A 72,089-nucleotide genomic window follows, 5' to 3' on the forward strand; every position below is an offset into this window, starting at 1 on the left:
TGACGCAACCCCCCTTTTTACCCTAAAATATGTCCCAAAATTTAGTTTTTTTTAATTTTTGGGGAAATTATACATTTTAGAAAAAAGTTGTCAATGAAAGGAATAATGCTCATAAAATTCCCAAGAAGAAAGGTCATATAATATTTTTTGATATCATGCACTATTTTCATGTTATCTACATATATAAAAGGCAAAGTCCTGAGTGACTAACTGACTTAAATCAAGGTAAAGTCCAAACCGCTGATGCTAAAGATTCCAAATTTGACACGTAGGTTACTTATAAAGTCTACGAACCCGCTAAGGAAGGAATTTTCTAAATTCATCCCCTAAGGGGGTGAAATGGGTGTCCAAAATTCGTATGAGGATCTACCTTTATTTTGAGAATATGAGCTTGAAACTTCGTATAAAGACTATAAAGGTAAAATTAAAATGGAAAGAAACTAATTTCAGCGTTTTTGGATTTTTATCCTTTGTATGGGAAATAAGTTTTATTTCAAACTACAGACTTGAAACTTTGTAAAAAGGTACTTCAGAAGGGCAAAAACTAGTAGCTTGATAAACTTTGTCAAAATTCTGAAATTAAACCACTAATACTCGTACTTATTAATTAAACCACTAGTACACACATGACTATTTCATTAAGTACTGAGTTACATCGAACTTCAACAAGCTAATGCACGAATATGGTAAGTGCTACAAAAAAATGCATATAACTTTTTTGTCTAAAATTTAATAAGAATTAATTCTTTCATAGACACTTTTTCCCTAACTCTGATACTTTTCTCAAAAATGAAGAAAAACCGTAAAACGGGACCTATTTCGTGCTAAAAGGGGGTGTTGCGTCAGGGGGACGGTAGGGGACGCTAGTGTGCGCAAAGCACCTTACCCTAAGGTACCATACTACATTAAAATTTTGCTGGATTTAATTTTTTTTAATTTCCCATACATTCGAACACAACTTGACCGAATCACCAAGTACTCGTACGAAGACCGGTTGACGACACATGACGTCACACACATACGTCACGGCTCCCCGCGCCGCGTACTTACATTAGACTGCACCTTACAGCCGAAGCGGCTACACATATATAAATAAATAAATAAATAAATAAATAAATATTATAGGACATTCTTACACAGATTGACTGAGGCCCACGGTAAGCTCAAGAAGGCTTGTGTTGTGGGTACTCAGACAACGATATATTTAATATATAAATACTTATATACATAGAAAACATCCATGACTCAGGAACAAATATCTGTGCTCATCACACAAATAAATGCCCTTACCGGGATTCGAACCCGGGACCGCGGCGCAGCAGGCAGGGTCACTACCGACTGCGCCAGACCGGTCGTCAAAGATATATCTCTATAGATTTATAAAAAATACCTAAACTACTTGTACCTAGTTATTAAGTTAATAAAAAGAAGATAGTACTATCCTGCAGTTCTTCATTCTTCATAAGAAGAACTTATATTGAGGAGTACACCGAACACAGTTCTTAAAAAGAAGCTGATTTGACTAGCAGGAAACTAGCCTATTGGCAGGAACCTGCGCAGGATCGGGATAAGTGGCGTGCTCTCATTTTGGAGGCCAAGATACTTAGTTTAGATAGATAGTTCATTTTGTTAGCCACTTCGATATATCTTAGGCGAATGTTGTGATTTAAAGTGCTCTTAAGGCAGGTGATATAGAAAGCCTTAAATAGTTACCTCGATTAGATGAAAGCCATTCTATAAATAGACCGGACCGGGCTAGGGCAATGCCCTGCACCATTTTATACATATACTATAAAGACCCATTATAACATGGAGGAAATGCAAGAAAGTTGCAGTAGCGTGCGAAAAATACGTTGAAAGTTGTAAAATAGTATTTTATACAATCGTGATGTAATACAAAGCTTTTCAGTCGAGTACCATGTTTAGGCCACAAAGCTTGCTGAGTGGCCTAATAGTACGGTACGAGAGTGAAAAGCTTAATTATATCATAATTGTATAATTATAATACTTTCTCTATGAGTCATCATCTTCATCATCAATGGACGAAAAATATCATCATTCAAGTTAAAATTAATGTTAATTGCGTCGTTCTCCGTTGTATCAACATCGAATTACCTATCAACCAATTGTTTGTAATAACCGTCTCTGATTGGTCAATAACGCGATTGATAAAAAAATGTGTTTCAGATACACAAAAATTTGCCAGGTATCGCAAATTAGTATAGAACTTTTGTATGAAGTTCTATTTTTGAAATTATTACAGTTAACCAAAAGTGAACTGTAATGAAATATTATAGTTAACTAAGTGTCAAAAACTATCTAACACTGAAAAGTCAGCACTTATAGTTTAGTCTGTGGTGTCCTAATTGACAGATTAAAGTCGACGAGTAGATAATAGTATATTATATAACGGTAACGTTATGAAGGCTATAAAAGTTGAGTACCGCGGTTAGGCCACGAAGGCTTGCCGAGTGGCCTAAGTAAGGTACGAGACTTTTATAGCCTTCATAATGTTACGATTGTATACTATACTTTTTCTACGACAGCCACATACATACCTATTCGAGAATAATAAAATGGGTTAGTTACTTACTTCATGTAATGAATGAGAATATTTGTGTGGATCGTCGTAGCATTGAGTATTCTGTCCACAATGTTGATGGCGAGAACTTGTTGCACAATTCTTCAAAATATGCCAACAACGCCGTTTCAGAGAAAGTTGAAACATTTTTTTGCAATTTCCATGTCAAAACAATCATAACATTTTTGGTACGCTTTATCTGACTTTTCATGTAACAAATTGTCAGTCACTTTGAGCGCCCATAGCCTTGATTTCTTCGGAAGTGCATTTTTCACCAGAATCACTCATAATTACTTATGTTTTTGCACAATAACGTCGAATTAAAACAAACTACACACCACCGAAATAGTTCAAATAGTTTCGTGATAAGTTTACAAATGTCAAACATACCATAGACAAGAGAAATAGAAAATAAGCCGGTTTTCAATTACGAAAAATGTGGTTGCGTTCAAGAATATTTAAATGTCGAATGTAAAATTATTGGATAAACTTATGACTTTTACCTTTGTTTTGCAATATCTAATATGTAAAACGCATTTAAGTTTATTTTTCATCTTGATTTAAATTATGAACCTAAATATTATATTATTTATTAAAAGTTACTTATTACTGTAAATGAAAACATACCTGATAAATGGAAGTTGTGCTTTTAAAAAAAAATTAACAGAACTCCTATATTCATATGATTACTGCTAGCAGTAATCCTATGAATCTATAGACAAATAGACTTTCTCATCGTTACTCAAATGAACTTAATTTGGATACCGCTGACAATAATCTAATTGACAGATTTAAGTGCTGGAGTAGAAAAAGGAGATTAGAGGTTTAATTTGTGCTCATTTTTCAATAAGTAAGTAATTCTTGTATACATACATAACTATACCTATATTTATAATTATATTTTGAAAAAACCTCTAACGATTTTAATGAAAGAATGCTATATGGGGACATTGGGGACTAGCGGTTTCGATTTCGGTGTAAATCCTGGGTCTTATCTCTGAGAGTTCCTTTTTGAGTTTTTATGTTTTCTAAACAAATCTCGGTACTTTAGATATTATAACATAATAATTGTAAGTGTGTTTTAATAGTTACTTTTTGACGATACAAATGTGGACAACTTAATATTCAGATAAAACCATTGTTTTGTAATTTACTACCATAAATAGACTGCAAAAATTAGTTTAAAAATTTCCGAGAATAATTGAGTGCAATTTGAATCTAAAAATACTTTTTAGGGTTCCCTGCCCAAATCATACTATTTCAACAAATTAACTACTAAGTACTTAGGTATAGAATTTACCTATTTAGTGTTTGTAACTTATTACCGTAATGTCGTTTTTAACAATCATTGTTAGTAAAGAAAAAATACGAGTCCTTGTATAGATTATTAATTTATATACATAGTAGTGTGACTACTTTAAGACAGCACAAGTTGAAATATTTTCAATAGATTATAATTTAACTTGTGTTCATTAGAATCTTATAATTTGTTGTTATAGAGAGGGTTTTTCGAATCATTAGGTACATATTATAATTTATTATCATTAATATCGGTAGAATAATAGTAAGTACACTAAGTAGGTCTTTATAGCAATCGACAAAAATGGGATGTTTAACTAAACACACCCACAAATATGAGTATGAAATAAGATTAGTACAATTCTCATTATTGGTCATTTAATTTTGTGTAAAGAAAAGAAATGTGCATATTAAAATAATCGTTTTTGTCTAATTAAACTAATTTCTTCTATTTCTACAAATTGGAGCATAATGAAATACCGAAATAATAAGCGATTGACAAAAATCAATCAATGAATCCGCAGTCTATTCCCGTGGGAATATCAATTGTATCGTCCGGCAATAAATATTACAGCATTAAAAAAAAAATAGAATGGGCACGATTCCTGGACACAAAGAAAAAAAAAGTTACAAAAAGTCCTTTTCACCGATTAGCGACAAAAGTGTTGCCCCTATTTTACTGTATACTAACCGCCTGTGTAACTATCCTTGCCAATGAAAATTAGCTCCTAATACATAGATAATAAAAACGTTGCGCAGGCGCGGCAGGCGCCAGTGTCAGGAATAGGCAAATAACTTTTATGGCGCTAACCGAGTTCTAAGAAGGTTGCTTTTTTACTTTTTGAAGCGCCGAGAACTATGATATACCGTTTTATGGAAAATTTTGGGATACGGTTGTAGTCAGAAATGCAGAGTCGCATGCTATTGTAAAATAATTTCTGCAGTACATAAATGTATGAAATTGTAATGAATAATTCGGAATAAAAGTCTTAAGTGATCTACATATTTATGTAGGTTTTCCTTTCAAAATGTTAATGTTGAAATATCATTTTTTAGTAAAAAATCGGTTGATTCTTTGGCAATTTATATTTTGATTTGGTTATGAAAAAATTCAAACAGACAAAATATCAAAACAATAAAATTTACTTTTTAAACAATAAAAAGCTAAACATTAAAAATAAAATTATGCATTGAAGTAACTCTAGGGTTTTCAAATCTCGCACGCTTCCACACCTAGAATAATAATGTTATTATTGTGAATCAAAAAATATACCTAACAAAAAAATCATAGAAGGAACCCTTCTGTTCGGTGTTCGATCCTCGCGCGCTTCCGCACGCGCTTATTTTTGACAGTTTCGTCCAACATTTAGCTGTCAAGTCAGACAGCTGCTGTCAACTTGAATGGCGATTACGCCCGTCTAATTTATTATTAATAGACTTTGGAATATGTGCAGAATTACTCTTTATTAAATAAAATAATAACAAAAATCCACAGTCACAAAATATAAAACAGCTATTTCAATTTGCTCTGGATAAATTGCACATAATACCTACACGGTAAATTAAATCATGGCACTAAAAAAAATCGGCTGAAAAATGTAGGGCTGACTGATCAATTGTTTTCACAAGACGTGCCTTTTCTTCCTAAACCTTGACGTTGACAGAATCATTGACGAGCCATAACTAACTATAGGGGAGAAGGTTTAATTCCCATGAAAAAAAATGAATTTCACGTTATTTTTTAGTGCCTAGATTAAATTATCGTCATCATCACTTATCATCAGGTGTGATCGTGGTCAAACGTCTACCTATTCATACTTATAAAAAAAAGCATTCACCAATTTCATATTTTTAAAGAAAAAATGGAAAAATTCAACAGGACTCTTTAGGACCTCTGGTGCCAATTCACCAATTTGTTTAGGTACCTCGAACTTTCCCGTGTATTGAAATACCCGATCGTACGATCATTGCATAAAACTGGACCCCGTAGACACATCAGTGACTACCTACTGACATGTAATTTGCAATATTTAATAACTACCTACAGGTGAAAGTACTTACGACTAGTTATGTCGCTTCTGTGCTTAGCTTTTTCCTGTAGCTTGACCACAGTGAAATAAAGCAGTACATTGACTAGATAAATTTAAAAGGCTAAAATGGACGGTTGTCTATCATGGACGGTTGTCATCAAGGTCATCATTGGACTTATATTAACCGATAAGTATAGACCTTGATTGCCCTTTTGATTTTTGTTGATCTCCCGATATTTCGACCGTAGTTTTCCGTGATCATGATGCATGTAACTGCCTCGAAATATTGGGAGCTTAACAAAAATCAAAAAGGTAATCGCTGTCTATATCCCGAACAATTAAATCTAGTTACACTAACCGTAAATCATTCAAAACTCTTATTGGTCATCACAATTCTTATACATCATAATTAAAGTAATGCGAAAGTGATGAATGGCTTCATAAGTGACAAAACCGGGAGCATGATGGCATTGATATGTACAAAAGTGCATGGAGAAATTATGAATGATTTCATTGAAACATTCGAGATGCACTTTTGTAGCTGATAGTACCGCTGCAGATCATCATATCTTACGTAACGCCCAAAAGACTTCTCAGATTCAAGGATCTCTCAAATGATCGCTTTTGATTTGACCAGCCTCCATCTAAATCTAAAGCTTCGGTACAATCAGAATAATATTGTCGGCTTAATTGTTATAGATTTTCTAGCTTTCTCTGGCTACACCAGCATAGTACATGCTGAATTTGTAGTGCCAGGACTGTCACCAGATGCTACATCTACTATGAATCATCAGGAGGAGTCCTATCCTATCAGTCCAAAACAATAGAACAGTTTAAGGTCTAAGCACACAGTCCTGTTATCGAGTGAAATTACTCTTAATTCTTTGCTAAACCTCGTTTTATATAACTATAGTTTCTACACGAATAATCTTCTGTTTTACGATAACTGGCATGAAATGGTAAGCAACCAAGTCAATATACTTGATATTTTTATTGTGGCCGTGTCGTCTAGGCGCTGATAATTATAGTTAAAGACTTTACACATGAATTATAACTTATAATTCAATAATTTACTTTATTCTTGTGTAAACATGGAACCTCTGAAAAGTGTAAGATTAATTTTCTCAAACATGCAATGAAATATTGTCTTTACGTTCCTTAAAATGGGCTGGGAAGTATCGCTTTTTGGGCGCAACAACTCGAGAGGACTGTAAAGGGATTTCATATTATTTTTCAGGCCTAGGCCTGCAAAGTAACTTTTTTTTATAAAATATTGTCCTTTAGAGCATTTTTTTTATTTCATTGTATGTCTGAGAAAAGCACTATACATGCCTCGGCGTGAAAACGGATTCCCGGCCTCGTATCCCTATCCGGCCTCGCTCGCACGCTCGCTCGGCCGTATATACCCACTTGGCCGGAAATCCTCATTTTCCCGGCCTCTGATGTAATGTACTATTAATGCAATTTCAGATTACATAGGTAGGTAATGAACACTGTAAAAATATTCAAATCCCTTTATCATGCAAAAATGAAATAATATTTTTTTTTTAAATTATATCTAAATAAATCGATAATAAACACGTAAATAGTAGGCATATCAAATAAACAAAAAATTGGTATATTAATGATACAATATATAATTCCAATCATTTATTAAAAACTGTAATAAACTCATAATCGAATTCTTATATAGGTACCGTAATTAATTAAACTAAACTTATACACATTTCACTCTCCACCCTCTTACGCTGAAAAAACGAGTCAATCATCAAAAAAAACCAGCACATCTCTTTACACATAAACATAGCTCAGAGAAAGATCGCAATCACTGGTCCACCAACCAACTGAACTCACGCACGCGGTGCACAGAATTCCTTCCCATCTAACCTTCCCTCCGTTTGCCATTGCCACGGTCGCGGGCATTGCTGCAAGACGCGGCCATACTGGATTTTTGAAATTCGAATTTCGAATTCGATGGTGTGTCGGTTTTGTGTTGTGATTTTGAATTTGGAATTATGGTGTGCAAAACTGCGCCGATTGGGAGTCGTGAGTATTTTTTTATTTTATTTGAGTTAGGGTTCAGGGAGAAAAAGTTAGAAATTTAAGAGATAAATATTCGGTTTTTTTTTCAGTTTTTTTTTAAGTTTTCGAAGTGTTAATTTGTGAAACTGAAGTTACTATGTAAAATAAATAATTTTATTGCAAATAATATACAGTTGAAAAATAAACACACAGTTTTATTAAACCTTTAAATTAACAATTTAAAGGATCTCAAATGTATACAAACTACAAGTGTTATATTATAAAAAAATATATTTTTTAGAAATTATTTTGTACGAAATTGGGGCAAAAAACAACTACCTATTATAAATTAATTGCAACATGACAGAAATTAGACAGACAATTAAATTAAGCTAATCAATATCGATCAATTTGTCACCAACAATAATGGCAGTAGTTTACTAATAAAATTAATCGAATTAAAGCGTCAATTACAATTAACGAATCGGCGTGTACCGATAACTATAAATCGAATAATTGGCCGCATGCGCCAAATTCGTTGGAAAGATTTTTTTGTATGATTTTTAGTTGTTGTACCTGCTAGGTATTATTTATTTCTTGCATAGATAAGTTAGTTACGTGATTTCGTATACAATTAAATTAATTATTTTTTCTAAAATTTCCTAGTTAGGTATTGCATCGCAAAACGACTAAAAATAAGTTCAAACATGCACGCACGCATCGATACACTGTAATAATCACATTTCAAGTTTTTTTTTTAATTGCCATCATGCCACTCAAAAATCGCGGACAGAATTCAGCATAGATTTAAAATAGTTCAATACCGCTTTTGTTGACGAAATTTGCCATTCTTCTCTTTGTATCATAGTTCTACTACTACAATGGCTAGCATTGCTAACTCAAACTCGGTGGGGTTGCGTTGTTTTATTAGTTATTACGGACTTTGTGTGCCTGGTTTCCGCTTCTGTTATCGGCTTTTTATTGGTAAATAAATACGGGGTAATGTACTGAGACCTGCATTATTTACGGGTTGAAAATACAGGTCATATTGAACATTTTTTTCTTTGGGACTACCACGGAAAACGCGGGAAAAAATTGGCATCGACATTTTCTGTGGGAAAGCACATTTTTTTTACGGGATAGGAGGCCAACGAGCAGACCGGTCGCCTGATGGTAAGCGATCACTGCCGCCCATGGACACCGAAACACCAGAAGTGTTGGTGCGTTGCCAGCCTTTAAGATGGGTGTACGCTTATTTCTTTTCTCATAATATCAGGTAAATAATTGCAGTGGGCTAAATACTGCATGAAAATAAAATATACAAATCATGAAATGAAATAGTTGTGTTAGGTCATATGATATGCCAGGCCTTTAACGTAACATTTTACGATTGGACCCTTATGCGCCACGCTGTCGCCGCTTGACAATTTTGTCAAAGAAATAAGAAAACCCTATTTAATGACGTATGACAAGTGTATACTTGACATAATTCGACCCGTGCCGCATCACCCGGGTGGTTATGAATCTTAGGCAGCTGCCGCGAAAGCTTAGATTCCAGTTCTCGTCACTTCAGGCTACTGTCACTTTTTCATCTTATATGACATTTATTTCAGCTATGAATATCGATTTATTGGCCAAATTAAAAGTAATAATTTATCTTTTTTTTCAAGCAACGCACAGAGTGAACGAACAAGATGGGCGGACACAAGAGGTCGCTGACTATGAAACTGCGCTGGATTCAGCTGGTAAGTTATTAACACACTTGATCCTTGTTGAACCTTTACCCATAAATTAAAATAGTATACGCATAAAGAAAAAGGGATTTTTAGTCCACTGGTGGTGATGGTTTCAGATATATGTACTAATAGCACACACCAAAGAATTAGTGACGCAAAGTACCGCCGTCTCCGGGTGGTACAGTGGTCAAGACTTTAGCCACGTAACCTGAAGATGCCGGTAGACTTGGTCACTTTTTTATTATTTATCATTTAGCTACGACCGTTTCGCTGTTTTTTTTTACTAGATCATACCTATGTTTAGTTTTTCGTTAAGTTTTCTTCTTGTTTTCACTACGCTCCTAAGTTGTTTTTCTAAGCAAGGCAGGCTACTATGTAATTAATTTCCTACAAGCACTTTATATAATGAGTCCTATCTCGAGTTACTTAGTGGCAGTCATTGAACCCTATCCTTAAGCAATGCGGGGGTCGATTGTGCTAAAAATGCGAACGTATAATTGCTTACAGAATTGTGCTAATTTTTTGATTAATGAATAAGAAAAATACATTACAAGATACAAGATCGGAAAAGAGGAAACCCGAAACGAGTGGCGATAAATTAAAATGGGCCATTTTTTTCAAAATTGTCCCACTTTTTTTGTAACATGGGTATTTTTTACGCGATTAATACTCAGAATCGCGAGGTCTTTCGATGCTGACAGGAGAAAAAAATGTCCCAAGACTTCCATACAATTTTTCGAACCTTCCATTCCGTTACCGCCATACAAAATGTATGAAAAGTTGGTAAAGGAATGGGAAAAAAAATCCTTGGGACACTTTTTTTCTCCTATTGGAATTGAAAGAGCTCGCGATTCTGAGTGGAATCCACATAAAAATTTCGAAATCCAAAAAAAAATTACCCAAATACGACCGAAAAGAGTGATTTAAATTGACATTCCTTCTTCGCACCTTTATCGTAGGTAAGTACGAAGTTTTGCAGGACATTATAAGGGCCTTTTGAAGTTTCGACCTAAAAATAAATGTGTTATTTTGCGAACTAGTGCGGGAAAAAACAACATGTGTCTTGAAAAATGCCTAGATTTGGTCTAGATCAAAAAGCATTTGTCTTAATCAATAATAATATTAAATAATATGTTATATAAATAGGTACACAATGCTTTTTCTTGACAGTTTTTATGCTTTAAACCTTCTACCTCCGGACTGAAAGTCGGGCACTTTTGCTGCTCCTTTTTTGACGACAGATTCATTGACTCTTTCCCAATTATCGTGTAGCAACAGAAAATTCGACATACCTTTAAATTAATATCTAGCACTAGGCAACTAGGAACGTGCTGAGATACGCGGCAGCTATCTCCGATGTTGATAAACACGTGCGCACACGTCGGCGTGTTGTTGTTTGATAGCAACATCAGCATCTTCGATGCTGAGACAGTTTGACATGACAATACAATTTGCAGTGCAGCATTTCCTAAATTTTTATTTTTTATTTTAAATGGAATGGAGATGAGTGGAAGACCTAGGCGAACTTTTCTTATTCAAATCGGGGAAATATTGCAAAAAGGCTAGGTCAGAAGTACTCGAAACCGACGAGCGTGTATGAGAAACGTTATGAAAGTGTGTGAAGCGAAAGTGATTTGTCAGGATCATAGTAAATGGAAATCCGTGATCTCTGCCTACCCCTCTGGGAAACAGGCGTGATTGTATGTATATATGTATGTATATATGTATTTTAAATGGGCTTACTCTTGACAACAATGAGTAATGAGTATGAGTACGGGCGAAGAGTATGGAAATGCACATTACCGCGGATACTGAATATTTAGATTTCCAAATGAATTGATAGACTCATTAGAAAGTCGAACCTGTAGCCAAGCTCGTTATATACTGAAAAAACACTTATTAAAAACGAAAAAACTTGTATATATAAAATAAATAACAATTCATATAAAATTTAATTTAATTTACGGTACTATGTAATAAATAAATAACAATTATATATATATATATGTATATGTATAAGTATTTGTATTATATTATATATATCATTGTCTGAGTACCCACAACACAAGCCTTCTTGAGCTTACCGTGGGCCTCAGTCAATCTGTGTAAGAATGTCCTGTAATATTTATTTATTTATTTATTTATATGTACCTAGACTCCTTAACTCAAATAATCTTTTCAATTTAAGATTAGCAGTTAAGTTCATAAATACATGTTCGTTTCTTAGAAATAAACAGATTAAATTTTTTTTTTTTTTTACCACAAACTAGCCAAAGGCAAAGGCACATCTCGGACACTGGGCGATCAAACATATTGAAAGAGGCGCCTTCCTAGCACACATTCTAAGCTCGTGTAGGTGAACGCGTACCATGTTTGTGTGAGTGAGATATGACAGGTTGACTGTTCGCGTTTTTGGCAGGCGGTAACTGTGAGGTAACCGAGAGAGGGTGGGCGGCACTTTCAGCGGGGAGCGGGAGTGGCCATACTGTACTGTCCTCTTTATTATACTGTGCCATCGCCCACCTTACCCCTCAGTCGTCTTCCATGACACCCATCAGAGTGAAATTCTTATCTCGTCACCACACGGAGATTTTTGCCTCTTTGGTGTAAATCTGTGGGCCTAGTGAAAAAGGGTATAACTCAAATTGTCTCGGTGAAAAAGGGCACAAGTCCCACCTCGGACTTGTGACCTTTTTCACCAAGTCAATTTGAGTTATACTTTCACTAGGCCCACAGAAATATTACCTATCTCAGTCAATTGATTTTATAGGAGGTAGGGCATAGCGAATGATATTCCGCTTTGTGTGGTAGGGCACAGCACAGCGGATATCGTCTCGCTCGAATCTAGAGCAGAGCCCAACTGGGGTAGTACCTCCGCCTTACAGAAGACCACAGCCAAATAGCACTAGACCCTACTCATAGTGTTGTGTTCCTGTCGGTGAGTAAGGCTGCCAGAGCTCAACGAGGGTGCGGTGTGCTGATGACGGGAGGACTTACGGAACTAACTTGTTCCGTTTATTATCCTTTGAGTCGTCGGCAACCCGAACCCTCCTTAGAACTTGTACACTCCTTTTTGCTGTGTACTTAACACAGCAAAAGGGAATGTACAAGTTTCTAATGGGGTGGCAACGCGCATATGACACTGTTTGAGTTGCAGGCGTCCATAGGTTACGGTGACCGCTTTACATCAGGCGGGCCGTATACTTGTTTGCCACCGACGTAGTATAAAAAAAAAATTGATTAATTATCATTAATCATCAAAATTCCGTCAACAAAAGGCACCAGCTTCACCAATTCGGCATGCCATGTTATGACTCGACCTATGAGCCAGCCGTGTTATGCGAACACTGTTATACCAAACAACTCATTCAACGGCCAGATAAGAGTTATTTTCAAACTTAAATGTATTGTTAATTACGTAATTGGCGACGAGTAAAGGCGCGTGCCTTTGTATCAATATTTTCATAACGAAGACTGTGTCAGTTAGGCTGGATTTAGTGTTACGGCGCAGGGCGAATCAGCACCACACCGGACTCATCATCCTCCTTGCGTTATACCGGCATTTGACACGGCTCATTTGAGCCTAGGGTCCGCTTTGACCACTAATCCCAAGATTTGGCGTAGGCACTAGTTTTTACGAAAGCGACTGCCATCTGACCGGTTTCCTCGCGATGTTTTCCTTCACCGAAAAGCGACTGGCAAATATCAAATGACATTTCGCACATTCTTAAAAGAAACTAACTGTAGATTTAATAACTATGCACAATAAAATTATTGACATCACAATCGAATGAATATAATGTAAAAAAAATCTATAGGACACTTATAAATTTAAAGTAGGTACATATTCATCAAATCCATGGTTGTAAATATTTATAGAATAGATGCATGTTAGAATATAAGTAATTAGTGTAAAATTTGCACGCCACAAGTCGGCAGAATTGTGCTGGACCTAATAATTTTAAATACACAAAATCTGTAATAGCTGTACCATGATTCTAGCAAATAAAGAATACATACATACATAAATTCCGAAAAACTCATTGGTGTGAGCCGGGCGTCGAACCTGCGACCTCCGGAGCGAAAGTCGCACGAACCGCACCGCAGCGGACTAATGTGTATTAAATTCAGGGAGCGTTTCAGAGTGGCGTGAGCGGGTCCACGCGGCCAACATCAACTCATCATTGGTCGTCCGGATCGCTCCGCGCGGTCGGTCCGCGTGACACTAATGCCGTGTCTTGCGTGGGCGACGGTCGCGCGACCGTCGCCGTCGCGTCTCATACTTCCATATCGATAAGGTTTGATTTCGTATGCGTTGCATCGCCGTCGCGCGACCATCGCGCGACCGTCGCCCACGCAAGCCACGGCGTAAAACAGCCTTATGAGGATTTAGAAGGCGGAGGAGAGGAGACAGGGAAGTGAGGATTGAGCGGGGTTTGACTTTTTTGGAGTTCCTTCTTTCCTCTCCCCATGTGGGGACGGGATAAGAATTTCAACACCCCTTTCTTCCCGCGCGTGTTGTAGAAGCCGACTGTGGGGTCTGGGTTAAATTGTGGCGTGGCCGATGGGCAAGCACCAGTCACTGCAATATCAGAATGTTCTGTTTCTTTCAGCCCGTTAATTGAAACGAGCTGTTTCATGTGTTCTACCTACCCCCTTTAGAAATACAGGCATGAATTTTATGTACTCCTTTAGAATCAATTTCTAATAACGTTGTGGTGAAGCTCCAAAAATTGACATCTCCGGTGGATCGAGCACGTTGTTTTTGTGCATACTGACTTTCACACCCGTATTCCCAAAAGGTAGAAGCCTCAGTACCACTTTAAGCAATTATGGGGTTGAAAGAAAACGAAGTTGTGAGACAGGTTGCTCATCGCCCATTGCCCACACAACCATTTAACTTTTTTTTTGTTAACCCAGGGGGAATCCGTTATGGATCCCACTGGCCCGGGAGAGCCAAGTGGGTACGTCCGAATCCCACGGACTAAACACCCTGAGATTCTCTGACGCTCGCCGCGTCGTTGGCCGGGGTTTCGGGAACACGGTTGTAGACCGCCGTTGGCCCGCCAGCGTTGCCCTTGCGGGCCCGGCTCTTGTGGCTGGTCATGCAGCCTACTCCGCTTAAGGCACCCTTGGAACACTTGAGGGCACCACTTCCACCAAAGTCGACTTTTACGACATCAACTGGAGGAAAAGATGTGAAATTCGTAACTCGTCACCACACGGGGATTAATGAGGGATTAGATAATATATGAGCATGATAGGTGCATACATATTATTTTGCGAAGTCTCAACCCTTGCGGTATACCTAAGGTTAATAATACAATTTTATTGATGACCTTAATATGTGTGTCAATCAATTGATCATAAAATGTTTATGGTTTTTATGAAGTATTGTTGTGTCTGTTGCTGTACGGGTAATAATATAAGTAATATTATTTCTGGAACAAAAGAAATTATATTATATTAGTCAATTATAGTTTTTTTTAAAGAGTGGTAAGATTACATCGCTACTAAGTAGGTAACGAAGTTTCTAGTATACCTATTTATTAGCTAAGTTTATAGCGATTTTGACAATTCAGCAGCGGTAAAAGATACTTGCGAATTGCGAATGTAAAAGTACCAAAATCTCTGCCATATCTTGATATGACTAGTATGTAAATGACGAAACCTTAAAATTGTTTGGTTTCTGTGCCCATTTGACGAAGACTGTAAATTTGAATATACGTATAATATGTACTTGTACTTTGTTATTTTTTTATTCTTTCGGGAGTTTGTTTACCATTTATGACTCCCGCTGGAACAATATCGGCCTTTGAAGACAGAGACACCACTGAAGGGCAAAGGGTGTTTGCATAAAATAAGATCTTTTTCAGAAGGCGCTTTTTTATCGCACTAGTGCGAGAAGCGCGTCATTTTTTGTCAGATCAAACCTTCGGAGCTCCTACTGTACCTACTGAAAAACGACGTACGATATACGAACGAAAGGGAAATTCATAACTCGTGTCGATTTAAAACACTCCTTTCGGGACTTAATCACGTAAACATTTACAAGTGTTACAAGTGTTTACGCGATTAAGTCCCGTTTTGTTCTAAAATTATGAGTACAAATCGTGTTAGTCTAAATCAATACACTCCTTTCGGTCGAGTTTAATTTATCGCCACTCGTTTTGAACTTCCTCTTTTCCGCACTTGTATCGTAATGTACTATTCCAGTTAAATAACTAATTAACGGTTTTTTTTTGTACAGGTTACGGCCGATTCAGCCGCGCAGCGCTTGCTCATGTGCATTCTTGGGAGTCAGAACTGCGCATTCGTTTCACAAAGGGAGTCCAGACTACAAGCGGGACTGGTCAATATGGCCTTTATGTGCGGTAAGTATCTTCTACCTCACTCTTTACAAGAGGAATATCATGCTTGAGTCAAGTATGTGCTGCCAGTGACCACGTGAGGTGAGAGCTGCAGCTAGCGACTTACCAGGCGGGTGAGCTGCTTTAGTTAACTACCTACCAGGCGGGACTGGTCAATGACCACGTAAGAGCTGCAGCTAGCAACTTACCAGGTGAGACTGGTCAATGTGGCCTTTATGTGCGGTAAGGACCATCTAATTTTTTTCAAGAATGGGCAGTGCCAGCCTTGTGACAATCAACTGCCTCGCTTACCTCGACCGTCAAGTCGTAGCTGCTTCCAGCGGTCAAGTGTGAGCTGCAAGTTACTACTTACCAGGTGGGACTGGTCAACATGACCTTCATGTGAGGTAAGTATTGTCTAGTCTAGATATGTTTTATTTTTTCAAGAATGAAGCATGTCAGTCTTGTGTCAATCAACGGTGTCGCTTACTTGGGGCATCCGGAACTGAGGCATCAAGTGTGAGCCGCAGTTTACTACTTACCGGGACTAGTCAATCTGACTTTTATGAGCAGTAAGAAACATCTTCTAGATCTGCATCATGTCATGACTTATGTGCAGCCAGCGACCAAGTGTGCGCTGATACCTACTGACTTACCAGGCTGCACTGGACAATATGCCTTTCGTGTGTGGTAAACTTATCGTCTACCCTATTTTCAAAGAGCAATGTCATCCTCGAGTCAATCAACGGCCTCGCTTACCTCAAGAGAGGCATTACTCGTATTCCAAAGCCACGCTGCACTCGTTAGCTACGTCATTTCACGGCATTTTCCGTAGTTTTGCTCAGTTAGATGTATATTTTTAGGGTTCCGTAGTCAACTAGGAACCCTTTTTTTTATGGGATAGGAGGCAAACGAGCAGACAGGTCGCCTGATGGTAAGCGATCACCGCCGCCCATGGACACCTGAAAACCAGAGGTGTTGGAGGTGCGTTGCCGGCCTTTAAGATGGGTGTACGCTCTTTTCTTGGAGATTTGAAGGTCGTATCGGTCCGGAAATACCGCCATATCTGTGAAAATGATTTATTGATATTGTTAATATTTTCGGAAATAATCGCTCCAAAAGTTTAAAAAAAAAATAAAAAAAATTGTCGTCGCCCCCCCCCCCCCCTCTACCTTTTGAACCATAACTTTAAAAAATTTGAAAAAATCACAAAAGTAGAACTTTATAAAGACTTTTTAGGAAAATTGTTCCGAACTTGATCGGATGACTAGCTTTTGTGAAAAATACGGAACCACGGAACCCTACACTGAGCGTGGCCCGACACGCTCTTGGCCGGTTTTTTTTTGTTTTTCTATCGTTATTTTTCCCAACAATTTGCCAAAATGAATAGACCAACTTTATTCACGATCGCAAAAATACCATGACTGTCCAAAAGGAAATATTACCAAATATTATTTACCAAAAGAGTAAAATTAGCAAAGGCGTGGTACTACGCGACATATAGAATTACTGCCCGCTAGACCAAGTAACTATTTTGTTTGTACCTATGCAACAAAGCTATTTTGAATACATTCAAAATATGTATAGATATCTTTATTGCCTGTACATTAAGGTGTGTATATATATTTTTGTCTGTATTCAGCTTGGTTGCTGACTGTATTAACGTAATTTGAGTCGCAAAAAATAACTAGTGATTCTTCAAGTTGTAGACCTTATAACGCCCCGTGTTGAACATTTTTAGAAATCATAATGATCAAAATGAAATTTTTCCCCTCACTAGCTCGGAAACACGTGTTTTGTCCTTTAATACCAGCGGGTAAAAACGCATTTTATCCACTAGTGGGTAAAGTAATTTGACCTTGAATATAGTCAAATTAACTGCTTTAAAATTGATAAAAATAGGTGAATCTAGTAATAAAGATGATTTACCACCTGTGGAACTACTGGAAGCAGTGAGAAACGCATTTTTTGCATTGTAGTTTCCTCGCTATAGTGAGGGGAAAAGTTTTGTGTTACACTCGGGTGCAAATGTATTTTACTTCTCGTGTGTTAAAAAACTCGCAAGTTCAGGATTCTATTCTCGAACCACTCGCTTCGCTCGTGGTTCAACTATAGAATCCTTGCACTTGCTCGTTTTTCAATTTCACACTCGGCGTTAAAATACAACTTTGCCCCCTTGTATAACAAATAAATATTAATATTATGACTAGGTTTTGCCCGCGGCTTTGCTCGCGTGAAATCCGAAAATTGCGGAATGCTCCATACAAATTTCCACCCCCCATTTCAGGGAAGTGGGGGGGTTAGAAAGAGACAAAAAGTAGCCTATGTCACTCTCCATCCCTTCAACCTCCACTTAAAAGATCACGTCAATTCGTCGCTCCGTTTTGCCGTGAAAGATGGACAAACAAACAGACACACACTTTCCCATTTATAATATTAGTATGGATTGTCGAGCCTGCTTGAGAATAGATTTATACGCGTGGCTTCCAGAAAATCCGGACATACAAACATGTTATTAAATAATACCAACAATCGTTACACGTATTGCCAAATATTCACCAAAACAAGCACTACAACAATGATTGAAAGGCGATTATTATTGATTGTGAATCAATATTGTATCACCCCTTACACGAACTAGGCATGGATATTGTTTTGAAGATGTTTACACGTGTTTACATACACGTGTTTACCGAATACCGAATCGAGCCGTGAGTTAACAACTTAACATTAGTCACAAGTGTATGGTTTTATTGTGAACCAGCTTTTTCTCGCGGCTTCTCAAAATTGATGAATGCTCCATTAAACTCGCCTCTTTTAGGGAAGTGGGTGGTCAGAAAGAGACAAAAAGTAGCCTATGTCACTCTCCATTCCTTCTACTATCTCCACTTAAAAAAGATACGTCAATCGTCGCTTCGTTTAGCTGTGAAAGGCGGACAAACAAACAGACACACATATCGGATATAGTCCTTTAGGATGTTTATTCTCTTTACACGTAAAAATACACGTTATATGTTTCTAACCCCCCCTCCTCCCTCATGATGATAGTTGGTGATTTTTTTTCATTTGTACGAAGACGAGTACCCAAAAACTCTGAAATCACTTTTCTCCTATTCTCTAATTTCAAGTTTGTTACAAAATAGTACATTACATCAGAGGCCGGGAAAATGAGGATTTCCGGCCAAGTGGGTATAGACCGGATAGGGATACGAGGCCGGGAATCCGTTTTCACGCCGAGGCATGTATAGTGCTTTTCTCAAACATACTATGAAATTAAAAAAAAATGCTCTAAAAGACAATATTTTATAAAAAAAAGTTACTTTGCAGGCCTAGGCCTGAAAAATAATATGAAATCCCTTTACAGTCCTCTCGAGTTGTTGCGCCCAAAAAGCGATACTTCCCAGCCCATTTTAAGGAACGTAAAGACAATATTTCATTGCATGTTTGAGAAAAAAATGTTCCCCATACGAACTTGTACCCCCTTTTTACGCCCTTTAGGGGTGGAAGCTTTGTACGTAGGTATCACACTTTTATTATATAGTCATAGTTTTAAAACTGTATATTTCACTTAGTAACAACCAGCTTGAAGTCTATTTACAAGGAAATATCTACATCGGTATACAATTACGCGGAATTAACACAAAAGTGCTAAAAGATCCGAAATAACCCCATAACAGTAAATTAGTACATACTTATATGGATAAAGAAGTCAGTGTTGTCATATTTTACAAAATTAAATTATTAAGATTATTTCAGAATTTTATACTAAAAATATTATACGGGAGCACATTTAGAATCAGTGGCAAATAATGCATTATTTTTTAATTCTTTAAGGCCCACTTGCACCGACCACTTAACTCAAGGTTAGTCGGCTGTCAACTGTCAAATTCCATATAAGTTTCTGTGCCATTCTTAGTAATTTATTGGCTGAAAATATACTTCAATCGGTGATTTTGTTGACTAATTTTATATTAGTTAATTAACCGTTTCCGTGCGGATAACACGAGAGGCGTGTCGTATCATCAAGAATATCTGGCCCCGTAGCCGAATGGCATTTCTCCGACGCCAAACGAAAGCGATACGCCGCTGGCTCTGTCGCGCCAATACGCAAGCGCGATAGAGATAGATATCTACTAGCGCTGCCGTCCGATCACTAAAACCCCTCTAAGCTGCATATTACCAGTTTTCATTTGGATAAATATTCTTAAATAAGAAAGAATTCCCCATCGACTGGTCTTGGAATCATATTTTTATCATTTTTAGTTACCGAGATACAGAGTCGACATACCTCGCTAAGTGCACTATTTTATAACCCTTTTCAATAGTATAAAACCGCAAACCCACATTTGTCTTCTATAACTTATATTAAAGCGCTTAGCAGTTGTTTATCTTCATAGTTTTATCACACGATACATAACTATAACAACGTTACTTGACATAAGCTTCATAAATTCCCATTAAAGCCGTTTAATTGCGTTATTACATTTTATAACATTCACTTTTTTAAATAAAATACTACGCTTAAACACGGCTAAAGTCCTTTAACCGTGTATAAATAAATATTTAAAAAATAAATATTTCATTTTTTTCATTTTCATTTTCATTTAAAGACTTTCATTGTAATTTCGGTTACAAATACATCACTAAAACCTAGTTACTGCGCTTTACGGTGAATTTATTACTAAAAAATATTCATAATGCCACACTGAAACAGGACAAACCAGCAAAGCTACGCTAAAACCCCGCTAGTTGTAAAAGTATACCTTCCAAAGTTATTGCGCCAGTCTGACAGTCGGCCGAGCGGCTCGCGCGCAGAAGGTTGTGCGAAGGCTGTAGTGACCGGTGAATGAACATTTTCTCCTTAAAATGTTAAGAAACCGAAGACCAGGTAAGTGTTAAATATCTTTTTTTTAAGGTTTTTTTCAAGCACAACTTGCGTTTTGTTAACGTATTATCACACGTTTGCCGCGACAAGTAAATACCTAACTCATAAGTTATTCGATCGTAAACAAAAAAGTCAAGTCAGTCAAGAAATTACATTGTACCATCCTATTGCTATGTAGGCATTGCCATAGCCACATACATTTTGTAAGCATTTATTTACCTTACAATGTTTTAGTACCTATGTAGGTATGGATTACTTACTTGCGCAACATTATATTACCGTCAAGCTGATTTAATAATGCAGTCAAAAATCAAATTAATTAATGTTATTTCTTTTAGGCTTGTTACGAACTTCAGGATACAAATGATAACAGAGATCTGCGAATAAAATGAATACCGAAAAACCGACCACAAGTCATCACACCAGCAGTAAGTTTAGTAAATGTAGAACAGAAGGGGATTGCTCAACTCGATCTTTACCAAGGAACATTCTATCGTTGTGTATTGTTTCAAGAATTTTTGAGATTGATACCTCAGAATTCTTTGCCTAACTTAGCCATGTCGAACGTTTCTGCTTTAATTTTCAATGCTGACGAAAATACATCAATTTTAAAACTCCCTTTTACTGGTCCAAGCTAAAACCGTTGCTGACGATCATCGAATTTGGATTTATCCTTCGTTGTAACAAAATCGAACAACGTTTACTTCTTTAATCATTCGTAAAATGCTTCTCATCTTGATATAAGGAAAGAAGGTTTTTGAGTATTCCGTCGCAGACGCATTGAAACTACAAGTGATGACTCGAAAGAAGAAGAACTCTATACCTAGCATGTAAAAATTGTAAAATGACAACATATGTATCATCCAAAATGAAGCTTTATCTTGATTTATCCGCTCCAATTCATACAAACAACAGAGAAACAGACTTAAATTTAACCTAGTTAATACAATTTTAAGCAATGATGCACCTGATTTTACCAGAAATTGTTAACAAAGATCTCTATATTGATTCTAGTTTAAAAAAAAATGTATGATATATAAGTATTCTGCTGTACCAATTCATTCAGACCCTTCAAATCCAGAAGTTTTACATACAGAAAAGGAGGACTGACCTACACATAAGTACATATAACCATTTATCGATGTAGAACCACCGTCGATATAGAGCACTACACTCGTAATATTAATATTAATAATACAACTGTCGAAAACCAAACGCACAAAAAAGAAAAATAAATTTTAAGAAGAACGGAATCAAGCGGAAAGAGAGAAAATTATTATGTCAAACAATCCTAAATGTATTTTGAATTTTTGAAGTATTAAATAAATAAAGATTGCTATTTTCACTTGCTTGGCGAATAATAAATGAAATCCGTGTTTCTTTTTGTAAGAACTGCCAATGTCAACCGTTTTTAACCTTATATAACTCGGTAATAAAAACATTATTTTAATAGTGTATTATAGTAATAATACGAATAACTTTGGATATCCAAGAGCGACACCTTTCGCCGTGTCGGTATAGCAAATTGATTTGTTGCAATGTAAAAAGCGAATTTTATTGTTTCATATTAATGTTATGTTAGTTTTCACTAATGTTAGAATATTATATTAAGTTTAAATATGTTAATTTGTAACATAACTTATAACGAGGTTTTTTATGCATGCAAATAAATGGTTACAATATCATACAGTTGTCTTTTATTCATTTAACAAATTGAATTGCTCTTGAAACTTAGTGCAGGTACTGCAGGTAAACGGGACATTGCTAAAATGATAAACTCCTTTTAAAAAGAATGACAATGCTAAAACCTAGTAATCGTCGCTGGTTTGTCATATAGCGGGCTTTTAGATTAATAATGCATACAAATTATTTCGATGTTAGTAGTCATTGCATAGCTTAAAAACGGTTACAGCATTTTTTTAGAGCATATACGATAGTATAAAATTGTTTAGTGTCTTTGCGGTTATTAAGCTATGTTTTTAGATTATTATGCAATGCTCAGTTACGATTACTATAAACACGTAAATTTACTTTGCCGTTATTAAGCCATGTTTTATGTATTATTCAATCCTAAAAAATGGCTAAAGTATACTTAACCGTGTTTTAACAGTAAAATCATACATATTTTAGGAATTATTTGCATAACTTAAACACAAAATGGCGAATTTCTAATAAATTAAACAATAAGAGGCGTTATTCCTAAAGACGAGCGTTTTTTGCAAAATAGAACCTTTTTCATTCAAAATTATAAAGAAACTATAAACGATTATTAAAAAAATGATAATGTTCCTAAAAGTACATATCTTAAGCTAGAAAGTCAATTGGTACTACTTTAAAATATGTCTTTTTATACTTCCGAAAAATCAGTTTTTTCGGAAGACGTTTTCAAATTTCGTAGTGGAATAGCTCGTTTAGAATCGTGATTGTGCTGTTAAAAATGTTATTTGGGGTAATAAATGATCACAATCCTATTTGTTATATCCTGTACGAGTTAGCTAATACTTTGACATTTTAAGATTTACTTGAAATGGTGGATAAATAACCTTCCGTATCCTCCCCATTTTTTCGATAAAAAGAGGTTTACATTATGTATTTTTCCTGCGATTCCTGCATTTTTCGTAACTCTTAAATAATATTATCCTAAACTAGAACTTCTTATTGACCTATAAGAAAAAAATCATACATATAAGACATACCTTTCTGTCGATAGATATGTTTTTAAAACACCTAAAATTCGAATAAAAGACACTGTGCTAACGCGAGCCCGCTCAGTCTGCGCCGAGCGCTCGAAGACAACGGACCTGCGTTTGATCGTCCGGCGCACCTAGCTTTCGTAAGCAGCTCGATAGTTCCGAGAAGTGCCGTAAACTGCGACTAAACAAATCTTGATCCTTTTTACACCTTATGCAATTTTAGCATTCGACATGCTTTTCATATGATTTTGGATTTTAAGTTATACGTGAAGTTTGTTGAGAGTTTGAATTATTATTATATTTTGGGACCAGGATGAGGTTCTGGTTCTCATGATGATGGAGTCAGGCAGGAGATGTTCAACAGAACTGCTATTCTACTTATCATAACTCCACCATGTTTGGGCTCATTAGATTTGGGCTGATGAGCACCATCGATCTAGATGAGGTCCAAGGTCTCATGATGGAGTCAGGAGGTGGTCAACAGAACTGCTATTCTCCTCATCATAACCCCATCATGTTTGGGCTCATTAGATTTGGGCTGACGAGCACCATCGAACTAGATGAGGTCCAAGGTCTCATGACGGGGTCAGGAGGTGGCCAACAGAACTGCTATTCTCCTCATCATAACCCCATCATGTTCGGGCTCATTAGATTTGGGCTGACGAGCACCATCGAACTAGATGAGGTCCAAGGTCTCATGATGGAGTCAGGAGGTGGTCAACAGAACTGCTATTCTCCTCATCATAACCCCATCATGTTTGGGCTCATTAGATTTGGGCTGACGAGCACCATCGAACTAGATGAGGTCCAGGGTCTCATGATGGAGTCAGGAGGTGGTCAACAGAACTGCTATTCTCCTCATCATAACCCCATCATGTTTGGGCTCATTAGATTTGGGCTGACGAGCACCATCGAACTAGATGAGGTCCAAGGTCTCATGACGGGGTCAGGAGGTGGCCAACAGAACTGCTATTCTCCTCATCATAACCCCATCATGTTCGGGCTCATTAGATTTGGGCTGACGAGCACCATCGAACTAGATGAGGTCCAAGGTCTCATGATGGAGTCAGGAGGTGGTCAACAGAACTGCTATTCTCCTTATCATAACCCCATCATGTTTGGGCTCATTAGATTTGGGCTGACGAGCACCATCGAACTAGATGAGGTCCAGGGTCTCATGATGGAGTCAGGAGGTGGCCAACAGAACTGCTATTCTCCTCATCATAACCCCATCATGTTCGGGCTCATTAGATTTGGGCTGACGAGCACCATCGAACTAGACGAGGTCCAAGTTCTCATGATGGAGTCAGGAGGTGGTCAACAGAACTGCTATTCTCCTCATCATAACCCCATCATGTTTGGGCTCATTATAAATATGTGGAAGGTCGTTAATAATAATAAATGTTTTATTAGGGTACCCCTACATGTAAAGAGGGGACAGATATTTTTTTTTTATCTACTACTTTTTTTTTATCTGTATTCATATACATTCAATAATTTTTTTTTTAATCGGTCCAGTAACAACGGAGATATTGAGGAACAAAGATAAAAAAATTTAAAAAATAAATAAACATACAGACGAATTGAGAACCTCGCCTCAAATCTCTCAGATTTGAGGCGACGGTTAAAAAGTGACACATCATGAGCAGTTCCAATGCACCAAATGTCACTGTTCTGGACGTAAGTGCATGCTGTTCTTATAAAAATATGAAAGTCACTATAACTGTGATAATTTCCAAAAATATTAATATTATCAAAAAACGATCTTAGTAAACCCTTAGACTTATTATTATTACTTCACCGGCCAAAGAAGCCATTCAGAGAAGCCATTGAGATTCACAAATATAAAAATTTCAATCGTGAGGATGGCTTCAAACTATCTAATGTATGGAATCCAGTGATTTGTTTGTGTAAAAAACCGGTGAAGTCAGAATTGAACAAACGTAGTGACACTGTGAGTGTAGTGTGTTTGGACAGACCATCGAGTGTGAACGCGACCAGTGGTAACGCTGAAAGTGAACGCAGCCGACGCGCGCGAAGGAGGGTAGATCGCGCGCTGTCTATACAACTTTAACATCCACCCGCCTTCGTCAGTTTTCCGTGATCATGATGCATGCAACTGCGTCGAAATATCGGGAGCTCGACAAAAATCAAAAAGGTAATCACGGTCTATATCCCGGTCAATATAAGTCTAATGAAAATAACCGTGAATCATTCAAAACTCTTAGTAAACCCTTATTCATTTTTAAATACCTATCCAAAAATATATCACACGTTGGGGATGGAATGAAAAAAAAAATCAGCCCCCACTTTACATGTAGGGGGGGGGGTACCCTAATAAATAGAATAGAAATATTTTTATTCATGGCAAAATAATACATAAAAGACACACACAAATACAGATCAACAACAGAGAATTATTTACACACATAACATCACAAAAGGTAAGTAAGTACACATAGTTGCCATGAATATGGTCCCGACTCAGCATGGTGTTAGCCTGGGTGGCCAACGCTGATCTTCCGTCAGGGCCATAACGAATGATACCACGGAAAGTATACACATTACAAAGGAAAATAAAATTTAGAATACGTTAACAAAATGCAACAGTATAAATAAATAAACATTTTTAAAACATTAAAATCTATAATAAAATCGGAAAAACGGAACGTTGACAAAATTTTTTTAGTCGTGAACGCAACCAAATCTGACGTCAGCGATTAGCGCCATCTATACAATATAGCGGGAATTACATTTGACGCTTTTAGCTGATGGAGCAGTAATTAATAACAAGACATGGCCGCAGTTCACGTTTTCCGAACCTTAAAACGAAGAATATTACATACAAACAACAGTCAAATCTACGTGAATAACTACAATAAGTATAAGAGGGCGTTTGCGGAAGGGATAAAAAGCGATGGTAAGTAGCAGCGTTTTAAATGCAGCTCGTCTCGAGTTTGAGGCATTCCTCATTCCTAAAACATTTTTTTCCATTTTTTATTTTTGCACTTTGTTGACGTGATTGATATACATATTGTTACTAAATTTCAGCTTTCTAGTGCTTACGGCTACTGAGATTATCCGCGGACGGACGTACGGACGGACGGACGGATGGACAGACAGACATGGCGAAACTATAAGAGTTCCTAGTTGACTACGGAACCCTAAAAAACAGAAATCACTATTAAACTATTCTCTAATTTCAAGTTCCTAACTAAAATTTTCCTAATAAAACAAAACAAATTGATCCCGCTACAAACTTTCACCCCCTTTTTCCCTCTACTAGGGGTGTAAATTTTCATAATCGATTCTTATCTCTTCGAAATTTTGTTAATGCAATCTATACAAATTTCGACTTTCTAGCTTTCGTAGTTTCGGCTCAGCGGTGTTGGTTGTTGAATCAATCAATTAGGAAACCTGAATTTATATATGTACATGTAGACTAATACTATACTTTTACTACATTCATATACCTTATTTACTACTACCATACCATGAATATGAAATTAAATAAAGAGTCCCCATATAAAATTGAAAATTATGTTATTAGCAATTTAATTCAAAACTATCAAGATTATTCGTGTCTGCGTTGAAACGCGCGTTGAGTTGCCGGTGCTCGCGTACCGAGCGCCAACGCCATCTATCGATGGCCGTTTCGTGAAATTGATGAGCGCTCTAAGGAATAAGGGGTCTTAAATAATGTTAGCGTGAATTTAGTTTTAATTTAAGAATAAAAGAAATCTGGACTAAATCGACACATTTCCTAGAGATATGGGTTTTTATGTTTTTTGCCCATATCTCAAAACTATCATTTGTGGGTTAGATGGGTTTTAGTGATAGGACGGCAGACTGCGCTTCGTTTCGTGAGCGTTTCGTGAGCGATTGTGCCATTCGGCTAGCCACCCTGGGCGATCGAGCTTCGCTCGGTTCTATTTTAATATATCACGTCTTTAGATTAAAAAAACTCTTATAAATACAAAAACAAAAAAAAAGACAAAAAACAAAAACTTAATTTCTGGCCGGGATTCGAAACCCTGACACCTACGATCTATCTGCGTACTAATAGACCGACCTCGTACGACTGAGCTAAGCGAAATCGATGCGCGCGCGGCGAAATTAACGACCATATTTTACGTTTACTAACGCGAAAGAAAAACTCATGAAAACTCGAAAATTCGCGTTTTCCGGGATCTAAGGCTACGCTAGATCGATTTTTCACCCCCGAAAACCCCCACATAACAAATTTCAGCGAAATCGTTAGAGCGGTTTCCGAGATCGTCGGTATATATAAATAAATAAATAAATAAATATACAAGAATTGCTCGTTTAAAAGTATAAGATTAAAATCGATAAACGTTGTTCTTGTGTTCCACAGCGTAAAGTTTTCGGAAATGAACACGCAATGAATCGAAGCAATGAATGAACTATTGACTGTTTTTTTTTTCAATACTACGTCGGTGGCAAACAAGCATACGGTCCGCCTGATGGAAAGCGGTCACCGCAACCTATGGAAGCAACTCAAGGAGTGTCACATGCGCGTTGCAACCCATTAGAATCTTGTACACTCTTGCTGTGTTAAGTACACAGCAAAAAGGAGTGTACAAGTTCCAAGGAGGGTTCGGGTTGCAGACAACTCAAATAGACGGAACAAATTAGTTCCGTAGGTCCCATCACCAGCACACCACCCCTCGTTGAGCTCTGGCAGCCTTCCTCATCGGCAGGAACATAAAACTAGTGCTATTTCGCTGCGGTCTTCTGCAAGGCGGAGGTACTTCCCCAGCTGGGCTCTGCTCTATCTAGAGATGATATCCGCTGTATTTAAAAACATTTTAAGTGGGTTACTCAAGTGTTAAGTCGATATAGCGTTGGACATGTTAATGTAATGTTTGACTTAACACGTGAGTAACCCGCTTAAAATATTTTTAAATATGTTTCAGTCTCACGGGAGTTTTATAGTTGATATGCATGCTGTGCCCTACCACACAAAGTGGAATATCATTCGCTATGCCCTTCCTACAAATTTGTGTAGTCTTCGGAGTTTTATTAGTAAATATGTTATGGATTAATTAAAAAACCGTAATAATCAGGCGGACTAGCATAATCTTTTTAGATCATTTGCGGGATTTTCTATCGGCCTAGTAGATAATTCCAGGCTACTTTCGCTTAATACTTTCAACCCATTAGTCTAGCGGTAGACAAACTGTTTATGGTTAGTACCACTTAGTGGACGTTATTTAAAACTAGATTTTCTTGCGGTTCAGTAATCTCATACACGTATATAGGTAATCCACTAACATTATAAATGGGAAAGTGTGTGTGTCTGTTTGTTTGTCCGTCTTTCACGGCAAATCGGAGCGACGAACTGACGTGATTTTTTAAGTGGAAATGGTTGAAGGGATGGCAAGTGACATAGGCTACATTTTGTCTCTTTCTAACGCGAGCAAAGCCGCGGGCAAAAGCTAGTACGATATACAGTAAATCATGTTTGAAAATAATTAGATGTTGTGAGTTGTTGTACCATTTACGGCTTGTCAGAGATATATTGGATGAAATTTCCCATCGGAAAAGAGGTCAAATACAAATAAGAGCATTGGCCTTTAAAAAATGCACCCAGAATAAATATTGCGGATCTATCAAAGAACACGCACACACACTTACCCAAATTGACTTTAACTTCAGTGTTTTCAGTCATCATATCCTAGTGGTCTGGCGCTGCATTTTCAATTAGTGTTCTGAACAGTGTTCGTAGCCCAATGCACAAACGCTTCACGAAACGCTCACGATTCGTGAGCTATTCAAAATCTGAATCTATTCATCTGTTCTATCTGTTCTAAGCGAGCATTCGTTTGTTCGTGCGCAGATGAAAACACTTGACTTTCATAACTTTATCGTCGCATAAACGAACGAATGCTCGCTCAGAACTTTTCAGAACACTAAGTGAAAACGCAGCTTTAGATTTTTATCGCTTGTACATACATACATACATATAATCACGCCTGTATCCCATAAAGGGGTAGGCAGAGCACATGAACTACTAAGTTTCAGTGCCACTCTTGGCAAAAAGGGGTTAAAAGAAGTCCAAATTTTATCGCTTGTGGAATTCTTAAATATGTTATCTTCTTTTGTTTCTAGGTGGCGTAGCCAGCGCGTTTTTCTGGGGCATCGTGGGCGATGTATTCGGCCGAAGGAACACATTGACAATGACACTTCTACTAGATGGCGTGCTGACGCTGGCTCAAAGTACGGTGGCCGACTACCGATGGTTGCTGGTCGCTAGGTCCATCAACGGATTCTTAATAGGTTAGTTCTATATGGCAGTTATATTTTTATCTTTGTTTGTTTCTCAAGGATAAAGTGAGGATGAGGACTATGGCAATCATACTGCTGTAATTCGATTTCGGAATTTCTGGAGCCTCGTATTAGGAGTCGTATTTTGACTGACGAAACAATTGACTATGGCTCCGCTACTAGATTGACGCTAGATCAGAGTACTGTGGCTGACTGTGACTACATATTTAGTTAGTATTACGAGTACCTACATAGTACTGGTAGTTGCTGGCCGTCAGGTCCATCAATGGATTTTTAATTGGCTAATACTCTATATGAAATCTATGTCCTTGTTGTTCTGAGTTCCTCTAGGGAGTACCTTCATTCTCAGCATTTCAGTCAAAATACGTATATGGCTGACGAAACACTATGGCGGATTAGCAATTGATGGTTGCGTTGCCGCCGACATGAACGTGTAGTTTTATTCAAAATTTGAAAATATAAAGTAAAGAAGACTTCAAGGTGCAGCACTAACCATTTTAACCAATTTCTGACTTTAGATTAGATTAGATTAGATTTCTTTATTTCATGATAAAAATTACACTATAAATTTGCTACATGTCAAAATTATGTTTATCTTCTCATCATGATCGTCAAAAATTACATTATAAATTCCAAATAAAAATAATTCTGTCTCCCAAATGAGGATCGTCATTTACAAAGAAAGAAAATACACATGCCAAGCTAAATAAAATTAATAAATTAAGTTACAATATCATGAAATTATCACGAAGCAAGAAAATATTAAATAACAGAGAAATATAGGTATAATTATATCAGAATTTATAGAGATAAATAAATATGATTGTAATATTTTACCTATTTTTGCAGGTGGTCCATCAACGCTGACATTCACGTACATGTCTGACTTAGTTGGAGAGAGGAGACGGCAGTTCTACCTGACAATAGTCGGGATGAGCTTCGTTGGAGCCTGGCTCATATTACCAGGTAACTTTCTATTCCTTCATTTTTATATTTTTATTCAATAGTCGAGTACCTACATCTACCTATTTATGGATCAGTAAACTGGAGTACTGTTCTTGATTGACTAATACTTGCCTTAACAAAACTTCACTTGTTCGCTAATTTAAAGTTGAAGAAAATAATCATAAAATAAATCAATGCTAAGTTGAACTCTAGTTACTACAGTACAGTACCTATTTTAAAACGTGTATTTTTAAAGAAAGTATTTAAAGTACTTAGTACATACTTCTTACCCTTATTTTTTCCATACTTCTTACCTTTGTAACTATTTTAGAGTGATTGTTTAATAATCTACAATTTGCGCAATATAATTATCAAATCATCTACGAACGAAGTATTCGTACGTGATTGTTCTATTTTCTAGCCTAGCTAGTTTCGTCCAATATTAGGTACTGCGGCAGCAGAAATAGACGTAGTTTTGTCAAATTGGCATAATCACTCGAATCAGACGTGACGGCCAGAACATCTGGAATTGTGTAATTACAGTCAATCCATTTAACGTCAATCTTTGAGTTTAAATGCAGTTTTATAGTCTTTGTTACTGAGATAAACTTTAGATTAATTGAACAACATACATACATACAATCATGACTGTATCCCATAGAGGGGTTGACAGAGCGCATGAACCTACTCAAGTTTCAGTGCCACAAATGGTAAATAATGGGTTGAAATAAAACGCAATTGTGACATTGTGCATTTCAGTGACTGGTTGCCAGCCTTTCCGCTACCAATTTAAGCCATAATACCTATTCCACATTAGACTTCTATAGTCACTACGGGGTAGTGGGGAAAATTTCTGCTAGGCAACACTAAAGCAAAAAGAAACCTACCTTTACATTAGGTACTTTACTAGTAATCAATTTTAGGCAATCCGGTGGGAATCGGCTTGTATGGACCAGCCGCTGCTCCTACAGGGTCAATTGAACAAAGTTTATGAACTAAGTACTCCACAAACCTATTAGGCTTCCCACGTGATCCAGATTCAATTCAAAATATTAGTCATTTATCTCAGAATATTAATAAATAAAATAAAAAATAATAAAATAAATATTAGGGACACCTTACACAGATCAACTTAGCCCCAAACTAAGCAAAGCTTGTACTATGGGTGCTAAGCGACGATATACATACTTAAATAGATAAATACATACTTATATACATAGAAAACATCCATGACTCAGGAACAAATATCTGTGCTCATCACACAAATAAATGCCCTTACCGGGATTCGAACCCAGGACCGCGGCTCAGCAGGCAGGGTCACTACCGATTGAGCCAGACCGGTTGTCAATAATTTGTACGTTTTATTTTGGATATTTATGCAGTCAGGTTTGTTCATTTTGGTACGTGTACCAATTGAAACAGCAGTTCTTTAAAAGTTTGTACATAGCCACATTAGCCACGTCAGCAAATTTTAATTGATCCTATTTTGTTATCAACATTTAGTGATTTAAGTTGACTTTCGTAAGATATATACAGGATAATTGTTATAATTAAGAAAATATAGATACTAGAGAACCTTAGTGACCAAAAAAAACTTACTTTTTTTTCTCAATTCATGAAATAAATTTGGATAGCAAAAAAGGAATAAAAAAAAACGAATTTAACTTTTTCCTTAATTTTTGTACAAACTTTTCGAAAACTGCTGAAAAATTGTTTTGTCCATGGTGTTAGATCTGTGGGCCGATTTTTGAGTCTCACGCGTTCGAATTCAGCAAGTCACCGTTTTCAACCGGTATTTTAGTGACAAAATCCCGTATGCGAGATTCAAAAATCGCCCTCAATAATGAAACCGACGACCTGCCTACTTTCGAATATCAATCTATTTCAAAACACAAAGAATTGCATTCATATCATATTTACTTTGCAAATGCATGGCCAGCGGCGACACATGACAATATGTCATTATGTCAAGTTTGACAATTTGGAGATCAAGGTCATTTTGTATGTGGCCACAGATCACTTACATATTAGACGGAACATGCATGGCGTTCAATAATTAACTTTTCTAAATGCATTGATCTCAGCGACACATGTGTCACATGTCAAGCCTGACAATTTGGACATCAGGGACCTTTTTATGTTACCACAGAGCATTTAGCTACATAAGTATTATGTGTTGAATGCTTACTTCGCTGAATGAGCTGCTCGCATCATCAATACAACATGTGATATTAAATTCCTCATTGCTTAGTTACCAAGCCTTCTCGAGGTCACCATGCCTAAGTCTTTGTTAATCCTAGTTAAGGCTCTATAATTATATCATATTTAATTTTATAAATAAAATATTTAAAAAATGTCATAGTTATGACGATCTGCATAGTAACGAAGTAAAGCTCATTGTACAGGATATTAATGTTAAGCTGTTACGATATTCTTTTTTTTTATAAGCCGACACTGGGAAATGTTTTTTTCTCAAATTAAGAAATAAAAACTTCATTCGTTAAACAAAATGTAGTATATTGTTCAGTCACTCCACATACAGTCGTATGTGAAGTCTAACAGAAGTAGTCTATACTAAGCGGACAAGTGTTTGTATAGCGGTAGATCATTGATTACTTTTCATCTGCGTTTGCAAAACCTGATTATATGCAAATGATATGCATGCCATTATTTTTTTCAACTGTCGCCATTTTGCTTTAAGGTTGAATATATATAAAATGTAATATGATTTAAAAGGTAATGAACCTTATAGCAGAATGGATTTACCCAAGTTTGAAGTTAAGAGGATACGGTAGCGGAAATGCTAAAATGGAAAGGAGCCCCCCTTTCAACTTGAGAATTTTAGTTAAATGTACAAGTGTTATTAACTAGATTTATCAAAAAAAATTGTCCATTAAGAATAACTCAGTCAAAAGATATTTCAAAAAAATCTTTAAAATCGAGGTTCCGCTCTCGACTCTTTCCTCCTTTAAAACTTAATCAATCGGAACGAAATTTGAGAATCTGAATAACAATAAAATAATCTATGTCGGACCGTTTAGTTTTTTTGGTTAATTGTCACCAATATTGAGTATCACACCTTTTTTTGCGCCACAATAAAAAAGCCGTTTTTGGAAATTTTTGATTGGCTCTAGAGTCATTAAAAAGCAGAATTTCAAAAAAATGAAAACGGTCCGACACAGATAAAAATAATAACAATCTGTGTTGAAAAAATCATTGCTCTATCTTCAAAAACCAGGGAGGAAATAGTCGAGAGCGTTTGTATCGAGAATTGACCCCTACCGTATCGTCTTAAGCGACACTGTTGAACTATTTTCATTCCAGCGGGTTTTTTTATACTACGTCGGTAGCAAACAAGCATACGGTCCGCCTGAAGAAAGGGGTCACCGTAACCTATGAACGCCTGCAACTCAAGGTTCTGATAATTAAACTGTATTATTATGTTTCTATTTAAAGTCATTGATACCTTATGAAGTGGACAATAGTACATTACGGTACAAGTGCGTGAAATGAGTGAGATAAATCAAAACACACACGAAGAGAGTGTTTTCAATCGACACGAGTTACGAATGTTGAAAAATATTTCAAAGGCACCAAAGGGTTGATACATAAAAACATAATCGGTCTGAAAACCCCTCAACATCATCATCCTCCTTGCGTTATCCCGGCATTTTGCCACGGCTCATGGGAGCCGGGGTCCGCTTTGACAACTATTGGGATTAGTTGATTTTGTCGTAGGCACTAGTTTTTACGAAAGCGACTGCCATCTGACCTTCCAACCCGAAGGGTAAACTAAACCTTATTGAAATTAGTCCGGTTTCCTCACGATGTTTTCCTTCACCGAAAAGCGACCGGCAAATATCAAATGACATTTCGCACATTAATTCCGAAAAACTCATTGGTGCGAGCCGGGGTTCGAACCCGCGACCTCCGGAACGAAAGTCGCACGTACTTACCGCTAGGCTACCAGAGCTTTTTTCCCTGATCTTAAAACCCCTGTTGCAAAGAATATAATGTCTATGGAAAATAACCCAATTATTGGAAATAGATCGGAAATTACGATTTATGTTACCTTAGCCCCAACAATGAAGTTATTCTTCATTGTGGCATGTGAATCCTATTTAGGTTTTTGTGCGGCGTTGATACACATACATTACATTATGGCGGTGCGATTTGATGATGATCGACCCCATGTGGTTGCGGAGGATGACCCATTTTGTAGATTAAAAATAGTTAATGCATTTTACATACCTACGTATATAAACTCATGTCTGTATTTCCAAAAGGAATATGGATAGTGCCACTGTTAGCAATGAAGGGGTTAATAAATAAATACATATTGGGGACGCCTTACACAGATCAACTTAGCCCCAAACTAAGGAAAGCTTGTACTATGGGTGCTAAGCGACGATATACATACTTAAATAGATAAATACATACTTATATACATAGAAAACATCGATGACTCAGGAACAATTATCTGTGGTTATCACACAAATAAATGCCCTTACCGGGATTCCAATCCAGGACCGCGGCTTAGCAGGCAGATAACGAAAATGAAATTGTGTTATTGCCGTGATATATTGTCAGCCCACTCCACATTTGAACCCACATTCCACTTCACTCTACTTCTAAGAAAACCTCGGAAAGAATGTGGTCAAATTCTTAACTCGTTACCACAAGGGCAATTTATGCATTGTAAGTAAGGAAAAATCACTAATTCGTTAACATCAGAAGGGGTAGTCCCAAGTGAAATTAGATTGGGTTTGTTACCTCTTTCTGTTTTTAGTCGTTAATATCTTTACCTATCTGGCTATATGTAATGATCATTGCTAGGAAGGTATTATTTAACGTGTTTTTATGTCATGTGTGTTGCCTGTGTGGTGACGGGTTAAGAATTTCACCACCCCCTTTCTTCTCGTGGGTGTCGTAGAAGGCAACTATGGGATATGGGTTAAATTGTGGCGTAGGCGAGAGGCTGGCAACCTGTCACTGCAATGTCACAGTTTCGTTTTCTTTCAACCCCTTATTTGCCAAGAGTGGCACTGAAGCTTTAGTAGTTTCATGTGTTCTGCCTACCCCTTTATGGGGTACAGGCGTGATTGTATGTATGTATGTATGTCATAATATCAGCAAACAACGAGACAACGCCTAGCAAACAAGGCCCGGGGAATACCGAACTACTATTCTACGACTAGGACCCGCTAAATATTATCGAAGCGTGCAGCAGGGTTGGAAAGCGTACGTCCACCCTATGCAGCGTCTACTCAGGGTGGCTAGCCGAATGGCACAATCGCTCACGAAACGCTCACGAAACGAAGCGCTAGTAGATATCTATCTCTATCGCGCTTGCGTATTGGCGCGACAGAGCCAGCGGCGTATCGCTTTCGTTTGGCGTCGGAGAAATGCCATTCGGCTACGGGGCCAGGTCAGTACACTTGTATGAGCTTCAATACGCCGCACGCCCCGCCCCGCTGTACGCTCAATATGAGCGACATGCCACGAGTCCTTGTATAGATTAGGTACTCATATGAAAGATAATTTCGACAGCAACTATGACCAGGGTGCGTAGCCGAATGGCACAAACGCTCACGGAACGCTCACGAAACGAAACGCTAGTAGATATCTATCCCTATCGCTCTTGCGTATTGGCGCGACAGAGCCGGACTACGTTTCGTTTTCGTTTGGCGTCGGAGAAATGCCACTCGGCTACGGGGCCTGGGTGGCCGAGCGGAAACAGGCATCTTCCGCGATTGCAGAGTACGCTGGTTCGATTTCAGCCTCAGGCACTGTATTTTTTTTCGGTTTTAAATTTTAATGAGCGACATGAATGTGCACTCAGGCCTTGCACTAAAGCTATAATTTCTTCCACAGCTGTAGCGTGGCTCATTATCCCTTTCAAGATCGGCTACACCACCCTCCTGCCTATCTACTCCTGGCGACTTATGCTCCTCGTTTGCAGCCTACCAGGTTTCATCGCTGGTATTTGGACCTGGACCCTTCCAGAAAGCCCTAGGTTGCTCTCAGATACGAATAGGAGTGATGAGGCGCTGAAGATACTGGCCAGGATTCATAAGAAGAATAGAGGGAAGACGGAATTTAAGGTCAGTTAATGGACATACACGTTTCAGTAGATATACGGCTACACGATGCGATGGAGAAAGGTCTCCTCAAAAAATTTCTATATCAATGGTCTCCTGCGATTATGACCAGACATTTAGTCTATCTTGTTGACACTCTCCTAAGATCCAATATTTTCCGGTTGCTATTTTTTGCACTCTTGGTAAAATTTTTGGCAAAACTTGCATATTTGCAACGTGTCAGTTCTTTGGATGCCCTCCTACGCATTTTCATAATTCTTCCGATAAAGCTAGAGTATAAGGCGATTATAATAACTTTAATGTAACGTTAACTATATTTGACAGCAATTCATAGTTATTCATGTTAAATTTCAGGTGAAGAAGTTGATCCAAGACAACATTTTCCCCGTCAAGTCACTTGGTGAGGAGGAAAGCAGAACGAAGACACTCTTCATTGGAGTCTTAAAAGATCTCAAAATCTTCGTTTCCAAGAGCTATGCCGTCAAATCTAGCCTCATCCTGTTCGCGTTCTTCGCTAATATGGCTGCGTAAGTTACTCTTGTTCTTTCTACTAGGACTTAGGGTGACATATCTACGCTAAAATGCACTTGGTATGGGCCGCGCCGTCCTGAATCTGTTTTCCACGAGGTGCTTTTTAACACGCTTTTATTAGGTCGTCGTGTATGTAACTAACTATGTAATGGAATCTGCGGAGGCTAATTTAACCATCTTCCAAGGATCGTAGCGTAATGAAAATTGGCAGCTGTATGTAGTTCTGATGACAATACAATAATATGATACTGTTGAACTGATCTGATGATGGAGCCGGAAGATATGAACTGGAACTATATGATGGAACATCGTATCATAACTGTTTTTGGGTTTCTTAGAAAAGTCTTGTAATGAACTTTGACTACGATTAGGTTTCAAGGTCTGATGATGGAGCCGGAAGATATGAACTGGAACTACATGATGGAACATCGTATCATAGCTGTTTTTGGGTTTCTTAGAAAAGTCTTGTAATAAACTTTGACTACGATGAGGTTTCAAGGTCTGATGATGAAGCTGGAAGATATGACCTGGAACTACATGATGGAACATCGTACATTAGCTGTTTTTGGGTTTCTTAGAAAAGTATTGTAATGAACTTTGACTACGATTAGGTTTCAAGGTCTGATGATGGAGCCGGAAGATATGAACTGGAACTACATGATGGAACTTCGTATCATAGCTGTTTTCTGGTTTCTTAGAAAAGTCTTATAATGAACTTTGACCACGACTAGGTTTCAAGGTCTGATAATGAAGCCCGAAGATTGGCACTGGCATTCCATGATGGCATGGCATCGCAAAAAAAAGGATCAACAAAGTATGTAAAATAAGTTGGGTTAGGGTTTTCTTGTGACCCTTAAGAGCAAAACTAAAGGGGGTTCGGGGGGCGAAGACCCCCGCATAAAAGAAAGATCAACGTAGTATTTAAAATAAGTTGGATTAGGGTTTTCTTGTGACCCTTAAGAGTAAAGAAAGGGGGGCTCGGGGGGCGAAGCCCCCCGCTTAAAAAAATTATCAATGTAATATTTAAAATAAGTTGGGTTAGGCTTTTCTTGTGACCCTTAAGAGGAAAGAAAGGGGGCCTCGGGGGGCGAAGCCCCCGGCATAAAAGGAAGATCAATGTAATTTTTAAAATAAGTTGGGCTAGGGTTTTCTTGTGACCCTTAAGAGGAAAAGTAAGGGGGGATCGGGGGGCGAAGCCCCCCGCAAAAAAAAAATCAACGTAGTATTCAAAATAAGTTGGTTTAGGGTTTTCTTGTGATCCTCAAGAGTAAATAAACAAAAGAGGGGCTCGGGGGGCGAAGCCCCCCGCATAAAAGAAAGATCAACGTGGTATTTAAAATAAGTTGGGTTAGGGTTTTCTTGTGACCCTTAAGAGCAAAAGTAAGGGGGGCTCGGGGGGCGAAGCCCCCCGCATAAAAGAAAGATCAACATAATATTTAAAATAAGTTGGGTTAGGGTTTTCTTGCGACTCTTATGAGCAAAAGTAAGGGGGGCTCGGGGGCGAAGCCCCCGCAAAAAAAAGGATCAACGTAGTATGTAAAATAAGTTGGGTTAGGGTTTTCTTGTGACCCTCAACAGTAAATAAACAAAAGGGGGCTCGGGGGCGAAGCCCCCCGCATAAAAGAAAGATCAACGTAGTATTTAAAATAAGTTGGGTTAGGGTTTTCTTGTGACCCTTAAGTGCAAAAGTAGGGGGGCTCGGGGGCGAAGCCCCCGCATAAAAGAAAGATCAACGTAATATTTAAAATAAGTTGGGTTAGGGTTTTCTTGTGACTTTTAAGAGCAAAGAAAGGGGGGCTCGGGGGGCGAAGCCCCCCGCATAAAAGAAAGATCAACGTAATATTTAAAATAAGTTGGGTTAGGGTTTTCTTGTGACCTTTAAGAGCAAAGAAAGGGGGGCTCGGGGGGCGAAGCCCCCCGCATAAAAGAAAGATCAATGTAATATTTAATTTTAAAATAAGTTGGGTTAGGCTTTTCTTGTGACCCTTAAGAGGAAAGAAAGGGGGCCTCGGGGGGCGAAGCCCCCGGCATAAAAGGAAGATCAATGTAATTTTTAAAATAAGTTGGGCTAGGGTTTTCTTGTGACCCTTAAGAGGAAAAGTAAGGGGGGCTCGGGGGGCCAAGCCCCCCGCAAAAAAAAGGATCAACGTAGTATGTAAAATAAGTTGGGTTAGGGTTTTCTTGTGACCCTCAACAGTAAATAAACAAAAGGGGGGCTCGGGGGCGAAGCCCCCGCATAAAAGAAAGATCAACGTAGTATTTAAAATAAGTTGGGTTAGGGTTTTCTTGTGACCCTTAAGTGCAAAAGTAAGGGGGGCTCGGGGGGCGAAGCCCCCGCATAAAAGAAAGATCAACGTAATATTTAAAATAAGTTGGGTTAGGGTTTTCTTGTGACTTTTAAGAGCAAAGAAAGGGGGGCTCGGGGGGCGAAGCCCCCCGCATAAAAGAAAGATCAACGTAATATTTAAAATAAGTTGGGTTAGGGTTTTCTTGCGACCCTTATGAGCAAATAAAGGGGGGCTCGGGGGGCGAAGCCCCCCGCAAAAAAAAGGATCAACGAAGTATGTAAAATAAGTTGGGTTAGGGTTTTCTTGTGACCCTGAAGAACAAAACTAAGGGGGGATCGGGGGGCAAAGCCTCCCGCAAAAAAAAAATCAACGTAGTATTCAAAATAAGTTGGTTTAGGGTTTTCTTGTGACCCTGTAGAACAAAACTAAGGGGGGATCGGGGGGCGAAGCCCCCCGCAAAAAAAAAATCAACGTAGTATTCAAAATAAGTTGGTTTAAGGTTTTCTTGTGACCCTCAAGAGTAAATAAACAAAAGGGGGCTCGGGGGCGAAGCCCCCGCATAAAAGAAAGATCAACGTAGTATTTAAAATAAGTTGGGTTAGGGTTTTCTTGTGACCCTTAAGAGCAAAAGTAAGGGGGCTCGGGGGGCGAAGCCCCCCGCATAAAAGAAAGATCAACGTAATATTTAAAATAAGTTGGGTTAGGGTTTTCTTGCGACCCTTATGAGCAAATAAAGAGGGGCTCGGGGGGCGAAGCCCCCCGCAAAAAAAGGATCAACGTAGTATGTAAAATAAGTTGGGTTAGGGTTCTCTTGTGACCTTGTAGAACAAAACTAAGGGGGGTTCGGGGGGCGAAGCACCCCGCAAAAAAAAATATCAACGTAGTATTCAAAATAAGTTGGTTTAGGGTTTTCTTGTGACCCTCAAGAGTAAATAAAGAAAAGGGGGGCTCGGGGGGCGAAGCCCCCGCATAAAAGAAAGATCAACGTAGTATTTAAAATAAGTTTGGTTAGGGTTTTCTTGTGACCCTTAAGAGCAAAAGTAAGGGGGGCTCGGGGGGCGAAGCCCCCCGCATAAAAGAAAGATCAACGTAGTATTTAAAATAAGTTGGGTTAGGATTTTCTTGTGACCTTTAAGAGCAAAGAAAGGGGGGCTCGGGCGGCGAAGCCCCCCGCATAAAAGAAAGATCAATGTAATATTTAAAATAAGTTGGGTTAGGGCCTGTGACCCTTAAGAGCAAAAGTAAGGGGGCTCGGGGGGTGAAGCCCCCCGCATAAAAAAAAGTCAACGTAATATTTAAAATAAGTTGGGTTAGGGTTTTCTTGTGACCCTTAAGCGCAAAAGTAAGGGGGGCTCGGGGGCGAAGCCCCCCGCATAAAAGAAAGATCAACGTAATATTTAAAATAAGTTGGGTTAGGGTTTTCTTGTGACCTTTAAGAGCAAAGAAAGGGGGGCTCGGGCGGCGAAGACCCCCGCATAAAAGAAAGATCAATGTAATATTTAAAATAAGTTGGGTTAGGGCTTGTGACCCTTAAGATCAAAAGTAAGGGGGGCTCGGGGGCGAAGCCCCCGCATCAAAAAAAAAGATCAACGTAATATTTAAAATAAATTAGGTTAGGGTTTTCTTGTGACCCTTAAGTGCAAAAGTAAGGGGGGGGCTCGGGGGCGAAGCCCCCGCATAAAAGAAAGATCAACGTAATATTTAAAATAAGTTGGGTTAGGGTTTTCTTGTGACCCTTAAGAGTAAAGAAAGGGGGGCTCGGAGGGCGAAGCCCCCCGCAAAAAAAAGGATCATCGTAGTATGTAAAATAAGTTGGGTTAGGGTTTTCTTGTGACCCTCAAGAACAAAACTAAGGGGGGTTCGGGGGGCGAAGCCCCCCGCAAAAAAAAATATCAACGTAGTATTCAAAATAAGTTGGTTTAGGGTTTTTTTGTGACCCTCAAGAGTATATAAACAAAAGGGGGCTCGGGGGCGAAGCCCCCGCATAAAAGTAAGATCAACGTAGTATTTAAAATAAGTTGGGTTAGGGTTTTCTTGTGACCCTTAAGAGCAAAAGTACTTAGCGGGCTCAGTGGGGCAAAGCCCCCAGCATAAAAGAAGAATCAACGTAATATTTAAAATAAGTTGGGTTAGGGTTTTCTTGTGACCCTTAAGAGCAAAGAAAGGGGGCTCGGGGGGTGAAGTCCCCCGCTTAAAAGAAAGAACAATGTAATATTTAAAATAAGTTGGGTTAGGGCTTTCTTGTGACCCTTAAGAGCAAAAGTAAGGGGGGCAAAAGTAAGGGCTTTATCAACGAAAAATTTCACGCCACGCCACTGCTAAGCACATCGCGAAGGTCTACAGATCCCAAAGCCACTATCAGTCTTTTAGTTGCTTAGCAAACTGTCGCGTCCACGTTCCATATCCAGGTTCAACCCCACGCAAATATACCAGAGAGCGACTGAGAAAATTCAACCTTTTTGTCTTTTTCCTACTCTGTAACATGAAATCCTTAAGTTCTGTATTGCATTAATCTTCAAATTAGCGCAGCACTATGAATTTTTTTTTAAATTAATGACTTTATTGCGATAAACTTGGTACCTATACATCAGGTGGTATTAATTCTTATTAAGTAGCAATACGTGTTAAGCCACAAATGGCTTGCGAAATTCGCCTACTTGAAATAATATTTTTGTTTAAATTTTAAATATATTTCATTATTAACGACTAAAAAGTATAAAATAAATTTATAGTTTAAAAAACTCTAGAAAAACACGCTTTTATAAATGCACGTAAAAGCCAAAAATAAATTATGGATCGTTCAAGTTGTCTCTATTGCTGGGATGAAGAGTAAAACTATGTGCTTTTAATTATAATATTTGATTGTAAAAGCGTGGGGCGCTGTAACAGGAAAAACTTTTTGTATAACTTGCTGAGAAATCAAATTAAGCTATATTACGAGAAGCAGTTTACACAGATTGGCGCGCTAACTGGACTTGCAGCACGACTGCAGCGCCCCACGCTTTTACAATCAAATATTATAATTAAAAGCACATAGTTTACTCTTCATCCCAGCAATAGAGACAACTTGAACGATCCATAATTTATTTTTGGCTTTTACGTGCATTTATAAAAGCGTGTTTTTCTAGAGTTTTTTAAACTATAAATTTATTATATAAAAAAAGTCCCTCTGCCTGATCATTCTTTATTGAAGAAAAACTATTTGGTAGCTAAGATTTTTGGGAAAGGGACAGGTTCTCAAATCAAGGCTAAACAGGCAATTTCCGGGCGAGCGACCTTCATCGAAGGCCACGTTTTCGCCTCGGCTAGTCTGTAGTGTTGAGGTCCACATCCAGGTCCTATAGTTAACCTAACATTTTTCTTGTGTTTTTCCAGCGGTTTCGGCCTAAACCTTTGGATCCCAGCGTTACTCCTTCGCATGCAAGGCCAAGAATGTACAGCAGTGCCTCAGACCGCTAAGCTCTTCAATGCAACCAACAGCAGTTGGAGCGAGAAGAACACAAGTGTTGTGGATGTTGTTCAATGCAGCGGCGAAATCGGTGATGATGTAAGTTGTTTTTTTTTACTTTGAAAGTAACTGCCGCCTAAAAGATTTTGTGGCAGTATAGTAGAATCTGCAACGTAGCAATATTACTTTATAGTTATAGTAAGGGGTAGTGTTTTGTGAAATAAGGACCATAAACAAGTGACTAATCGCTTACGATCCAGACAAACTATATGAAACGATCTGCAATAATACCCACAGAAGAGCGATAGACAGTTACGTATCGTGTCACTTATCCACGAGTTCAGTTCCTTTTTGTAAGAAAGTAACGTCAATGCTCTTGAACTCTGCTAATGCTTTTACGGATGACACAAAGGAGATCATCTTCTTCTACGAACTTCTTAAACGGCTTTCAATCCTACCAAACCAACTTAAAATCTTTCAGATCTTCACATCCGGCCTAATAGTAGGCGCCATCTGCGTCCTAGGCAACGCGTTCTGCGCGCTCCTCTCACGCAGCGGCGCGCGCGGTGTGCGCTACTCCGCGGCCGCATGCGCGCTAGCGTGCGCGCTTGCGTGCGGCGTGCTCGCTGCGTGTGCGTGCGCTTGCGCGAGTAGCTCCCGAATAGCGGTGGCGGCCGCAGCCGCGCTGAATGCCGCGTCGCTGAATGGGAATGTGCTGCTGATTAGGCTACTGTTGCATGCCTTGCCGCCTAAACTTAGGTAAGTTCATAACTGTAAGTCTCAGTTCAGCTAAACACTGTATTTACGTGCGTGCCTGCCACTGTGTCTATTTGTGACATGTGACAATGTCTACAGTTAACATAAGACAATAGAATCAAGACGATAGAATCCACATGCGATGACATCAACAGTGGATTTTGAAATAACAGTAAATGTGAGTCGAATAAGGTCCCTGATCAACACCAACAATCAACGAGCAGCAGTAACTTGATCTTGACAAAACATATTATGACACTGTTTGACCAATCCCTGTAACGGCATTTGACATATTCACGACCAAGAAGCACCCAGTCGTGTTCAATTTGTTTGGAAATGGGATTCTTAGTTTTGAACGTGTTAAGCAGTGCAGCACCCAAAGCAGTAAGAATTGTAATAACCAATAGTTTTGCTTATATTTACAGTGGACTCGGAGTTTGCTGGGGAGCGTGGTGGGGCCGCGCTGGTGGTGTGGCCTCAAACCTGGCCGTTGGAGTCCTACTGACTTCTCATGTCCCGCGCCTTTCATCTCCGTTGCTGCTCTGCTAGCTAGTAAGTATTTAGTTTAGGATTTTACGCAAACTTCCTCCTCCATCATTTAGATGGCTGGCAGTCCTCAACTGTGCGTTTCTCCAGAAACTTCCTGCCCCGCACAGCTAAACTGTGGAATGAATTGTCGCCTGCGGTATTTCCGGACCGATACGACCTTTAAACCTTCAAGAAAAGAGCGTACGCCCATCTTAAAGGCTGGCAACACACCTCCAACACTTCTGGTGTTTCGGATGTCAATGGGCGGCAGGCGACCTGTCTGCTCGTGTGCCTTCTATCCCATAAAAAAAACATGAAGTTAATCGAACATTATAACATCGGCCTCCCTCAGAGATTTGGCCCAACGCGTTTTACAAATTCTCTAGATTCCCGCCATATTTTTGACCGCTGTAATACTTGACACAACTGACGAGCTCCGTGGCAGTTATGAAAGGAGATTCTTAACTGAAAAAAAAAACATTTTAAACTTGTTTAATCTTTGTGACCACGGCTTAATATTTTTAACCCTCCACGACGACGCGGTGTTATAAGTTTGACGTGTCTGTCTGTCTGTATGTTTGTCTGTCTGTATGTGTGTCTGTCTATGGCATCGTAGCTCCCGAACGGATGAACCGATTTAGATTTAGTTTTTTTGTTTGAAAGCTGAGTTAGTCGGGAGTGTTCTTAGCTATGTTTCATGAAAATCGGTCTACTATTTCGAGGTTTTTTCAAAATTTTATTTTCGTAGTTAGGTTAGGTTATGGCCTTATGGGCATTGTTAGCATGCACTTCATAAACAGTTTTGAAAGTGCTCTTTTCTAAAGAAAGCACTTAGTCTCTGCTCTGCAGGTATATATTGTTTGAGAAAATATTTGCTAACCATATTTTTTTTCTCTTTTTCCAGTATCAATCCTAGCCATAATGCTTATAAAAATGGACGAACAGAAAGAAGAAACAACGGAACCAGAGGCAGTAGAAAAGAGCACAGGATTGGACAGATACATCTCGACGCACATGTAAAGGAAAAACGTACCTATTTATTTGTTTGGATTTAAAGTTGATTTTCAAAGTGCCTTATTAAGATTAAGTTTTTGAGGAAGTTCATATTATGTAGAATGAGAAAGGAGGCTAAGGGCCGGTTGCATCAAACCGTCTGTCACCGTTAAAGCGTTCGTTAAATTTTATTGTATGGGAAGTTCCATAGACGTCCGCTGCGTGACGATGATGTGTCTGTCAAATGTAGTTGATGAAACTGGCCCTTAAAGATAAAATGAAATTGTCTTTTGGCTTTGCTTGTAGTGTGTATGAAAACGAGGAGGCACACTGACATTTTATCCCGTCAGCACGGGAAGCATGGTCGCGCGATAGACGATAAAATATCAGGCCGTCCCTATCGCACTTACAAATAGTGCGATAGGGACGGCCTGCTATATATGCAGGTGGCGCCTGTGAAAGTGCATAAAAATGTCACTGTCATGCATATGTGAGACAGAGAAAAAAACATCTTCTTCTCGCTCTCACGTCTGAAATTATTTATCTGTGCAATGGACTTAATAAGGTGGCACCACCTGTCTTAACCTTTGAGTGCATTTTGTGCGTGCCTCCTCATTGTTAAGGTGCTTGAATGAAAAGAGTCATAGACAAACATTTTTATAGAATGTAACACAAGTAATGCCTTATACTTGGAACGATTATTTTTAAACGTGAATGACTCATATATTTTCATACAAAAATTACAATTGTAGCACCTGTGACCCGTTTCTCGAAAGGTACAAGCATTGAGGTATAATGTACTAGAGAGGACACGGCGAACAAAAAGTTTGCGCCACAAACATAAGTCCAGTGGACTTATGTTGCCTCAGTCAGTCTCTGCGCGTGGTGGGAGGAGGTTGTCTCTGATTGCACACAAATAAAATGAAAAAATGCCTTCCTGTGCTATAAGATACTGTTGAAGCCATACGAGAAAATCTAATAAAAGTGACGGTGTCACATTTCATCGGTTACTAGACAAGCTATTTTGATCTAACTTAATTTAAGTAATTATTATAATGAAGGGACGGGCTCCTTAAACGCGATGCTATGGCCGCCATTTTGACAACTGGAATCATAGATGAATCGCGCAGACATGACATGTAGTTAATAAGGTATAATAATTGTGATCATATTCTGTTTTCAATATATATAAGCCTTGTTTTACAAGTAAGTGTGTTTCCATGACAACCCATACGATTTGACAGTTTGCGCACTTGTAATACAAGGCTTGTACCTTTCGAGAAACGGGCCACTGGTCTGTGACACTTGACACTGACAATTTCTGTGCCTATTTCTGGGTTGATAAACTGTAACTCACCTCACCACCTTGCAACCTACATGGTCGCGCACTAGGCTTGTGCCGTTTCGTTCGTTGATCGGAGCGCTCCGATCTCGTTCAATCACTCCCATGAACTAGTTCGCTCTTTTAGGTCTTTTGCTCATTTAGTTCAGCCAGACCAGCGACCACTGCGGTCGGAAAGATCAGAACGAATGGGACCGAATAGTGTCAGAATGATACGAATAGTCCACAGATAGTAACATTCCGGGCCGAAAGGTTACAACCTTTAGTAACCGAAGTTTAATATGAAAACTTGACTTTTTTTGTTGCTCTGCTAAGTAGCTCTCGCTCTCGGTCGGCGCAGTCACACATTCGTTCTCGATCCAAACCGCTCGCGCTCGTCGATCCTATACTGAACTAAATGAGCAAAGACCGATTCTCAGAGCACGGAAAGATTCAGTTCATTTCGGTCATTGATGGGATTTTATTCCTAACAGTTCATAGTTCGTGAACGACACAAGCCTATCGCGCACCGTGCGGCTTAAGAGGAATTGCCTCCCGCGAACGCTCCGGCTGTGGAATGAGCTCCCTGCCGAGGTATTCCCGATGTACAGTCCGGAAGTCCGGTGTTTGACGACCGGTCTGGCGCAGTCGGTAGTGACCCTGCCTGCTGCGCCGCGGTCCCGGGTTCGAATCCCGGTAAGGGCATTTATTTGTGTGATGAGCAAAGATATTTGTTCCTGAGTCATGGGTGTTTTCTATTTATATATTATATATATATCGTTGTTTGAGTACCCACAACACAAGCCTTCTTGAGCTTACCGTGGGCCTCAGTCAATCTGTGTAAGAATGTCCTATAATATTTATTTATTTATTTATTTATTTACAGTATGGGGTTCTTCAAAAAAAAAGAGTGTACAAGTTTCAAATGGGTCGGCAACGCGCATGTGACACCCCTTGAGTTGCAGTCATCCATAGGTTACGGTGACCGCTTTCCATCAGGCGGGCTGTATACCACCTGTTTGCCACCGACGTGGTACATAATAAAAAAACTCTGGGTTGAAAAGTTTGTTCCTCAGCGTCAAATATCTCCTTGTTGAAGAGGCAATTAAAGGCGAAGTGTCAGTGTCGATATTGGGCAACAATGGTCACTATTATGAAATAGGCTACTGCGTACATGTTCTCAGACAATGGCCTAGAATAATTTTGAGACTTAAATACTGATAAGACTTTTTTCTGTTAAAGTTATGAAAGCACAGAATTTAAATGATTGATCACAACTGGCAGCCGCCCGGCGGGTCGGCCCAGGTACCGCTGGGAAGACAGTGTGATGGCGGATCTGTCAGCTACAAGCCGATGATTGGCAGGAAGCTGAGCAGGATCGGGATAGGTGGCGTGCTCTCGTTTTGGAGGCCAAGATTCTCTTTGGATCGCAGAGCCATATTAGTTAGTTAGTTAGTTTGACATTCATAACTACAATTTGAACATTAGGTGAGGCTACATAAGCATCATTGTAATTTATAGACATTGTTTTGTTCATTTTAGCTATGTTATGTACTTATTATGAATATAGCTTTTCTACACAATTTATGTGGCCATTTTTTTTTCAAAGTTGCCACCCCACTTTTTTTTGGATTTGGATTTTTTTATGTGCTTTCCACTCAGAATCGCGAGCTCTGTCCATCCTAATAGGAGAAAAAAAAAGTGTCCCAAGGATTTTTTCCCATTCCGTTACCATTTTTTCATACATTTTGTATGGCGGTAACGGAATGGAAGGTTTGAAAAATGTATGGAAATCTTGGGACATTTTTATTCTCCTATCAGGATCGAAAGAGCTCGCGATTCTGAGTATGAATCACGTAAAAAAATAAAAATACCCATGTTACAAAAAAAAGTTGGGTGGATAACTTTGAATAAAAAATGGCCCAAGTGAGCATTTGATATTTGAATTGTTGTATAACAAATATGGTCTATAAAATGATCAAAATATTTAGGATTGGTATGAAATACCGTATCTCTAGGTGGTCTGTGATTGGTAACAAATATGACAATTTGTAGAAAACTTGGATAATCCAAGAAAGTGAGAATGTATTGTATAACAAGGGATACTTGGTCCATATTGTTAACCCTTTGATCGCCGCGCCTATAGAGTGTGGTGAGACAATGTCCAAATTATGGAGTGAAAAAAGAAAGAACATCTTCATATGTGAGAAGTGCAAGTGTACATAAAACTACTAGCTTTTGCCAGCGGCTTCGCTCGCGTTAGAAAGAAACATAAAGTAGCCTATGTCACTTTCCATCCCTTAAACTATCTCCACCTAAAAAAATCACGTCAATTCGTCGCTCCGTTTTGCCGTGAAAGACGGACAAACAAACAGACACACACACTTTCCCATTTATAATATTAGTATGGATAAATACACCATACATGCAGACCTCTCGTGAGCAAATTTGAAATCGCTGACAGTTTTCACTTCGCCAATAAGTAACGTCGAATGTCATTGTCATTCCGTTGGTTGTCCCGTAGTACCATAGTAGATTTGGATTTTTGGAACTATATAGGCGGCTCGTCTGCTCGTTTGCTGCCGATTTCATAAAAAAAAAAATTGTGTCGCTTAACTTCAAACTTGGGTAAATCCATTTTGCTATAAGGTTGATTATATTTCACATCATATTTTTATTTTATTTTATATAATCAACCTTATAGCAGAATGGATTTCACCCAAGTTTGAAGTTAAGCGACACATTTGCAGCTGGACACTTGCAGGTGCAGTCAACCAATTGGAACCCTAGTCCTCTTAGCAAGAATGTCAAAATGACAAGCAGTAAGAGATTTCTTACAATCTGATTTATAACGTCACTTTTGACATAGTTCTACAGTGGCCTAAGGTTCCATTCCAAATTGGTTGACTATACTTTAACAGTTGTTCCTCCTCTTCTTTCTACACTCCATAGTTCTAAAAAATGACAGTTCATTTTGAGTTAAAAGAACATCTTTGGCAGTCGATTTTAAGATGGGAAATGAACATTCGTGTTAAACTTTGGACTGTATTGAATGTGAATGACTTAGAAGTTGTGTTCGTAGGTATATCTGTTTTATAAAAGACTTTTGTACAAAAGGAAAAATACCTGTGTGAAAGGTAGTAAATTTTGTTTTTAAATTAGGAATCGATAATCCATCCTATTTTATTTTAAATGTTTTCTTAAATTGTTGTTTGTCGTGCCTTAATGAGTGTTAAATGGTCAAATATTATGTAATCCTGATATATTGCCTCTGAAGGTTCGGCTTTGTACAGTGAGCTGCAAAATGAATTCATTGATAACTTCTCTCTTAATACTCTTTTAATGCCTGAATTCACAGACTTGAGGTACCTAAAGGTAGTCCTTAAGGAACCTTTTGCCATAAGAGAACATAATTATTACAGTCAACCAGTTGGAACCCTAGGCCACAGTAGAACTATGTCATAGTGACGTTATAAATCAGATTGTAAGAAATCTCTTACTGCTTGTCATTTTGACAAGGTAGTAGAAGTGGCCTAGGGTTCCAAAGGGTTGGCTAGAATCATTGCACTAAGAAAATTAAATGTTTTATTATTTTCATGTCTGTTTTTTATAGATAATCAGAATCTACATGCTATGGCGAATGAACGATGTAAAAATATTTACATTCCTAAAAATAGTTAATAGATTTAGGTATTTTTTGTATAAGTTGTACTATTTATAATAAAATATTGAAATATTACCTATTTTGATTTCAATTCCATTCCACCGCTGCAGATTCAACTATATTTTTTTCTGCCCTCCGGCTGGAAAAAATCAAATTTCTGGGACCCATTTCTCAAAACTGAAAGTTACATGTTACAAGCGGAAGTCTCTTTCCAACTTGTCATATTAGACATTGACAACTACTTGTAAATTGTATCTTGTAGCTTCGAGAAATGGGCCCCACTACGCTAAACGAACTTTTACCACTTCCCAGCTCCGTAGAACAGAAAAATAGTATACACCTTGGTCAGTAATTATGAATGCCTCAGAATCACTTATACTCCACCTCGGCAGACTATCACATATATTATGTGATTTGAGACTTTTCTTAGGTATTTTACTTTCCTAGGTATGTAAGGTGCATTAGGGTAACTTCGAATGACAGAAATGCTCTGGTAATTCCGAAAGGGGTCTTGATATGATGGAAATAATGGTGATTTTTATGCGACTTTCGGAATTATCCTAATGCACCTTACTTACTCGAATGGCATTATAACTTTAGAGAACGTTTATAGGGCGTTAATCTACAATTTGATTGAAAATCGCTTTAAATATTACAACGCCTGATTATTTGAACGGCAACAACACTTGAACGGCCCAGCCACGACATTGGTCTAAGCGCGACAGCGGTGAGCGGCAGCCATACGTGCGAATGAAAAGTCCCATCGCTGTGTCTCGCTCCAATATATGGCCGCCGCTCACCGCTGTCGCGCTTAGACCAATGTCGTGGCTGAGCCGGAAGGCATTGTAAGAAGTCGTGCCTATAGCACCAAGAACGCTTGTCAAATTGACGACCGGTCTGGCTCAGTCGGTACTGACCCTGCCTGATAAGCCGCGGTCCTGGGTTTGAATCCGGGGGCCGATTTTTGAGTCTCACTGTCACTAAAATACCGGTTGAAAACGGTGAATTGCCTATTATTTTCAGTGACAATTTTCTGAATTCGAACGCCGTGAGACTCAAAAATCCCCTGGTAACGGCATTTATTTGTGTGATATTTGTTCCTGAGTCATGGATGTTTTCTATGTACATAAGTATATATTTATCTATTTAAGTATGTGTATCGTCGCTTAGCACCCATCGTACAAGCTTTGCTTAGTTTGGGGCTAAGTTGATCTGTGTAAGGTGTTGATTTATTTATTTATAACGGCTCCAGTTCGATTTGCTAGTTGGCAAGTGCCTGGCCCCGTAGCCGAATGCCATTTCTACGACGCAAAACGAAAACGAAACTCCGCGACAGGTAGTCTGGCTATGTCGCGCCAATACGCAAGAGCGATAGAGATAGGTATCTACGAGCGTTTCGTTTCGTGAGCGTTTCGTGAGCAATGTGCATTTGGCTACGCACGCTGACGTTTTTGGTTTTGATGGTTGGCGTTCAAGATTCATGCGTCCTTGGCACTGAAGGGGTTAATGAAATACTTTTTAGAATTTGGTATTTATTTCTTATACCTACGTATATTGTCATACAATTTGTTTCACAGATACTTAACATAGTATGCAGGTTATTTATTTAGTTACATAAGTCATACTGAGCAGGATTTACTGTGGGACCAAGCCCGAAATAGCATTAAGGTACAGCGGGGCAAATCTCGACTGGGGGATAAAAGTAACTGGTCCATTTTTTAAATTTTTAACAATTTTTGCATTATTAAATAGAGTGTCCATCGGTTATATTTATGGTAGGCGTGTTCAGTGGATACATGTAGTAACTCAACATCATAGTGTAATAATGGAAAAAATGGATCTGTAACAATTGTCCCCCAGTCGAGATTTGCCCCGCTTCACCTTAACACGTTCGCGGACGCGTATTCTATAGCATACGTTTTTGTACTCCTTCTGGTGACGCGTATGCTATAGAATACGTTATTTGGTTTGAATTTATGCGTCTGTTTGCTTAGTAATCTGCTTGTTCACAGTATAATATTATTCACCAACATTTCCTCTACCATTCACTAGAATCATAGTATGCATACTGCAACATTACATAGTTTTATCGCAGTTAAAAAATATGCTGTGGCGTCACAGATCGAGTTCACCTTTTTGTGACGCGTATGCTATAGAATACCTCTTTGTATGGAAATTTGCGCAGTAGCCCCGCGAGTGTCACCGGGAGTTGGCCCGTGAAATGTGGCCAAATTTCGAGCGCAAACGCAATTTTACGGATTGTTTAAAAAATCATAAGTAATTATTTTTACAGTTTATATATATTTTTGTGTTGCGGTTTTATTAACAAACAAGTCCACTGTCGTTTTATAATAATACACCGTGATTTTGGTTACGATAAATTAAGAAAAGCGAGGCATGTTTACACCTATTATTTGAGTAATTTCCTTCGTACTTAGTCATTGCTTTGCTCATATAATTGTGAATAAACCCTATTTCTGGTTGATACTGACTGTTTACGTTAAATTATATCTTTTTGAGTGAATTTTGTTGGTGTTTAACTACTTGAACTTGGTTTAGATGCTTGTAAAATAGCATATAAAGCTGGGCGAATCATCGCGTAGTGAGAGGTAGTGGATAAGTTCTACCCAGAAATCATCGCACCAAACGAAGGCCTTTAGCACCTATACAACAGCAGGTTTGAACAAACATTATTCTAGTCTCAATGACGAAACGGGTGACTACAGTTCTGACGAAAGTTAGGTACTCCAAAAGAGTCTGTAGGAGATACACATTTAGACAATTCTTCTTGTACCAAAAAACTCTGTATTCGTGAACAAGCTTTATACTTTTATTTGTGGGCATCATCTCCGCAGCCAGAAACACTAAATGTTTTATTTGATATGATTCTACAGAATGAATCTGCTGTATCACCATCTATGGATCGTATGCTATAGCATACGGTGTCATATAAGATCGCATTTTGACTCAGTATTGTGTCACGGTACGCTATAGCATCGTATGCTATAGCATACGGTGTCACACAAGATCACATTTTACCTCTGTATTTTGTCAGGTATGCTATAGCATCCGAATGCTATAGCGTTCCTCGTCACATAATAACCCTAATATAAGCTGTCTAAGGACAGGTATGCTATAGCAGTCGAAAAATTCCCATACAAAATATTGGTGTCCCAGAGGGGTGACTGAGCGTCCGCGAACGTGTTAAACAAATTATTCTTCCATAAAAAATGTTAAGGTCACTTCAGCCAAAATGTTTGAAAGTTCTTTGGCGATTTCTGGGTTGTTCCTATAGTTAAAGTTGCTCAGTAATAACCTAATTTTTTCACCGTTGAAATTATTATAGGCGTTTATAGTAGCGCCTAATAATTTACTAAATAAAACTTCCCTAAGTAGCCCGAGCGACAACGGCATACTCCTATCTTCGTTGCACAATTAAACAAAATAGAAACTGGAATACACGTGAGATGGATGTTATACCTAAAATAAAAGCAACATTTTGGTAATTATGTTACTTAACGCCCAAAACTGATACATTATATAAAATAAGACGTCATATCCAATAATAATTTTATCATTCGATTAATTAAGTGATGATGATGATGATGATATTTCCAGTAACATAAATATATGTAAATTACTTCGCTGTCGTTTGTGCGTATACAAATAATTTCCGTTTTCGATACTTTCCATCAAATGAAGTAGGTAGATCTGGCGAAGACTGCGTAAAATTTATATCGGAAAGACCATCATGAGAGGTATTGTAAGTACAATTTTATGTATGTCCAAACATAAAAGATAGAAGCCTCGAAAGAGCATATTAGACGGTCTTACCTTCTAATAAAATTATCTTCTTCAAATTGAAATAAACCACACTTTCAAGCTTAAATTATGACATCTTACACTCCCCTACTGTAGCAGGGCCATTTTTTTCAAAGTTGTCCACTCCACTTTTTTTTGATTTGGCAATTTTTATGTGACTTCCACTCAGAATCTTTTAATCATAATAGGAGAAAAAAAGTGTCCCAAGTTTTTTTCCCATTCCGTTACCATTTTTTCATACATTTTGTATGGCGGTAACGGAATGGAAGGTTTGAAAAATGTATATATAATTTCTTTTCTCCTATCAGGATCGAAAAATTTCAGGACTCTGAGTATGAATCGCGTAAAAATACCCATGTTACAAAAAAGTGGGGTGGAGGGTGGACAACTTAGAAAAAAATGGCCCCGCAAAGACAATATTATAATTATCAACTATTAATAAACTTAAATATTCACAGCGCACAACTTTAAATACTGTCGCCATTTTAAGTACTTCCAGGGGCCTAGCCAATTCAATCACTGCCGTAAAAAATATAATAAATAAATATTATAAGGACATTCTTATACACAGATTGACTGAGGCCCACGGTAAGCTCAAGAAGGCTTATGTTGTGGGTACTCAGACAACGATATATATTATATAATATACAAATACATAGAAAACATCCATGACTCAGGAACAAATATCTGTGCTCATCATACAAATAAATGCCCTTACCAGGATTCGAACCCGGGACCGCGGCGTAGCAGGCAGGGTCACTACAGACTGCGCCAGACCGGTCGTCATAATATATGGGAATATTCTTAAATTTTTGTAGCATCTCGTATTCTTTTTTTATGTAGCGTTTTTTGACGAACCTACAACAAATTGTGGTATCTTGGCTAGACCTCTAGTCCCTCAAAGGATGTCAAAATTAATAAGTGACATATTGGCAGAGGGAGAATTCATTCTAAATTAAATTTAAGTACTCTAAAATAAAAGGTATTCGCAATGTTATATAAAATATCATATATGTGATACACGCGTTCAGTGTTTAGCTGTATTACCAATGTATCATCCTAAAAGCTGACCTTGTAAGTGCAGTCTAACTGCAGAAACTTAGGAATTAACTTCTATATAGTTAGGATGACTGAAGTAAATAAGGTATCAAGTAATTAACTATTCATGACAGCTTATAATTAAGCAGACATAAATAAATTATATTTTTGATTGATTGATTGATTGATTGATCAAGCGCTTCATTTGAAGTGCATTTCATTGTACTAACGGCACTATCCTAAAATCACAGACAGTCCTTGTTTCAATAACCATAATTGCACATTACATAGCAGTCGTCTTGACTTCAGGCTTGACTTTGTCGGGAGGCAGGAACCAAGCAGCCACTACGCTACCTGGAAGTTATAGTGTGAGAGTCAGCAACCATTTTTATCAGGTCATTAAATACATATATTTTCACATTAAAACATTATACAGTATATTTGTAAATCGTTATAAAATGCGAAAAATTTAATATTAAATTTAGATAAAACGTTAATTAAGGTATTCATTAAAGTGATCAGGTATTATGTAGTATAAAATAACGCAACTTATAATTATGTTAAAACCGAATTAAAATCATTTTAACGAGAACCTGATAATGGTAATTTTGCAAACTAACTTCACACTCCTTGACGCTTCATTACCTAGGTCAACACAAAGCGAGGCACGTGCGAGATAATTTCCTCAAGAGGCAAACGTGCTGTGTAGATGTACCTCTACGATGCCGGTTGCTCACCCAACTAAACGCGCGTGCTGCTTCGGCCGAGGCAAGTCTTGCGACGTGCCTCGCTCTATTTGGACCTGGCTATCAAGCTTTATTTTTGCACTTACTCAAGACCAGTAGAGACCAGAAGTAGAAGGTGATCTGGCAGTGGTGGAAGATGAGGTTTCCCACTAAGTTAATGCCGATGAACGTACTGCTCCTACCCACCATTATACTAAGGCAGGTCACCATTCCTCTGAAAGTATTTATAGCTTTGAATAACATTTGTCAGTCAGTGACTGATTTAGTACTAACAGATTTATTTGAATGGAAAATCAACACAAGTATATTTATAATAAAATTGTGGGATGTTATTAAAAAGGCACTGTCTTGCCCGCGATGCAAGTATATAGATTTTCTGAACACCTAGTCGCGTAGCACCTACTTAACTTTACTTACTATTAAATTCCCTCCCTATAAGTACTTATACTGAGAAAAAGATTCTGAAAACGACTATATCGCTATATTTGATTCCTCCAACCTTTGCCACTAAATTCCTAACTTACCTATACTGTGAGTAAAATATCTCTCATTTTGTCACATATTTATAAAATTACAATAAAAATTAAATATCATAATAAACAAAAGTACGCTTCGCTTACCTATAAGACGTCGGATAAAAATCCACAAAGAACGACGCTAGAATTCCCATCCCCAAGCATGTGCAAGTAAAAAGCACGAAGAAGAACACGCTAGAGACCGGCTCCGGCATGAGATTACAGCAGGCTCCACTCAAAGAGGATAAGGATAGGATGGTCAGCAGGACAGTCTTACGGTGGTTGGGGAGGTAAGAGATGATGAAGTTTAGGAAGGAGAAGGCGGATTGGGAGGCAATGAGCGTGAGAATCACGTTGTCTTCGATGTAGCCGAGACAGGCGTTTGGGGACTGGAAAAGAAAAAAAAACAGTAAAGATATTTATTTTTCTACTACAAAATAAAAATTATATACGTCCTACAGTGTACTTCTACCTAAGTTGTACCAAAAATCGGATTTAAAATCTAAATAACATGGCTCATAGGCATACGAGCGTGAATTAAGATAGGATAAAATTGCGACTAGGAGGCTAGTCACAATTCCCCACACCAAATTAATAATCCAGTTTTTATATAAGAAGTTAAATTACATACACACATTCAATTAATAATTTAAATTATGTACAAGAACGTGACCACACAAATCATAACAATCATGTAAACGATTTGTTTGTTAGTAATTGCCTGGAATCTTAGAAGCTCTGCACTTTTGATATTTGTTGCTCTTGGGTAACACAAAGTTTTTGTTTGTTATGAAAAAACAACTCATAATTTGGATCCGTTTATGACGAAATCTGTCATTATTATTTTAATCCCACACATTACTGAAATGAAAAGCATTAAACTTACAATTTCTACAGTACCAGCCGTAGAATTAGTGCTGTTATCCGCAACAGCCCGTGTAATGTTTCGATGTAAGATGAGTGTGCAGATATTATTGCCTTCCGCTGTTCCAGTTTCCATGGACAGCATTACCAGGTTGAAGATCTGTGGCAGCCATACGAGGAAGCTGTTGTTACTGAAATAAAAAGAAATGAGTTTAAATACAAAAAGTAATTTACATAAGAAAGAGTCACTTATTTAAGATAAATAAGAAAAAAAAACTGTAACGAAAATATGTAATTTGATTAGCAACTATTTCGTTTCCAAATGTCGTTTATGTCCGTGAGAAGATTAAACAGATTTGCCTAGTATAGATCAGTTCGATAGTTCGTTTCGAGTGAAAATGAGAGTTTGGCTCCCTGCCTATGGCGATTGTCCAAATTATATAATACACGTGTCTGAGATATTTTAGAAATGATGACTCTGTAAGTCAGCAGATTTAATACAAAAATTTAGTGGGACAGGAAAATTGTAATTAAAACTTATAAGGCACAGTAAAAATAAACTCTGAATTGCAAAGTTATTAAAGAATTTTCAGAATTTATAACGAACTAGCATCTGAAAACGATAATTTCGAAGATTGTGCTAGACAATGCATACATCAATGGTATTTGCATAGTTCAATAAATAAAGACTGTACAAATAGTCTGGAAGTCATACGGCATATGATCGGGCTCAAGGTTATATAACACGCCAAGTTTGGTTACAAATTCTCTGCAAGGGCTGGATAATTTTTGGTTTTGTGTCCCGTTGACCCCTTGTTTAGTCATGAGGCTACCACAAAGAGGACTATAGGGTAGCAACTAGAACAGGCGCGCGTCAATGAATAAATATATCGGTGACCATTGCATCGAACACAACACGGGTTACGTTATACACATGTGTAAAACCTGGTTCTCACGTGATGTACACCACGGCAACGATGTAGAAGAGCTGTAGCGTGCGCCACAGCAGCGGGGGGCGGAAGAGGGGCGCGCTCTGCTCATACATGGAGCGGAGGAGGGACATCTGCTTGCGGGATGTCTCCTCGCCTAATTCGAGGGCTTTAACCTGGAACGAGAATAATAGTTGTTCAGAATCAACATGAAATATGAAAGGCACGGATGGTCTTTTTTGATAAGTTCATCCTCAAGTTTTGCGAGTCATGCGCGTCATCCAGCACCATAAATAAGATCAACATCAAGGTCTACAATCTTTTTAGAGACAATATTATTTATTCCATTGCTGCTAAAACTGGAGAACCAATTTTGACATTATACCTAACGGTTATCAGAACATCGGAACACATAACGGTGAACAGTCAGCAGAAATGTCTCCCTAGAACAATGCTGTTGTAGTTTTAATTTTAACGATACCCCCATGAACGATATACCAAGAAAAATCGGTACAGACCATCTAAGCTAGCTTTACACATTGAAATAGTGAAATGAGAAAGTACCAATAGTAAAGATTATATTTTCACAGGAATTATTAATAGTGGCATTACATTATTTCCTTGCTTGCTTTCCGAGTTGATTTATTGTTATTTGTCAAATATGTTTCAAAATAATCTAAAGAATATTAAAAACTACCTGTATTAGTACAAAGAAGGGACATAAATGCTCGTACGTTTAAAATAAGAAATTATTGAAAACTCACATTGAAACTATCCTTAGCACACCTATGATTAACAGCATAAATGCTCTTCATGACATCCAAAGCGTCTTCCTTCCTGCCAATATTGGCCAGGAATTTGGGGCTCTCGTGGAAGAAGTAGATGGCCAAGCCACCGATGCCAGAGGGGATGGCCAGGACGATGATGAGGAGACGCCAGGGGGTGAAGACCACGTGGAGCCAGGTGAGTTCAGCTGCGAACTTGAGCTTCAGGGTAGGGTAGGTGAGGACTGTAAATGAGAAAAGAGTTTTGAGTGAAACAATTGATAAATAAAATATTGATATACATTCATAAAGGAATTGATACAATTTTCAGAAGCACTAACAACATAAATTACCTAATTAACATTATGAAATGTTAGAAATTACGCACAGTTCCAGCTGAATTGAAAAGAGAAGTTTTGATAAAGAGAAGGTGAAGTCAATTTGATCGAATCTGAACAGTGACTGAATGACCTTGTTTATAAGAAGAATCCATACTAGGGTATGCAAAAACCGGTTAACTTAAAAAACCGGTTAATAACCGAGACTTTTCCTTCGAAACCGGTTAACCGGTTATTAACCGGTTTTGAGGATTTTTAGTAAATGGCCGTACTACGCAATAATTACCATTATCTTTAAGAATTCTGATGTTGATGATATCGTAGCAGGTATTACTTGCACGATGAAGATGATTTTTATCCAGTTTTTGGAAATTTGGTAAATGCGGAAATTGCTAAAAAAGGCTTGTGTGGTTTGAATGTGATACGACAGTTGCGTTCTCTAGGTATGTCGCGAAGTAATGTTTAATGTTGCTACTTGTTGTAGGCAAGACAGGGGGCCGTGCTCGGGTGGAAGTAGCCTTGTTTCCTGGTTGTTGCTGGTCGTTAAAATCGGAGTCGTAATAAACGGATGTACTTTCATACTATCACATACAAAAACCAAATAAATACCTGTGCTTACGTCGTTGTAAGAGGTTGGACGTTAGGTCTATGCGGAGTCGTAATATACGAACCGGACTCTACTGTATTGTATAAAATTTGTAATTGAGTAGACTCGGGACTAATTTTTAAAATAAAATCATTACAGATAATAATGTTGTCAATGAAAAGTAATTAATAAATCTTTAATATTACAAAACATTAAATAATTACGTATTTTTGAACCTTTTAATGCCTAATTTTCCAAATTTTGAGAAATAAATACAGTTTCGGTTATTAACCGGTTAGAGACTATAAAAACCGGTTTTTAACAGAGACCAAAAAGTCTCGGTTAACCGGTTTTTCGGTTAACCGGTTAACCGGTTTGCACACCCTAATCCATACTAATATTATAAATGTCTGTGTCTGTTTGTTTGTCCGTCTTTCACGGCAACACGGAGCGACGAATTGACGTGATTTTTTAAGTGGAGATAGTTGAAGGGATGGAGAGTGACATAGGCTACTTTTTGTCTCTTTCTAACGCGAGCGAAGCCGCGGGCAAAAGCTAGTTATAAATAAAGATGTAAGACCTCATATGGTCTTAGTCTCCGATTATCGTCGTATATTACACACAACGATACAAGTAAAGGTACACAGATTTTCTGTTTTTACATACATACATACATATAATCACGCATGTATCCCATAAAGGGGTAGGCAGAACACATAAACTACTAAGTTTCAGTGCCACTCTTGGTAAAAAGGGGTTGAAAGAAATCCAAATTGTGACAATTATTTTTTGTTTTTCTAGATTGAATTTAAGGTCCTCTGTAGACTTGTTGATCTTTTTCAGAGAAATATTGTAAACAAATAAACTCACCAGCAGCAGCCGCAGGTGACAACAGCAGCAGACACGTCATCAGCAGCATGTATTTGTTGCGCACGCGTCGGGTGCATGACTCGCCCACCAGTGTGTACGTGGCCGAATTCGCAGCGCATGAACTGTAACAAAAATATGGAATTAAATGTTTACAATATTTTTCCCCTCACTAGCTCGGAAACAAGTGTTTTGTCCTTTAATACCAGCGGGCAAAAACGCATTTTATCCACTAGTGGGTAAAGTAATTTGACCTTGAATAAACTCAAGTTAACTGCTTTAAAATTGATAAAAGTAGGTGAATCTAGTAATAAAGATGATTTACCACCTGTGGAACTACTGGAAGCAGTGATAAACGCATTTTTTGCGTTGTAGTTTCCTCGCTATAGTGAGGGGAAAAGTTTTGTGTTACACTCGGGTGCAAATGTATTTTACTTCTCGTGTGTAAAAAAACTCGCAAGTTTGGGATCCTATTCTCGAACCACTCGCTTCGCTCGTGGTTCAACTATAGAATCCTTTCACTTGCTCGTTTTTCAATTCCACATTCGGCGTTAAAATACAACTTTGCCCCCTTGTATAACAAATAACAAATAACTATTTTCTTCGCTTAGTGGGAAGTAAAACTATGGAAACTGATTATGTGCGTGGGATGTCATGTGATTATTTAGGCAGGTACATACGAGTAATATTAAACATTGGCGTATACTGTAAACCGTGTTTGCGTGATTTGGCTCGCCACTGCCACATAATCAGTATAAATCTAGATTCGATATTTCAAAACTATTTGGCATAGTCCAACAACACCCGAATCATAAAAATAGTGTCAAAGAGGATCGAGTATATAGAGAGTTACTATCAAAGTAAAATGTGTAGTCACAGTGCATAGGCTGCCATGTCTCGACATAGGCTTAAACCTTTTGAACCTTAGTTTTTACAGTACAATTTGGCCTATATTTTTAATTTTATATGTTTTACAATTCTAGCCGAGAGTCAATCAAAAGTGTAGCGCCATCTAGGCGACCGTACATTCCTCTTGATGGTTCTGAGGTAATTTTTTTTAGACTCTGTCTATACGAAGTTATATACGTCCTTGGCCTAGTGTTCCTGCTGGTAAGTAAATATTGCAATGAGTTAAACCGACGTAGAATATTTTTTTTTTACTTTGTTTTGACAATGTTTTTTTTTTTGTATAAATAGGTAGACGTTTGACCACGATCACACCTGATGGTAAGTGATGATGCGGTCTACGGTGGAGCACGCTTACCTATGAAAGCAAATCTTTATAAACTAATGAACTGAAACACACATACGTCAATCTATTTCCCTTCCAGAAGCCATACAAACTACCGGGTAGCAATACCAAGGGGGTTACCATGACGTGCTAAAGCCGTTCAGTTTAGGTTGAGAGAGAGGGACGGAGCTATGTAACTGCTATAGCTGTGTCCCTTTCTCTCAACCTAAACTGAACGTCTTTAGTACGTCATGGTAACCCCCCAGCTCACGTAACATGCACTTGACACTGTACAAGGCCCATTGATCAGCAAAGCAATTAAAGGCCATATTAATATCCTAGTGAAACCAGCCTCGTGCATATTTATCACAATTTATCTATTTTTATAACAATGGATACTAAATTATATTTTGATGGCCGATTTAGGCGCACATTGGATAGGTTTATCGACGTGATAAAAGTGTGATAAATTTTATCACGTTGTTAAGTTATCGACCATCAATTCCGTATAACCAAAGGTATAACAGAGGATTTATTTGCTAGTTTTGTGGAATAAGTGCTGAAATATAGACTATTGTCTTGATGTATGTAGGTAAATAATAAATTAGAATTGTTTACAGAGTATAAGTATTTATGTATTCAAAATGTATGATAAACAATACGCATGACATAAACTACCATTTCACCACCATTAGTTAGGCGCAATTCATCTAATAGTGCGCTTCATCCGACTCTATACGTAGGACACAATCAGGACCTCTTGAACCACTTCTAATACTTATAAGCATACGGAGAAACTTGATCATCCCAAGGAACAGCCAGTTGGCGGACACGCTGGTGAGACATGACAGCACGAGGCCGCCAGCAGTGAGAGCACAGGTGAGAACCGACGGCCTTGCGTGTCGGACACACAGCAGGACTTTCGGAACCAATGTCAATACTCACACGGAAGCAAACGGAGACAGCCGGTTGGGGGGGACGCTAGTTAGACATGACAACATGAAGGCAGCCAGCAGTGAGAGCACAGGTGAGAACCGACGGCCTTGCGTGTCGGACACACAGCAGGACTCTCGGAACCAATGTTAATACTCACAAGCAGACGGAGAGGAACTTGACCATCCCAAGGAACAGTCAGTTGGGGGATACGCTGGTGAGACATAACAGCGAAGACCGCTAGCAGTGAGAGCACCAGTGAGAACCGACGGTCTTGCGTTAATACAATGTTAACAACTCACAAGCAAACGGAAGGAACTTGACCATCCCTAGGAACAGCCAGTTGGGGGACACGCTGGTGAGACATGACAACACGAAGGCGGCCAGCAGTGAGAGCACCAGTGAGAACCGGCGGCCTTGCGTGTCGGACACACAGCCCCATACGTATGACACTAACAGGATACCTGGAACCAACGGCAGTATTTTATTTTCTCAAATTTATTTTTTCCATTGATATCCGGATTGCTAAACGTTTTTAACATAGCGGTTCGAACTAACTTAAAATTTTTTAGAAAGGTTTTGGTACCTAGTATAGTAGTTTTATGTATCTTCCCCGTTCTTAAAGACTGAATTACTTATACTCCTCAATTCTTCTTTGCTCCGCCTGTTTATATGCTATCAGTAGAATCCCGCTCGTTAACCCTCGGTACAGAAGACAAGTAAGAAGATGAGATGGGCCGCGCATACTCATTGTTCACTACTTGACACGCAGAACCAGTTGGTTCGTTTTCCTATAGGTATTTGTCTGGAATTCTATATGGCACTGGTATTACTGAACTCAATATCCCTTGCCAGCAACTGCAAGGTTCAGGTCACAGCCATTAATTAAAGTTAAACAACTGTGTCCACAAAACAAAAGGTAACAATGTCAAGACTTACCCACAAAAGGTAATGAAGTCAAAATCCCCTTCTCAGCAACTGTCAGATTCAGGTCACATGCCGTAGCGACCACTAAACTGAACCCGAAAAGATCTATGCCGATGGCCAATAGGATCCACGCGCATGTGATCACCAGTAGAATGTTGTAGATGCCGTTGCCTGCAAACAATTTATAAAAATTATTATTTTATTTACAAAAAAGTCTAATCTGCTCTTTAGGGGAAAGCTTTTATTCAAATAATCGTATTAGGGTTGCAACAACGAAAATAGAGGGTTAACCCACCATCTTATATGGAATTTGACAGATGATAGCCCACTAACCCTGAGTTAAGTGATTGGTGCTATTGGGCCTTAGGTATTGTAGACCACGGAACTAACCAACCTCTGTGCTACGCGTGCTGGCAGCCTGGACGAAATGGATGCCGATGCCGCCGCTGCCTGCGCGCGTCTTTTTTTTAAAACTTTAAATGTACCTACAGATTCTTGCTGTCAATAGCTGGCGACAAATGTTTCGTTTGTATATCTTTTTGTAAATTATTATGTGTAAATTTAATCTTTATAATATTTATATTCCTATTTCTATTTCTGTGATTTTTCCGTGTGTGTTGTATACATAGTTGTATATACGCGTTATATTCATCTTTGGCGGCCCGACAGTTTAGGGCCACTTGCACTTTAACGAAAATGGAGGGCTAACCCGAGGCGGAATTTGACAGATGACAGCCCACTAACCCTGAGTTAAGTGGTTGGTGCAAGTGGGCCTTACAGGTATATTTAAACAAAGTGCAACGACTTTTGAAATAAGTGTTTCGTCTAAAACCATTATGACACATTTATTTCTTAGCTTTATAAATATAATAAAGTTCTTGAAATAATGTTAAACAAAGTCTGAACAATACCTCAAGAATGTAGCAACTGAAACTCTGAATCATAGATATGAAAATAAAAGTATTAATTTAGAACAATGCATTTAGCAGAAAAATATAATAATACGAGACATATTACATATTTATGCTTAAGTACCTACTCTTAGTTGCCATTTTTATTTATTGTATTTATGTATGTATGTATGTATGTATGTATGTATTATGTGTATGTAAGGTATATTTATTTATGTATTCGGTATATATGTATGTGTGTTTGTGTTGGTTTTCTCTATATTTTTTGTTCTTGCACTGCCTGTTAACTTTTGTTTCTGTTCCGTTTTTCCAGCTACCCTAAGGTTGTCTGGAAGAGATCGCTTTTTAGCGATAAGACCGCCTGTTGTTACCTAGTTATACTCTCACTAAACATTCTGTATACATATAACATGTAAAATGGTGCAATAAAGAATATTTACTTACTTACTTACTTACTTACTCTTAGCTCTTAGGTAGGGCCCCCCTCTTTCTTAGTGTTTCGCGAGCATAGCGTCGCGCGTCGGGCCAACTGACGCCGCGTCTTTTTCCATACAGTTGGCCCGACGCTAATGCGCTCGCGTGAGGCTGAGAGGGTTGCCCTTCGGTCGTGTTTTAATTTATCGCCACTCGTTTCAAACTTCCATTTTTCCGCACTTGCACTATGCTCAATCAGCGATCAGTCAAACATGCGTATACTTATACCATTTCATAATTATGCTAATCAGCGTTATGCTTATTAAATTTATCCCAAATTATCGTTATAACAAATCATAATTATTACGCACATTAAGATTAAGCGAAATACGCTGTAGTTATGCGTAATCATAGTGTGCGTTTTTAAAATATTGCGTAATATACACACGTTATGATTTTTATGAATCATATTAGGAGTATTAATATATTATGCCAATTAAATAATAGGTATAGACCCCTTTCTCTTTCTTTCCAATGTAAGGATGGGGTTTAAAGGTCCCATTTTTAGGTTGTTTGCTTTTATCGCTGAAACTATGCGTCCTAGCGACATGACTTATTCTACGATATTAAAGCTTAATAAATTTTCTTCAAGTTGTTAAAGTCAGTTTTTCAATACCTTGGATAATTTTCGAGATGTCCGCTTTTGAAACTCTGTTATAGACCATAAAAAGATAAGCTATCAAGGCGCCCTGATAGTTTTTTTTTTCTAATGATGTGTCACGCCATGGCCCGATTTTTGGATACGATATATATTTCGGATAAGTTTTTCATGAAATCGGCTTACGAAGATGTCTTTCAGTTACGCTTAATAAAAGTCACATGACTCGCAGGTCAATGAAAGTGTCGTAGAAACAATGCGTTTACAAGAAAGAAGACAATAGAGCGATTAACTTTTAGTTTGTTTATAAGTGACGTCTGTGGTTTGACCTAAAGCAAGATGGGGTAACAAACACTAGGGTAAGACTAACATTTGTAATGAATACTCATTCTGTTGCTTCAGATCGGAGTAAAATAAACGTTTCTCCAATCTTAGTTCAGCAATGGGCGATTGAAGGATAAACTAATGCCGATTTCTTACGTAAGGTAACCCACTTTAATAAACCCCCTTTCGGAAAAATTCTCGTATAAATGTAATAGCATTCAGCACTCACTATTGTCTTGCAGAAACTTTTTTCGCATATATTTGATTTGTATAATAGTTCTTCGAAGCAGTCACGTTTAGCAGAAACACCTTACGCAGAATATGCTTTGGCATAAATAATTTCGCAGATTATTATAATACCGAATCCTACTTTGGCATAATGTTGATGAGTATAATAGTCTTCTAGTCGAGTAGTACTTTCGCATATAAGTAATATTTATACATAATATTTAGGCGGCATAAAGTTGCAATTTGCTTTTTGACAGTGAGTCGGTTCTTTTGAGATGCAAGATACCTAACACTCCTCGCTTCGCTTCGCTCGTCGTCATACCTAACGGGACCTCTGGGGCTGTATTTCCTTTGCTATATGATTATTATGGTACATAAAATTATGCTTAATCAAAGTCGACCAAAATAATGTTTTGTAAAACAATATTCTGCCAAATGTATCGTATGCATGGTAGTAATAATGCCAACTAAGTTTTCTGCAAAATTACCATTCGACCGAAAGTGTTCCTGCAAAATATGTTATGCGAAGTGTGTTTCTGACCAAAATTTGGTTGCCAGATGAGGGTAACCTAGCATTTGGTTTACCTACACTATTCGATTTTACTTTATGAATACGCACGAAAGGCGTAATTCTTATGATTGGGATATGTATAATAGGTACCTATCTACCTAACAATTATTTGATCTTTCATATGTACTTAACACAATATCGCCAAATATAATAAATTCGACATTGTTTTATTGTTTCGAACCACGCATCACGCTGCGGCTTTGTGCCTGTATTTGCTCATCGTTGGAATTTAGTACGCCAGCGTAAGTAGAAGAAATATGTAACCAGTGTAACATGACCTTTATGGATTCACAGTAAATGTCAATGGAATATGATTTTTTAAATAAATAAATATACACAGATCAACTTAGCCCCAAACTAAGCAAAGCTTGTACTATGGGTGCTAAGCGACGATATACATACTTAAATAGATAAATACATACTTATATACATAGAAAACATCCATGACTCAGGAACAAATATCTGTGCTCATCACACAAACAAACACCGGGATCCGAACCCAGGACCGCGGCTCAGCAGGCGAACCTAACAATAGTCTTTTCTTTGACTGGAGCTTCCAATTCATAGTTCAAGCAAGCTTCTTTTATCAGTGCTGATCGTCGAAGAAGCCTGTTTCTTTAGCACTCTCAAATAATATGATTGGTACAACAAAGGTTAAAATCATTTGAATTGATTCCTTGTTTTTCTTATGTCTCTTCTCTCGTATACGATATCGATCTAATGAAGAGAAGGGCTTATAATGGTTACAATAGTCTAGACTATACTCGTGTCACCGATAGCGATAGGAAAATAATTCTACCTAGTTTAAAATAAAAATGAGCAACAGCTGAATAATCAATTTATATACTTGAATACTGCGAAATTATGTTTTATTTGTATTGCAAAATTATGGGCAAGTGACTTTTTGGAATACTTTTAAAGAAATCGAATCATGTTAGTATACATATAATTAATAATGAAAATTTTCAGCGTCAGCGATTGTACTCTTGAATATAGAGCCTGCACTGTTGTAGTCGCAGGTACCTACTAGGTATATTAGTTTACTTCAGGCATATCTAGGTAAACCAAACCAAGTCTAAATTCGCGACAAAAATGTACTGATCTATTATTAAATAAACTAATTAGTAGACAATGTGCCCACCATATTTTACAAATTACCTAGAAAAAAACGAATGCGAGCATATTCCAAGGTCAACACATTAAGACGCTACAGGAGGGGTCAATTCTCCATATAAACGCTCTCGACTATTTCCTCCCTGGTTTTTGAAGATGAGGAAATGATTTTTTCAACACAGATTATTATTATTTTCATCTGTGTAGGACCGTTTAGATTTTTTTGATATTCTTATTTTTTTTATCAAAAAATTCCAAAAACGGCGTTATTGATTATGGCGTAAAAATGGTGTGGTATTCTAAATTAGTAACAATTAGCCAAAAAAACTAAACGGGCCGACACAGATTATTTCATTGTTATACAGATTCTCAAATTTCGTTACGATTGTTTAAGTTTTGAAGGAGGAAACAGTCGAGAGAGGAACCTCGATTTTAATTTTAAAAAATTAATAAAATTAGATTTTTCCGCCATATATTTTAACTGAGTTGTTCTGAATAAACAATTTTTTTTGATAAATTTAGTTAATAACACTAGTATACAGGGTGATAAATAACTAGGACATAAAAAAGAATTAGATAACTTTTACTTAAAATTGAAATATTTTTTTTATCCATACAAAATAATTTAACTAAAATTTGCAAACACACAATTGATTGTCATCGCAAACGTTTACAGTACATTGCTGCTGGGAAATTTTTCAAAAAATCATTATGGGGTGAAAATTTTTCCTTAATTAATGATAACAATATTGAATTATATGCCTGGTTTAATTTATCGCCCTTATTAGGTTTACGCGCTGTATTTATCCAAAATTACTAATTTGCAAGGGGGGGCTTCTTTCCGTTTTTGCTCCTGTAGCGTCTTAGTCTTATGCAGGCATGTTTAGGTAAGGCCGGCTGTAACTTTTTTATTTCTAAGAATTAACATATCGAAGACGACAAAAATTCTAAGAAAAGATCGCAATTTCAGTACCGTACTGTTCAAACAGTCTTTTCCAAGAATTCTTACATGAGGACAATAATGAAGAAAACTACTGATCCAAGAAAAGTGTATTCTGATATCAAAATGAAAGGAGGCATTATGTACTATCAGCTGCAAAAGTCCATGGAGATATATGAATGAATTCATCGATAAATTCGCCGGCACTTTTGCTGATGGTACTTTACGAATTACACATAGGTACATAGTAACTATTATGTGTAATAAATACTAGTATGTTGTTTATAAATAACAGAAGAATGACAACTATACATATACATTAAACTCACGCTAGTATTCCCAAAATGGTAGGCAAAGCACTTAACTACTTAAGTTTCAGTGCAACTTAGCAATTAAGGGCTTAAAAGAAAACGAAATTGTGATTGCACAATTGAACCCATATCCTATAGTCGACTTCTATCGCTAACATAGCTACTTTATAATATAATTTGGGTACCTATGTGACTGAAGAATCATTACTTATACTTATCTCTGCCTTGATTTGCTGCTGTGTATATTATGTTATGTATGTATGTATGTATGTGTGTATGCATTTGTGTATGTATTAATATATGTACATGTTTGTGTGTGATATTTTTTTTTTTTACTTTTGGTGTATATAATTATTTAACTTAGTGTATATGTAATTTTCCTATTCCTTTAATTATTTCTTGCACTACCATTTTCAAAATGTCTATTCTTTATTTCCTGCTACCCTAAGGTTGTCTGGTAGAGATCTGGTAGAGATCGCTTACAGCGATAAGACCGCCTGTTGCTACCTATATGTTTAATGTCTGCTATTTGTAATCTGTTATCCTTGTGGTGTAATAAAGAATATTTACTTACTTATAACATGTGTGCGATGCCGCCCCACCCCATTATATCAAAGATAAGTATTTGATCACTATTAGGACCGAACTCTGTTCGGTCTTCGTTGTATTTTGTTCGTGACATACTTATTTTCTCTGTGTGTTTGTATGTATAAAAACTTTTTAATAAAAAATAAAACCGCCTTCAAAAATAAGCGCGTTACAAAACAAGGAGAAAATAAAAAGCAAAAAATAATAGTGGTTTCTATTGATATTATATGTATCAGTCCGAATATATGTACAGTAGTGAAAGAATTATCCTTTAACTCCTAACCATTGAGGAGTTGACCTTCCATCATCAGCTCAGCCACATAAAATTATTACCATCAGGCGTAAATACTGGTGTACTTTTGAAAAATACACTAAAACATTACATGTGCCTATAACATTTGAAGAGTTCCCTCGATTTCTCCAAGATCCCATCATCAGACCCCGATTTGGTGCCAATGGGACCACCTCGGAGTTATACCTGATCGATTTAAAAAAAATTTTGAAAATCGGTCCATGATTCTCGGAGATATCGAGTAACATATATACAAAAAAAAAAACATTCAGTCGAATTGAGAACCTCCTCCTTTTTTTGAAGTCGGTTAAAAATGACTAAGTAAACGGATTTCTGGTGGGTTTCACCCTAAAAGTCGCTGAACAAATGTTGGTCAGTTTAAGGAGTATAGCCAGGCCTACGTCACTCGCTCGCGGTCGCGCGTTACGTACCTAGTAGTACCTACTCAGTTGCCTCGAGGTAACAAGTGCCCGAGAGGCGCCACGCGCCCGCCTGTGTAGTCGCGTGGCACGTACACCTACTATTCTTCTGAGTATTACGTGGGTAGGTAGTAACACATTCTCATTAGTATTAGTTAAATAAAGCGTAGGTATTTTTCGTTTTGCGGGCAATTGAAGGATCAGTTACGTTAGTAACTTATTAATAATCTGTGGTATACCTAGCCTACAGTTTACTGTTTTGCTTTTGGGCCCACCCGATATATTTACATATTTAGGTATATTGTTGGATATGGGGCAAGCGTTACGTAACACGAAAGTCAAGTTCAAGTTTCGATTGCGAGGCCCCAGACTGGATGGCGTCTGTACAAAGTCGAGCGAGAAAGTAGCACCATACAAATCGAAAAAAAAAAAAAACTTTGAAAGGCTTAATCTCGTAAACTATTGGATCTAAAGAAGCAACTTTAGTATTCATATTGTAGCAAATTTAGTCTTCTTTAAAAATGTTTGAAGAAAAGTATTTTACTAGTCCTTTAGGGTTATAAGGCTGAAAAAAAAATATTTTCTCGGTTTTTTTCGATTTTTGGCAAAGTTGCGTTCGGCGCTCGAGGTCACAAACTTGGATTATTCATTAGGCCAACATCAACAAGTCTGCAAAAAATCAGAACTACCGGATTTGACGCATACTGCCCTATACTTTCAGGTGACAAAGTCACTGTACTAATACTGAGCGCGAGCGCTTTTTTGACTGATAGAATTTGAGGATACGATGTCTTGATTTTTTTTTTTGAGCTTGAACTTTGAAGATTTCCCATCGAAATGCTCAAAATTGACATGCAAGTTTCCATTGAGAACATTCTCTTTAAGTTTAGGATATAGAATAGAATAGAATTAATTCGTGAGCACAGTCAGGACTAATCACACAAAAAACAGTTCAAAGTACAATGTAGATGCAATTGTATAGATGTTGTAAATTTCTACAATTCAATGCATCAAATACCTAGTTAAATATGACAGCTGGAACAAATCAGGCCAATTGGCATGTTTTACTACATGTTTGTGGTTTCGATACTTCTTATCGAATAATTTCTGTGGCCGACAGAAAAATACTTCATCATGCCTTGTTTATGTATGTGTATGGTGATTTGGTTGGATTAGGTTTTTTCGAAATCCATGCCTACTTTTATTTTTATTATAATATTATAAAAATTAAATGGGAAAGTGTGTGTGTCTGTTTGTTTGTCTGTCTTTCACGGCAAAAC

The 72,089-nt window shown here is 37.9% G+C and overlaps 2 protein-coding genes and 1 long non-coding RNA gene across 3 annotated transcripts in view; 2 read left to right on the top strand and 1 right to left on the bottom strand.

Moving 5' to 3' along the window:
• The first annotated feature begins 7,760 nt into the window (after window positions 1–7,760).
• On the top strand, window positions 7,761–15,946 carry LOC125236003. The gene is made up of 3 exons (XR_007178156.1): window positions 7,761–7,956; window positions 9,603–9,677; window positions 15,919–15,946. It is a non-coding gene; the product is annotated as an uncharacterized LOC125236003 (long non-coding RNA).
• A 71-nt stretch (window positions 15,947–16,017) lies between these two features.
• On the top strand, window positions 16,018–45,861 carry LOC125242154 (synaptic vesicle glycoprotein 2B-like). Its single transcript, XM_048150868.1, has 9 exons — window positions 16,018–16,042; window positions 29,729–29,896; window positions 30,755–30,871; window positions 36,725–36,954; window positions 37,306–37,478; window positions 43,146–43,317; window positions 43,700–43,977; window positions 44,400–44,526; window positions 45,407–45,861. The coding sequence occupies exons 1-8, from the start codon at window positions 16,027–16,029 to the stop codon at window positions 44,521–44,523; spliced, it is 1,278 nt and encodes a 425-aa protein (XP_048006825.1). The 5' UTR covers window positions 16,018–16,026; the 3' UTR covers window positions 44,524–44,526; window positions 45,407–45,861.
• Window positions 45,862–54,972: 9,111 nt separating this feature from the next.
• The window catches only part of LOC125242233 (putative transporter svop-1), an 18,853-nt gene continuing 1,736 nt past the window's right edge, over window positions 54,973–72,089 (bottom strand). Inside the window, exons 2-10 of the mRNA XM_048150968.1 lie at window positions 64,053–64,211; window positions 63,409–63,577; window positions 60,953–61,074; window positions 59,159–59,403; window positions 58,422–58,570; window positions 57,488–57,656; window positions 56,707–56,990; window positions 56,173–56,300; window positions 54,973–55,694 (exon numbers count right to left, since the gene is read on the bottom strand). Of these exons, the coding sequence (XP_048006925.1) occupies window positions 55,624–55,694; window positions 56,173–56,300; window positions 56,707–56,990; window positions 57,488–57,656; window positions 58,422–58,570; window positions 59,159–59,403; window positions 60,953–61,074; window positions 63,409–63,577; window positions 64,053–64,211 (1,496 nt within the window). The 3' untranslated portion in view covers window positions 54,973–55,623. The remainder of the gene's footprint in view (window positions 55,695–56,172; window positions 56,301–56,706; window positions 56,991–57,487; window positions 57,657–58,421; window positions 58,571–59,158; window positions 59,404–60,952; window positions 61,075–63,408; window positions 63,578–64,052; window positions 64,212–72,089) is intronic.

The sequence above is a fragment of the Leguminivora glycinivorella genome, chromosome 2, assembly GCF_023078275.1.
Source record: "Leguminivora glycinivorella isolate SPB_JAAS2020 chromosome 2, LegGlyc_1.1, whole genome shotgun sequence".
In the NCBI taxonomy this organism is placed as follows: domain Eukaryota; kingdom Metazoa; phylum Arthropoda; class Insecta; order Lepidoptera; family Tortricidae; genus Leguminivora; species Leguminivora glycinivorella.

What these genes read in the sequence shown, in the direction of transcription:
- LOC125242154 (XM_048150868.1), top strand. An exon ending in CATCAACGGATTCTTAATAG is followed by an intron (nt 29,897 to 30,754) that starts GTTAGTTCTATA and finishes CTATTTTTGCAG; the next exon opens with GTGGTCCATCAACGCTGACA. An exon ending in AGCCTGGCTCATATTACCAG is followed by an intron (nt 30,872 to 36,724) that starts GTAACTTTCTAT and finishes TTTCTTCCACAG; the next exon opens with CTGTAGCGTGGCTCATTATC.